Consider the following 53268-nt stretch of genomic DNA (forward strand, 5'->3'; position numbering starts at 1 on the left):
GTGCCCACCCCACGTGGGCTGCGTTATGGGGGTTTCTCGCGCTTCTCCCAGGAGTGAACGGCTGGTTTTAAGGTATTTTTAATATACAGCTCGGATCTGATCCTCAAGCCGTCACTTTAAGTGCACTTGTGGTTACCCCATACATTCCTTAAAGGGCCAGTTACACAACACCTCTATATGATGTCCACACCCTTTAACAGTCGGCTCTTGCTGGTTCTGCCGGTATCCAGCTTATTATAGCACAGGTCATAGGTCATCAGAGCGGTAATTAATACCCTGCGCCATACGCATTTAGTCCCAGTAGACGACCCCTCCAAGGATCGGGAGCAGCCCCCGCTGAAGCGTCCTGGATACACGGCCCAATATAGAACATGACACTTAGGTGACGGCAGCCACCACATTCATATTTAAAGGGACGGTAACGCAAGGCTTAAAGTGAGTGCAGCAGATAATTTCCCTCATTCGACGCACAAATAAAACAGTAGACTGTCCGCCTGAAATGGCTGGTAACAGAGAACAACACACTGTACTTTGTCCATTTAAAAGCTCCATAGCACCTGTGAGTGCAGCCAATATTCAAGGATCGATTCCTGCCCGAGGTCGCAGTCCATTCACCCTACGACAGGGAGCGTCACAGGTCGCTGATCTGACCCGGCAGCCGCCCAATGTAACAAATAATCCTGCAGATTACTCAGCAACTTCTGCTACTCTGCCATAATCCGGCCGACGGAGATCTCACAATGTCTGGAGAGCGGCCGCCCCCCGATCATCAGGAAGACCTCCTCGGCCAGATCCCCGCAGGAACGTGCAGGCGGCGGACATTCCTCCTCCAGGAGCGTGAAAGACTCGTTCTCGTATCCGCTCATCAGACGCTGCTCATCGGCACCGGAGGAGAAGGAGCAGGAACAGAGGACGGGGGGCGCCGGCCGCTCCGGAAATGTCTTCATCTCGATGAGGTTGGACCTGGAGATTGTGGACACTTTACTGGAGCCCAAAGTAAGAAAAGAATAAATCTTCTCCACGGGAGAATCAGGGCCGGGCGCCTCCACGTATTCACCGCACAACAAAGAGGCCCTGCGGCCAGAGGTGGCCGCACCGTCCACCGCAGCCACGGAGTGATACATCCGCGCACAATCCACTCTCTGTTTCACCCGGGAGATTTTCTTCCAAGAGCGAGAAGCAAAATCATATTTCCACAAGTTATGTGCAGGAGTGCGAGATGGTAAACCTCCCCCGACGATCCACAGACAGCCGCGATGGAGCACACAAGCATGGCCAACTGACTTCGGAGGCCCAGAGCTGGTTTTGATGACTGACCAGATATGTCTCCGGAAATCAAATCTCCAGAAATCGTTTTGTTCGGACATATTCTTTAGTCCACCAAACAAGAACATAGCAGCATTATGCGTCACACAGGAGTGTCCATGCCGGGGCCCTGGGCCCAGACCACGTGTGTGAGGGCTCAGCTGTGACCACTTCTGTGAATCAAAATCAATCATCCAGAATTCCTCCACTGCCCCCTCAATATCGAAGTAGCCTCCGTAAACAAACATGGCCGACTGGTACACGACCGCACTGTGCCCCTTCCTATTCGTGGGTCTATTCTCCTGTCCTTCACTGGCCTTCACTTCAGACCATCGTCGTGTTTCTGTGCCGTACATCCAGAGCGGGGTCATCTCTCGATTTGCCCCAAAGTCTACCATTCCCCCGAATACATAGAGTCGGCCCTCGTGGGCCACCATGGAGTGTCCTTCCAGTTTATCGGGGGCTTGTCGAGAGCTCGGAAGCTGCTCCCATCGTCCAAGAGCTATACTGTAGCGCCAGAAATCCCCCAGGACGGTATCCTGCCTGCCGCCATGGACGTACACGAAGCCGTTATACGCCACCGCGGCGTGCTTGAAGCGGTCACATGGCACCTTCTCCCTGCGGGACAGTGGCTCCCAGGCACAGTCAGCGCTCTCCGTGATCATTCTCGCCGGATCCTCCGCATGGTCTCACACTGCCCCCTGACAGCGGACATATCCCGACAGCAACAACACTCCGGCCCAATTACCAATCGATCTAGAAATGGGAATTCTGAAACCAGACGCAGAAGTCCAAGACTCCAATTGGGATATCATACGGCAAAAGCAGTATCGCCAAGTGCAAGAGAGTGTGGAAAGAAGCCTTCAGCAAACTAGAGAAAGACAAGAGCGAACTTTCAACCAGAATGCTCTAGCGACCCCATTAAGACCAGGTGACCAAGTGCTCAAGAGAAATCGTCGAACCAATAAACTGGACAATCAGTGGGAAGCCGTACCCTACACAGTTTTACCAACAAGAGTGGATAATCCTAAAATGTGTCTCATTAGCAAAAACGGAGGCTTAACATCTGTACTAGTGTCAAGAGACAATCTTAAATTATGTCCGGAAGCATTGAAAGAGCCAGACGTTGTCCAGCCAGAACCAGAAGTTATTCAACCCATACAGGTTCAACCAGTAAAGGAAAAAGAAGAGGAAGTGTATCACACCTGTATAGGAGACTTTCCCAAAACCCTACTAACATACCATGGTGCAGTAGTGGTTCCCATGGTGGCCTTTTACCCAACACCAAACCCAATACCAGAAGTCCCAAGACAGGAAGAGGCTGACCCCGTACTACAGGAGGTTCCAGGCCAGGAAGAACAGATTCCTGGTCAGAGTAATCCCATTCACGGTGGACTTGCCAACTCCATAGTCGTGGAATTATCTTTAGCAGAGCGGGCAGATACTACATCCGCAGTAGACAGTAGTACACCACATGAAGAGACACCGCTATTACGTAGATCACAGCGTAGTACCCAGGGTCAATTACCGGCCAGGTATGCAGATTACCAACTATAAAGCTCATAATGTGAATTGTATATATGTTATGCCGTATATAGTTAAACAGAAAATGTAGTATAGTCATTGTTATCAGTCTGCAACGTTTAAGCCCAGTGCCTACAGAGACTTGTCTGTATGAACTTCTTGCATATTCTTGAACTTTTTATCAGCCCGGAGGCACTAAATCAAAGCTCCGGAAAGACTGCTTTTTGAACTTTGCTCCTCGCTCTTTTTGAACTTTCTTTAGACTTTATATTGATAACTCCGTTGGAAAAATGGAACTAAATTCCTGGACACAAAGTGCAGTGCCTTTCCTAGTACCTTCAAGGATAGAACTGTATTAATGGACGCTATTTGAAGTGACTTTGTACAGAACTATATTTTTGTTTCCTCGAGTGGTTTTTGTAACTTTTCATTTTTAAGACTCTGTACATATTAATTGTTATTTCAAAATGTTATTGTCCCACAGTCCCGGAGTACTGTTCTTAACTAAGGGGGAATGTGGCACCCCTAGGGGTATTTGCCACAAAAATAGTTACTGACAGTAAATGCAAATACTAAAATAGCAAGACTGCACTACCACCTCCGGCCAGAAGGGGGAGCTCCAGAGACTCCCCTTGATCCATTCTGGTCTGAGAGAAGAACTGGCAGTTGGGCTAAGGAGCTGAAAGTGAGAGGTCATACAGTTGAATCTCTAACAGCCCTGTGACTGTTACCAGGCCTAAATCACCGGCCTGAGGAGAAGAGACAGAGACAGACCCCATTGGTCCGGTGCTGGGTACCCCGGTCTCTTGGGCGTCACAAAAAGCATTACTGCAAAAAGTCGCACACCTACAATAATAAACAGCAATAAACGTAAAATACAAGCTGATTTTATTGACAGTTCAAAAGAAAACACACCACAAACAATAAAAACATAATTATAAACATATAAGCACCATCAAAGACATTCAGGAAAAACGGACCATAGCTCAGTGTAATAAAGTGACCCAAAATTAACCCAATGGCTCATGGGGTATAGCGACAAAGTATGTATATATGAATACGAATATGAATATAAATAGCGGGACAGTGCCAAGATTAGTTTGCCAAAGCGCACACACAGTGCCAAGCAAACAAAAATAATAATAATAGATGATAGGCACAAAGAATGTCCCAGACAATGGTGAACCACGGTGAGCCAAAGGAAAAAAAAAAAAAAAGGCTAATGGGTCACCTATACATGATAATATCACTGGGTCACAAAAAATAGGAGAGAAAACCTCCCAAACAAATACAACCTGGTGGAGTGATGCCCCACGCGTATCGCCCGGCGAACCAGACTTCGTCAGGGATGATGTCTTTGATGGTGCTTATATGTTTTTAATTATGTTTTTATTGTTTGTGGTGTGTTTTCTTTTGAACTGTCAATAAAATCAGCTTGTATCTAACGTTGCGCCTCCATACGCAAATATCTTTATGGCACATTTTGAGGAAAACTTTGTCTATACACATCGTTTATATACACAATATTCAGTCTGTTGGAAGATATTCATAGATGATGTTTTCCTGATTTGGAAGGGTGACGAATTATCCCTTACTCAATTTTTTCATGATATTAACTCTGTGGTACCGAATTTGACCTTTACTATTGTTAAAGACCGTCATAGTGTGAGTTTTTTGGACACGTTGGTAATATTGAAAGAGGATGGGACACTAGACATTGATCTATACATAAAAACTACAGATCGAAATAGCTTATTGGATTTTTCCAGTTGTCACCCGAGTCATGTAAAACGGTCTTTACCTATTTCACAAATTGAACGCATTAAACGCATTGTGACTAGACCCGATCTGAGGGAACAGCGCATTGATGAAATGCAAACTAAATTTAGAAACCGCGGCTATCCATTTTTGGTTCTTGATAGAGCCACTGAACCACGGGATATTCGTCCCCAGAGGACAAAAAGAGTAGCCTTTGTAACAACCTACCATCCCTATACTAATTATCTCAAAGGGCTTATTTTAGAACATTGGTCGTTATTAAGCAAAGTTTACCCTACAATTCCCAAATTTAGGATACCGCCCTTGTTATGCTATAAGAGACCACAAAATATTGGAAATATTTTAGTAAAAGCGGATGTTGGTTCAACCAGAAGGGATTTAAGACAAACTACTTTAACTACTCAAAGAAAGGGCACATTTCCATGCTTGCATTGCGCACAGTGCTCCAATGTCATGAGAGGTGAAACTTTTTCTCATCCCCGGTCAGGTAAACAGTTTGCAATTAAGGGTTTTTTCACGTGCGACTCAGCCTATGTCGTTTATTTAGTTAAATGTTCTTGCGGTCTCGGATATGTTGGGGAGACTACTCAACATATCCGAGACCGCATATCCCAACACAAGTCTACAATTCGTTGTGAAATACAAGTGACTAGCACACTCCAAAAGTGTTGTGATGCAAAGTGGGGGTTTTATTTACATACAGTATTCACAAACGTTTCGGTCGTTACTGGACCTTCATCAGTGTGCTAATATACTAGTATGCTTAGAGAAGCCCCAAGTAGCAAAGTTAGATTGCATCAATAAGAAGCCTGAAGACATATAGGTCGCGGGGGTAGGCACAAGCCGCAGAGATACAATGGTGTGTCACAAGTGACACTAACTGCTGGATGGAGCAGGAGCCACGCGGAATGTACTGCCAGTATGGGCTGCAAAATAGTGTGCATGAGGTAGAAACAAGCTACTGAGATAGGGTAGTGTGTCACGGACTGACACTATCTGCGGAATGAAGCAGGAGGCACGTGGTATGTACCGCCAGTATGGGCTGCAAAATAGTGCTCAAGGGGTAGGCACAAACTGCTGAATGAAGCAGGGGCGTTTGTGAATACTGTATGTAAATAAAACCCCCACTTTGCATCACAACACTTTTGGAGTGTGCTAGTCACTTGTATTTTACATAAAGGCTTGGGAACCTATGACCGTGCACCTCCTCCTTTTGGCTGTGCTGAACATTTTCTATATAACTACAATTCATTGTGGACGCACATTGTTGCCGGTACCCGCACATTTCATAGCAGCGGGACACTCAATCTCTCAATTGAGGTTTCAAGTTTTGGAAAGTATTCCTCCACTAAGACGGGGTGGAAATAGAGTTTTAAAATTAAAAGAAAGAGAATCCTTTTGGATTTTCACACTCCAAACGCTTCATCCCCTTGGTATGAATAGGGAGTATGAGGTACTCCCTGGATAACATATAGTTACACTGATGGGTATATTATTATTGTGTGATTAACTTTATTATAACTATGTGTTTTTGATTTTTTTCTAGATGCCATCTTGATTAGAATATTCTACGAGGCTTATTCTCTTGCTAGGGGACACTATCCTTAATCTGATCTTTGATGTGAATTTATGCTGATATATGTTTTGTTATTATGATATAGTTATGTGACACTGAGAATATTCATATAGTATATTATGTATTAATAATTCTTTTATTTTTTCCTCTTTCTTTTCTCCCTTCCCGGATGATTTTCTTTCTCCTTTATTTGGCACGGGTGATTTCCCCTTCCTTCCTATTTATCTGCAATTAAGGTGGGTGTTTTTAATATACGCTGTTGCATTTAGCGTTCTATATCCCTTTAGGAGTATGGGTTAATGCCGGTATTTTCGATCTCCCTTTGTTTCATAGCGCTGTGCTGTGTTAGCGCTTTATTTCACCGGCTGCTTCTCAGCTGATATGATGCTGTCGCTTTGTTTTTTCTTGTTCCTTACACTGCGCATGCGCGTTCTTTCGGTTTTGATCCTCTCCATATACAGCGCTATTCTGGGAGCGGATGTGACGTACCCGGTCACACAGCATTTAAACCTGCTTTACAGCACTACTCGTCACTGCAGGCCAGCGTACACTCCGGTCTCACATGGCTCCATAACGATTAGGTATTTTCCGTTCGGGTGATTGCCCTATTTTTTTGGTATATGTTTTACCGCACTGCTCACTGCATTTTCTTTAACAGCAGGTTGGCTGATTCCGCTATTGCTCTCATATATTATCTTGACTTAGGTATTTTTTCCCATTATGGGTTAATGCATTATATTTTATCTGGGTGGGTTGGAGTTATTTCTTATCCGATCTTCCCTCTTTTCTCCTTGTACCCTGAGTTTGTGAGGCTTCGCCTTGGTTTTTATGGTGTGTAATGTACTTGGGGTAACTTCGTATATTCCTGAGTAGAGGTATACTGGTTCACTTTTTTCTGGTGATGTTTCTTTTCTAGGGTTCTTCACTACCATAGGATATTTTGAGATCTACATAGATTGAAGACATTATGTTATATGTTGGATTATTATTATTGATAAATGATTGTTCATTATTTATCTTAGTCATCCTTGAAAAAGGCATGAAATGCCGAAACGTTGGAGATTGTCTGTTATAATATGACCGGTAGTGAATAAATCAATTAAAATTGAAAGCAAAGAAATTGTGATTTTTTTGAGTGCCAGAGGTTATATATTTTTTGTATTGTGAAGGAGTACCTCCTCAAGGCTCAGGAATCCCAGTCCAGGGTGTATAACAGATCAGCCAGGGTAAAACAGTTCAACCCAGGGAATCGAGTACTTGTGTTGGTACTGACGGTGGAGACCAAATTCCTGGCCAAGTGGCAGGGTCTTTATGAGGTGGTGGAGAGAGTTGCTGAGGTCAACTTCAAAATTCACCAACCGGGGAAGCAGAAGCCCTGCCAGGTTTCTAAGACCGATGCCCTGGGTCAATGAATTAATTGAGAGGCTAGGGCCAGCTCAGTACATTACTACCCTTGACCTCACAAAAGTATATTGGCAAATTCCCATGTCCCAGGGCGCCAAACAAAAAACTGCGTTCTCAACACCCGATGGATGCTTCAGTATACAAGGATGCCGTTTGGTTTGCAAGGTGCTCCAGCAAAGTTCCAGAGAGCCATGGACTGGATCCTAGCTCCAAACAAGAGGTATGCAGCTGCGTACCTGGATGATATTGTAATCTTCAGCCAGGATTGGGAAAGTCATCTGAGCAAGGTCCAGGTAGTATTTGATGCTCTACAGAAGGCAGGGTTTTCCATAAACTCAAATAAGTGTGCCTTGGGAATGAAGGAAGCAAGATACCTGGGATATGTGGCAGGCAGGGGCATAATAATGCCCCAGATAAATAAAGTTGAGGCGATTCAGGCCTAGCCACAGCCGCTCTCGAAGAAACAGGTCAGGGCATTCCTGGGTATTGTGGGATACTACCGCCAGTTCATCCCAAACTTCGCCATGGTTGCCACTTCTCTGACGGATCTCCTTACAGGGATGAAGTCAGCTATGGCCAAGTGGTCTCCAGAAGCTGAGATGGCCTTCCTGGAACTGAAGCTGGCCCTGTGTAAACAGCCGTTGTTGGCAGCACCGACGGACGTGTCGGATGTTGGGCTGGGAGCTGTCTTGTCCCAAGAGGTGAACTGGGAAGAGCACCCCATAATGTATCTCAGCCGAATGTTGTGATCCTGCGAGAAAAACTACTGCATAATGGAGAAGGAGTGTTTAGCCATCAAGTGGGCGTTGGACTCTCTAAGGTACTACCTCTTGTGCAGGAAGTTCAGACTGGTGTCAGGCAATGCCACACTGAAGTGGATGAGGGAGAAAAAAGGGAACAATGCCTGAGTGACCAGGTGGTTCGTAGTGCATCAGGATTTCAACTTTCATGTGGAGCATAGGTTAGGGAAACTGCATGGCAACGCGGATCCTCTGTCGAGGATCCACTGTTTGTTGGCAGAAGGTGCCAAGTGCTATGGCCAGAGGGGGAGGGTATGTAAGATGGCCGCATGACAAGTCCTTGAGGGGAGATATGTTTAATCATGGCTATTAGCTGCGGTAATGTGAGCTCGGATGTATGTTCCAGCACATATAGTGCTGAGAGGATTGTTTTGGGCCTCTCCAGGGCCTGGTTTTACGAGCAGTCATAAGAGATGGGTGGGAATGGATGCTCACAAATCCCACCCCAGGGGCGTGTTTTGGTGAATAAAATGGAGACCAATTACCTCATATAGTGTCTGTGGCCGGGGGTGTGGAGACCTCCATTGTGTGTGTTGCAAAAGACACTGACCTGTGCGGGAAGACCTGCTGTACTGCAAGGACTTTGTACCTTTTTTTCCTGTTTGTTACTTTGTGCCGGAAGGCTATTTGTTTTTTTCTAACCAGAGCAGTTTATGCCTTTTAAATAAACTTGCTTGGACACTTCAGTGAATTCCCTTAATGTGCCTACCTCAACAACAGCCGAGTAAGTACAGATCCCTACACTCCATGCATTATAAATGGCCCCATATAATGCTCCATTGACTATAATGAGCACCATATATTACTCCATACAGTATAATGAGCCCCATATATTGTTCCATACAGTATAATGAGCCCCATATAATGCTCCATAAAGAATGAGCCCCACATAATTTTTCCCACAGTATAATGAGCCCCATATGTTGCTCCATACATAATGGGCCACGTATAATGCTCCCTACACTATATGATGGGCCCCATATATATTTCTCCATATATAATGGGCTCATACAGTAATGCTCATACAGTATAGGATGGGTCCCATATAATGCTCCATGAAGAATAGGCCTCTGCAATGTTCTAGTATATGATGGGCCCATATAACGCTAGAGTATATGATGGGCCCCATTTATTGATCCAAACACTTGCTTGCCACTGCTCCCATCTCCTTAGTGTTGCCATCACATAGTAGGAAGACGCCACAGTGGAGGAACAGGGAGAGATAAGTATTGCAAGTACCGGGGCACTGAGCAGGCGAGGGGGCCCACTCGCAGGCACTGGCACAGGGCCCCCATAGTGTGTTGGTGTCTCCAATGGTGAGTGGGTCCCCCCGCTAACCTAGGGCCCCGACACTTGCCCGGGTGCGACGGGTGCTGATACCAGCAACTGCATGTGTGTAAAACTTTTGTCTATCAAAATATAAATTTATTTAAAATATACAATGAATGCCGAAAACAAAAAAAATTAAAATGACACATTTGTGGCGTTTATCGATCATCATTTTACACCAACAAATGCAATAAAAGTGATTAATGTGTCGTATGTACCCCAAAATGGTATAGATGAAAATCACCGCTCAGCATAAACCTTCACACAGCTCAATTGACAGAAAAATAGAAAACGTTATGGGTATCAGAAAATGGTGACCCATACAACATGCACACCTGCTCAGAAAATGATCATGGGAATACCATTTTTTTTAAGTTTTACGTCTTCTGCACAATGAATATACTATGCAAAATTATGTTTTTGTTTTTTTTTTGTATTTCCAGCCTCTAAGAGCTTTAGCTGTAATTTTTTTTGCCAATAGGTATGTATTTTTTTGTGGGTCAAGATTAATTTTCCAATAACACAATGTTGAGCTCATGGCTTTTTGATTACCTTTTATTTTATGTTTTGAGGACATGGATTTCACAAAAAAAATGTTTTTTTTTCAGTTTTCTTTGATGCCACTTAACATGCAGGATTAAAATTCTGATTATTATGGACATTGACATACTGTAGATACTAATTAGGGTTATTTATTTATGTTATGATAAAGCATCAGACTCTCTGGACGTCTCTTTTAGGCTTCTGTAGTTGGTAGATCCAGAGGCCATTACAAAGCCTCTATGTGTGCAAGGGGCAGTCCAATAGCTGGCAGTTCAACAAGTGTTTGGCCAACAGAAATGGTGTATCATAACCCATTCACGACATATGACACACATGTACGTGATATGTTGTGTCCCTGCATTTGATCTGTGCTTGCACACCAAGCCCGCATCTTTCCCAACAGATGATGGTTGATTTAATCAGCCATCATGTGCTTTTAACCTGTTAAATGCTGCTGCCAATCTCTGACAGCGGCATTTAACACACAGCGGCATTCAACGTGCCCATCGGTGCTTCTGTTGTCAGAAGAGCCAGGAGTCTGGTGATGATTACACAACCATGTGTTATTAAGCCCTTTATATAGGTTTGTGCATTGTACTGGCAGTATACTATCTGTTATTGATAGCTATAAACAGTCATGTTGGATCTGTTCAGCTTTATTACAGTGCATTACAGTCATTACTTATTTATTGTGGTTATATTTTTAACAATTTATATGAACCTTTGCATGCCTCACCAACACCTGCAACCCTTAACCTATTGTCTCCTTCCCCATAATCCTGTAGAATGTAAGCCCACAAGGTCAGGGTCCTCGCCCTTCTCTATCAGTCTGTCATTGTTAGTTTGTTTACTGTAAGTGATATCTGTAACTTGTATGTAACCCCTTCTCATGTAAAGCACCATGGAATCAATGGTGCTACTGTATATACAGTTATATGAAAAAGTTTGGGCAACCCTATTAATCTTAAGCTTAATGTTTTATAAAAATTGTTTTTTTTTGCAACAGCTATTTCAGTTTCGTATATCTAATAACTGTTGGGCACAGTAATGTTTCTGCTTTGAAATGAGGTTTATTGTACTAACAGAAAATGTGCAATCTGCATTCAAACAAAATTTGACAGGTGCATAAGTATGGGCACCCCACCAGAAAAGTGACATTAATATTTAGTAGTTCCTCCTTTTGCAAAAATAACAGCCTCTAGTCGCTTCCTGTAGCTTTTAATGAGTTCCTGGATCCTGGATGAAGGTATTTTTGACCATTCCTCTTTACAAAACAATTCCAATTCAGTTAAATTTGATGGTCGCCAAGCATGGACAGCCCTCTTCAAATGATCCCACAGATGTTCAATGATATTCAGGTCTTGGGACTGGGATGGCCATTCTAGAACAGTGTAATTGTTCCTCTGCATGAATGTCTGAGTAGATTTGGAGCGGTGTTTTGGATCATTGCTGAAAGATCCATCCCCTGCGTAACTTCAACTTTGTCACTGATTCATGAACATTATTGCCAAGAATCTGCTGATACTGAAAGGAATCCATGCATCCCTCAACTTTAACAAGATTCCTGGTGCAGGCATTGGCCACACAGCCCCAAAGCATGATGGAACCTCCACCAAATTTTACTGTGGGTAGCAAGTGTTTTTCTTGGAATGATGTGTTTTTTGGCCGCCATGCATAACGCCTTTTTGTATGACCTAACAACTCAATCTCGGTTTCATCAGTCCACAGGACCCTCTTCCAAAAAGAAATTGGCTTCTCCAAATGTGCTTTTGCATACCTCAGCCAACTCTGTTTGTGGCGTGCTTGCAGAAACGGCTTCTTTCGCATCACTCTCCCATACAGCTTCTCCTTGTGCAAAGTGTGTTGTATAGTTGACCAATGCACAGTGACACCATCTGCAGCAAGTTGATGCTGCAGCTCTCTGGAGGTGGTCTGAGGATTGTCCTTGACTGATCTCACCATTCTTCTTCTCTGCCTTTCTGATGTTTTTCTTTGCCTGCCACTTCTGGCCTTAGCAAGAACTGTACCTGTGTTCTTCCATTTCCTTACTATGTTCCTCACAGTGGAAATTGACAGGTAAAATCTCTGAGACAGCTTTTTGTATCCTTCCCCTGAACAACTATGTTGAATAATCTTTGTTTTCAGATCATTAGACAGTTGTTTTGAGGAGCCCATGATGCCACTCTTCAGAGGAGATTCAAACAGGAGAACAACTTGCAAGTGGCCACTTTAAGTAGCTTTTCTCATGATTGGATACACCTGGCTATGAAGGTCAAAGCTCAATGAGGTTAGAAAACCAAAAAAAGTGCTTTAGTAAGTCAGTAAAAAGTAGGTAGGAGTATTTAAAACAAGAAAATGATAAGGGTGCCCATACGTATGCACCTGTCAAATTTTGTTTGAATGCAGATTGCACATTTTCTGTTAATACAATTAACCTCATTTCAAGGCAGAAACATTACTGTGTCCAACAGTTATTAGATATACGAAACTGAAATAGCTGTTGCCAAAAACCCAATTTTTATAAAACATTAAGCTTAAGATTAATAGGGGTGCCCCAACTTTTTCATATAACTGTAAATAAATAATAATAATAATAATAATAGTATACATCCCTTGTATTACATGGGACGTCAGGATCCCACAGCTCTATTATATGGATTATTTGGTTAGTTTTTCAGAGCCACAGATGTAGAAGTTCACATTCGTATTTATTGAGGTTAAATGTGGAACCAATAGACCACGGTCCGGGGGGCTCCGAAGGGGGCATTACTGCATGAGCCCCAGACATCCGTAGTAAGTCCCCTCGAACAGGGACAGAATGGAATGCCTGGAGGACACGGGTGCTACCTTCAGTTAGACCCCGTACTCGTGGCGGCTGTCCCAGCGGAACAGACAGGCCAGCAGGGTTAGTGGATGCTGCAGAGCTGACTGGAAGATACCGGGTTTCGAGTAGAAGCTGGAACCGGGAGTACTGGCGTAGTCCGGAAGAGTGGCAGGCAGACTGGCGGGACTAGACGGGTCCAGGGTAGATAGTACAGATGCAGTACAGAATATCCAGGTAACAGGTAGCAGAGGATCTGTAGAGACAGACAGTGTAAGCGGAGTATTTGGCAGATACTTCAGAAACAGGAGCACATGTAAACAGGAACTGGAAGTTAGCAACAGTGGATACTTGTTGCTCCGGCGCCCTCCCTATGGTGGAGGGGCTAGAAATAGTAGCCAACTACACGCTATTGGTTAGAGGCAACTTTTGGAAAATGCACACTGTCTCTTTAAGAGACCGGGAGTGAGCGTGTGTGCAACCTAAGAACCCTGCCTGTGAACCTGCTGGCCGCACGCCAGGGAGCAGGAGAGGAAGGAGGGACAGAGGCTACATCCAGACAGCGTGGAGCCGGCACAGAGCGAGAGTTCCGACGGAGACCCCTTGGAGGTACAGAAAACGGACCGGGTGTAACAGGCTATTTTTAATTATTTTTAATATTTTGTTTTTTTGTAATGTTTAAATACAATATTTGATACTTTTAGGTGATCCCTGTTTCTGCATAAGTCTTTTCTCTTTTTTACTACAATAATGCTTTAGCATTCCTATTACTAATTATCATGTAATTATCTGTGATCACGTCTGTGTTAATGTACATGACACTGTTATGAGAATAGATCTACTGCTAAATATTCCAATGAAACAAATAAGATCCCAGATAGGTGACAGCCAGGTCTTCTTGGAAACCCGGGATATCACACACAGCAATAAAGTATCTTGTATAACTGAAGATTTTCAGCTGACCTCACAGCATGACACCTTTATAACACTTTACACTAAAGCGAGTTAAATATTATCTTCGTGCCCTGTGTCCGCTAATAGCACAACAGGATGGTTTACGATTATGTTTACTTTCTTCATGACCAGTTAGTAGAAGTAGACTTTGTTTCACCATTTTCATTTTATATCTAATTTACACTATCCCATACTGAAGACAGAGAGAGAGAATATTTCTTAATATACAGTTATGTGAAAAAGTGTTTGCCCCTTCCTGATTTCTTAATATACAGTTATGTGAAAAAGTGTTTGCCCCTTCCTGGGCCCCATACGCCATTGCTGTCCTGACTGGCGTATGGGGCCCAATGACCAGAGGGGACCTGCAGCGGGCCCTCTCTCTTCTGGTCATCGGGCCCCAGAGGCAGGATTCTGCCGGTGCACAAACTGAACCTGCGTTCGAGACTCAGGTTCAGTTAAACTCTATTGCCATGCGTGCCCGTGCCTGCAGGGTAATAGTTAAAAGCTGCCAGCCATTTGGAGGCTAGCAGCTAACTCAACGTTGCCGGCGAATGACATCATTGTCATTCGCCAGCGAGGGCACGCCTGGACTACGTTGAGGGAACTTTGTCACAGGAGCGCAGCCAGGTAAGAAGAAAGATTTTTTTATTTTTAATGAAAGAGGCAAGGCTTGGGCAGGATGGGAGCCATGGGGGCAGGATGAGAGACACAGGGGAACAATGCACATACAGGGGGAAGTATGGGGACACAGGGGGAAGTATGGAGACATGGGTAAATATGGAGACACGGGTAAATATGGAGACACGGGTAAATATGGAGACATGGGGAAATATGGAGATACAGGGGGCAGAATGGAGACATAGGGGGCAAGAATGAAGACACGGGGAAGAATGGAGATACAGGAGTAAGTATGGAGACACAGGAGGAAGTATGGAGACACAGGGGGAAGTATGGAGATACAGGGGGAAGAATAAAACCACGGGGGCACAATGGGAGACACAGGGTGGGATGGGAAACAAAGGGGATAGGTTCAGAGACACAAGGAATAGGATGGGAGACACAGGGGGCAGGATGGGAGAAATAGGGGGCAGGATGGAGACACAGGGTGCAGGATGGAGACAGATGGGGCAGGATCATGGGGCAGGATGGAGACAGATGGGGCAGGATGGAAACAGATGGGGCAGGATCATAGGCAGGATGGATACAATGGAGACAGATGGGGCAGGATCACGGGGCAGATCGGACATGATCACAGGGCAGATGGGGCATGATCACGGGACAAATGGAGCAGGATCGGACATCATATGGGGGCAGAATGGAGTTGTGATTCTGCTTTTGGGCTCCCTCCGGTGGTTGTAGGTGGTAATGCAGTTGTCCCTGGGCTGCAGTCTTGGACAGGTGTATGTGCTGATTGCAAATCTGACTGGGGTATTTAGGTTTGCAGGACTCATTAGTCCTTGCCAGTTGTCAATGTTTCTTGGGAAGTGTTGGATCTTTGTCTGGCTTCTCCTGCTTAGCTGCCAATTCAGCAAAGATAAGTGTCTGTTTCTTTTTCTGTGGCACACAAGCTGTGTGCTTATATTCTGTGCTATTCATTTGTTTTCTCTTGTCCAGCTTAGACTGTGTCAGTGTTTTCTCAGTCTTGCTGGTTTCTCTGGAGTTGCAGATATACGCTCCACATCTTTAGTTAGATGGTGGAGTTTTTGTATTTTCTGCTGTGGATATTTTTGGAAGGATTTTAATACTGACCGCTTAGTATCCTGTCCTATCCTATTTTACCTAGAGTGGCCTCATTTGCTAAATCCTGTTTCCTGCCTGCGTGTGTCTTTTCCTCTACTACTCACAGTCAATATTTGTGGGGGGCTGCCTATCCTTTGGGGGTTCTGCTCTGAGGCAAGGTAGAATTCCTATTTCCATCTATAGGGGTATTTAGTCCTCCGGCTGTGTCGAGGTGTCTAGGATTTGTTAGGCACACCCCACGGCTACTTCTAGTAGCGGTGTTAAGATCAGGATTTGCGGTTAGTATAGTTACCACCTACTCCAGTGAAAGTTTTCATGCTGCTCCAAGGTCACCTGATCATAACAGAATGGATACTCATGAGGGCAGGATGGGAGAACATATGGGGCCAGGATGGGAGAACATATGGCTGGAGGCAGGAATGAGACACACAGGGGCCAGGATGGGGGATATTATTACCATAAGGGCTAATTAAGGGATATTATTACAGCAGTGATGTATTTATATTATTTTTTGAGGATACTGTTTTAAATGCGGGAGGTGGTCCTGTTACTGTGCAGAGCAACAATATGTCGCTTTATTTCTTCATCTGGTGTAGTTTAGTATACTATATAGAGCGGTCCTATGTACAATGTCATGAGGGATCACTGTATTACCTTTACACTGACACTATATACAGAGCTCCTGTGTATAATGTCATTGATCAAAGTATAACCTGTACAATATATACAGTTCTTTTGTGTATAATGTCACGTGGATCACTGTATTACCTGTGCACTATACATTGTATACAGAGCTCATGTGTATAATGTCACCGGTAATCACTGTATTACCTCTAGACCTACACAGACACTGCATACTAAGCACAGATCTCCTGTGTATAATGGCACTTATGGTAATATATTTTTTTTTAATTAATGATCAGTAATGTAGTATTCAGTCACTATGTGGTGGTAACGTGGTCTGGTCATGGTCATGGTGTGGTGGTATTTGTTCCTTGTATGTACTGTTATTTGGTCAATATGTGGTGGTAATATGTGGTCTGGTCATGGTGTGGTGGTATTTGTTCCTTGTATGTGGCATTATTGGTCACAGCTAAATACTTCCGGGACATAGTGCGCCGGCGCATGCGCACTAATGCTTTTCGGCTTTGCCCGCAGTTGGGCAAAGCATACTGCGCGTGCGCAAGGCAAGATTGCCTTGAGCAGGCGTGTACTACGGAGGACAGAGAATGAACTTCAATCCAATATTGCGGCCAGCATGCAGCCAGCGGGTAAGGAAAGGTTGAATCAAACACCCGAAAACTCCGCCCATATGACCGAAAACTGGTCCCACCAAATACAGGTGACAGGTTCCCTTTAAGCGTACTTGGGTTATGCAGGAGTACAATGATCCAACACACACTAGCAAGTCCACCTCTGAATGGCTTAAGAGTTACAGAACTAAGACTTTGCAGTGGCCTAGTCAAAGATGCTGTGCATGACCTTAGAAAGGTGGTTCATGTTCGAAAACCCTGCAATATGGCTGAATTACAACAATTCTTCAAAGATGAGTGGGACAAAATTTCTCTAAAGAAAAGACTCATTGCTAGTTATCACAAACACTTGATTGCAGTTGTTGCTGTTAAAGGTGGCCCAATCAGTTATTAGGTTGAGGGGCAATCACTTTTTCACACAGGGCCATGTAGGTTTGAATTTCTTTTCCCTCTATAATAAAGACATTCATTTAAAATTTTGTGTTTACTTGTGTTATCTTGGTATAATATTTATATTTGTTTGGTGATCTGAAATATTTAAGTGTGACAAACATACAAAAGAATAGTAAATCAGGAGGGGGCAAACACTTTTTCACACTGTAGGTCCTCTGCTTCTATCACAATGTTACAAATTCTGTTCAGCCTATTCTTGGATGTCTGTACCTGATCATGTCAGGTGATATCTAATATAATCAAACCATGTAAAAATCGAAACTTCTGACCAGTTACCCAACAATTTATCACTTTTACATTTCTGCATGACATACGGTAATTGTTTTTGATAACTAGGGTCAAATTCACACATTGGCCTTGACTCATGAAAGTGTTTTCTTCAGAATTCTGAGATAAAACACTTTGATACCTTGCAAAATGTTTGAGTAACTGTAGGCTGCGCAAAAATTTAGCAACATTTGGTGGGATGGGGTGAAGCGGGGCATGAGTCATGATAAGCTATGTAGTACCTTTTGCCAGAAATTTACTCCAAAAATGCACCTGATTCATTAAGAAGCGTGTGCCTCCTAATGACCCAGGGGCATCTGACTCCATTATGCCACCTCATTCCAGTCCCCCCTCACTGGTTGTTCACGGCGGTCTTGATGAATCAGGACCATTGTTGTTTTTTTTTCCTCGTATGTGAAAATCTGATCTTTTTCTCAATGTGTTGAATCTATTTTTAGTCCTTCTGTTGTTTGATAAAATCAGGTGTGTCATCCCTCTTTCTTGTATTTTGTTTTTTTTATATCACAGCTTCTATCACCTCCTCATTGGAAAAAAAACGATTGTCCGTTTTTTTTCCATTTATGGTACTTAAATGGATGACTATGATTCACAAATTTGACCAAAATTGTACATCTCCATTTTTTTGTAGACCATTGATCTACAAAGAAACAGATGTGACAATACCAATTGAAATTAATGTGTCAATGTAATGACTGTTAAGAAAAATGGACAGAACATCTGATATCTGACTGAGCTCTTACACTGAATTAAAACCATGTTACATTTGGCGCCAGAAAAGGTCCTTACATATACCCTGAATTTAGCCAAAATCCAGGTTCATCTGGCAGTAGCAAAATGAGTGTCCCTTAACATCTACACAGCCTGAAGTAAATTTTTATAATTCATAGTGGCACAGTAGAAAAGGTTAGATATTCCACTTCAACTGATGACTCAGTAATCTACGAATCTAAACTGGTCATAATCAGTTACAATGGCAATGTAATTATTAACGCACAACGCAAGTAACAATGTCATCTGTCTCAGATACCTAGGAGCAGTAACTTTCAAAAAGTAATCCCCCCCCAACCTTTTCAGTCTTGCTCAATACAAGTGAATTCAGTGACTGCATGTTTGCAAATTGCATACTTGTGATTACATGACCACTCGCTCTCACCACCGGCCCCAGACAATCCTGACAGGATAGTATACATGAAAAAGAAAAGAGCCTGTAGTTCCCAGATATAACTCCTCATAGTCAAGAATACATTTTACCATAGAAACCATTTGGAAATATATAAATACACATCTTTATCAACACTTAAATTCAAAAACAGGCAAAAAAGGTGCAAATAAAAAACAGAAATGCTGGACAGGTTAATTGAACAATGATGCAAACTGGCAGTCACAGGCAGACCATAACGTGAGGATACTCAACATTTGTCAGAATATTAAATTGTATATACACTGGCGCTAAATCACCTGAAAAGGATAAGGTGGAAGCCCCAGATGCCGCAGGTGGTTAAAACAGGTTCTGTGCAAGACACTGTTAAAAAAATGTTGCCGACTAAATAATAATACTGCAACCACCGCGCTAAACTCAGGCTGAAAAAAAAAAAAATAAATTTACTTACTTCTGTTATGGCTGTTTTTGTATTATATGGGGACCCTTATGGGTAAAGGGTTACACCTAATTACAGCAATTCACTGAAAGGAAAAATATACAGGAGGTTGGTATATTGATGCAAGCTGCCAACTAGTTTCGAGGGGTAACTCCCCTCTTTGTCAGGGCTTGTCTAGTTGGCAGCTTGTCTGTCTTGCGCTCCCGTCCCTGCTTTTTGTGACGTCACACTAGCTCCGCCCACATCTCGGCACCGCGTCCTCAGCATTGCTTCCAGCCGGGGCACGCGAGGCGCTGGTGCTTCTCCTGCTACTCACTAAGACGTTACGATCCAGGAACCTCAGCTTCAGGCACTGACCACACAACCTCTGCTGAGCTCATTGAGTTTTGCAACTGGCACCGCATTCAGAGGATCACTTTGCCATCTTCACTGAATGTTTTTTCCTAAGCAGGATTTGGTGAGTGCCAGTTGATTTCCATAGATACTGCTGCAACCTATGTGGTATTCAATAATCCAATGATTTAAGGTACCATTAGTATTATTTGCTCTATTTTTGCTTTATCTATTTATCAGCATTTGGTTTACTACACCGTGGAAACAGTAACGCTCAACCCCACACAGTAACACTCCAGGTGCAGCCTATATGGTCTTATATAAGGAGTAAGTGTATTCCACCAATATCGCTGATAATTCATTTATACGGTCAAATCATTATATCGATTTTTTGGTATATTTTATTTTACCTTCCAGCATTGGTTTATCACACCGTGGAAAGAGAAACACTTAACCCCACCTTATACGGTCTTATAAGAGCAGTGAGTTTACTTAACCAATATCTTTGGTAATTTATTTGTATGGCCCCAATCAATATACCGACCTCCTGTATATTTTTCCTTTCAGTGAATTGCTGTAATTAGGTGTAACCCTTTACCCATAAGGGTCCCCATATAGTACAAAAACAGCCATAACAGAAGTAAGTAAATTTAATTTATTTTTTTTTCCAGCCTGAGTTTAGCGCGGTGGTTGCAGTATTATTATTTAGTCGGCAACCTTTGTCAGAATATCTCTTTCATGAAACTACTATGTAAAAATAAAAACAAATGAACAGGTGAAGATCCTCATGAAAGATGTATATACATGGACAACAGATAGTATCAAACAGAGACCTCCTGACAGGATACAGTGAGCTGTAATGATTCAGAAGTCTGCAGTTACTTAGAGTGACTACAGACCTTCATCACAAACCTGGACAACCCCTTTTATGATCATATCAATTATATGAATATTGCCAGTGCCCACAGGAGTAGCTAGGGTTTTGGTTCAGGGGGGACGAAGCTTCTGAGTGGGCCTCTAACCAGCTAACCTTCATTACAATTCAGTGACGCGCCCTAATAGTGGAGGAGAACCTCAGCAGATGACCGCGCTATTACTGAAGATAATCTCTATATAACGACCAACATGGATATTACCACCATACGGTCAGTGGTAGATACCAGTCCTGCAGAACATGTAAGAGATCACAGCACAGTTACAGATAATGTCTTACCGCTGATGTTCTCTGATGGAATCGTTCACTTTTCCTGTCTTTTCCATCTGGCACAGACCGACATGACAACTTCTTCCAGCCAGGACTCGTCTGCAGAGAATACAACAAAGACACATTTCACTTCTCATATTCCAGCCATCACCATCTATTTTCAACCTGCACAAACCCCTCATCCTGCTGATACCCCAATACTGAGCCCCTGCTGCCGTATGTGTCCCTATTACTGCCCCTGATACCCCAATACTGAGCTGCTGCTGCCGTATGTGTCCCTATTACTGCACCTGATACCCCAATACTGAGCTGCTGCTGCCGTATGTGTCCCTATTACTGCACCTGATACCCCAATACTGAGCCGCTGCTGCCATATGTGACCCTATTACTGCACCTGCTGTGCGGTTCTCTGTGCCTTCTAAATTCTAAAGCACCCCTCTATAATATAGTAATGTCGGGTGCAAGTGCCCTAGATAACAGTACCCACATTTTGCTCCCTAGAAAGTAATATTGCCATGTGTGCCCCTTTGATAGTCACAGTAACCTGAGAACCCCTATAACAAGAAGTGCCCACTTTGCTTTTATTAATGTCCAGAGTCTCCCCCCTGTACAGCTCCCCTATACAGTATAATGCCCCCTCACTGTAAAGTACCATCCACACAGTATACTGACCCCTTGGTAGCCCCCAAACTGTTTGATGGCTCTAACACTGTATGATGGCTCCTTCACTGTAATCTCCACACTGTATGATGGCCCACTAGATGGCCTCCATCTACTATATGATTGTCTAAGGGTCACTTCCGTCTGTCTGTCTGTTTTTCTGTCTGTCTGTCACGGATATTCATTGGTCACGGCCTCTCTCTGTCATGGAATCCAAGTCGCTGATTGGTCGTGGCAAAACGCCCACGACCGTTGCCACGACCAATCAGCGACAAGCACAGTCCGGTGGCAACATGGCCGCTCCTTCCTCCCCACTGTCAGTGCCCGCTCCGTACTCCCCTCCAATCAGCGCTCACACAGGGTTAATGGCAGCGCTACTGCAGCCTCAATAGTAAAAAAGATCTAATGTTAAAATAAATAAATAAATAAATAAATCATCATATACTCACATTCTGGCACCTTTCCCGCTCCTCGCGACCACTCCATGCAAGCGGCAGGTTCCGGTGGCAAGGATGGTATGCGAGAAAGACCTGCCATGACGTCGCGGTCATGTGACTGCGACGTCATCACAGGTCCTGCGCACATACCAACCCTGGGACCGGAAGCTGCCGCGTGCACCGCACACAGGGCCGGGACTTCAATGGAGGGTGAGTATATGTTTATTTTTTATTTTAAGTCTGTATACTACATGGCTCTGTGCTGTATACTCCGTCGCTGTGCAATATACTACGTGGCTGGGCAATATACTACGTGGCTGGGAAATATATACTACGTGGCTGGGCAATATACTACGTGACTGGGCAATATACTACATGGCTGTGAAATATACTACGTGGCTGGGCAATATACTATGTGGCTGGGCAATATACTACGTGGACATGCATATTCTAGAATACCCGATGCGTTAGAATCAGGCCACCATCTAGTATAGTATAATGCACCAGATCATCCTAAATATAGTATAATGCACTCCCCATAGGTCTCCATATAGTATAATGCACTCCCCAAAGGACTCGATATAGTGTAATGAACTCCTCATAGGCCTACTCTATAGCACAAGGCAGCACCCATAGGCAGACCCTGTAGTATAAGGCAGCACCCCATAGGCAGATCCTGTAGTATAAGGCAGAACCCCATAGGCAGATTCTGAAGTATAAGGCAGCACCCATACAGGCAGACCCTGTAGTATAAGGCAGCCCCCATACAGGCAGACCCTGTAGTATAAGGCAGCCCCCCATAGGCAGACTCTAGTAAAACGCAGCACCCCATAGGCAGACCCTGTAGTATAAGGCAGCACCCTATAGGCAGACTGTAGTAAAAGACAGCACCCCATAGGCAGACCCTGTAGTAAAAGACAGTACCCCCATAGGCAGATTCTGAAGTATAAGGCAGCACCCATATAGGCAGATCCTGAAGTATAAGGCACCCCCCCTATAGGCAGATCCTGAAGTATAAAGCAGACCCCCTATAGGCAGATCCTAAAGTATAAGGCAGCCCCCATAGGCAGATCCTGAAGTATAAGGCAGCCCCCGTATAGCCAGATCCTGAAGTATAAGGCAGCCCCCTATAGGCAGATCCTGAAGTGTAAGGCAGCCCGCCTATAGGCAGATCCTAAAGTATAAGGCAGCCCCCCTCATAGGCAGATCCTGAATTATAAGGCAGCACCCCTATAGGCAGATCCTGAAGTGTAAGGCAGCCACCTATAGGCAGATCCTGAAGTATAAGGTAGCCCCCCTATAGGCAGATCCTGAAGTATAAGGCAGCCCCCCATAGGCAGATTCTGAAGTATAAGGCAGGCCCCTATAGGCAGATCTTGAAGTATAAGGCAGCTCCCCTATAGGCAGATCCTGAATAATAAGGCAGCCCACCATAGGCAGGTCCTGAAGTAAAAGGCAGCACCCATATAGGCAGATCCTGAACTATAAGGCAGCCCCCCCATTGGCAGATCCTGAAGTATAAGGCAGCACCCTTATAGGCAGATCCTGAAGTATAAGGCAGCCCCCCCATAGGCAGATCCTGAAGTATAAGGCAGCACTCCTATAGGCAGATCCTGAAGTATAAGGCAGCCCCCTATAGGCAGATCCTGAAGTATAAGGCAGCCCCCCTATAGGCAGATCCTGAAGTATAAGGCAGCCCCCCTATAGGCAGATCCTGAAGTATAAGTCAGCTCCTATAGGCAGATCCTGAAGTATAAAGCAGCCCCCCTATAGGCAGATACTGAAGTATAAGGCAGCCCCTGTATAGGCAGATCCTAAAGTATAAGGCAGCCCCCCTATAGGCAGATCGTGAAGTATAAGGCAGCCCCCCCATAGGCAGATCCTGAAATATAAGGCAGACCCCCTATAGGCAGATCCTGAAGTATAAGGGAGCCCCCTATAGGCAGATCCTGACGCATAAGGCAGCCCCCCTATAGGCAGATCCTGAAGTATAAGGCAGCCCCCCTATAGGCAGATCCTGAAGTATAAGGCAGCCCCCCTATAGGCAGATCCTGAAGTATAAGGCAGCCCCCCATAGGCAGATCCTGAAGTAAAAGGCAGCACCCCTATAGGCAGATCCTGAAGTATAAGGCAGCCCCCCCATAGGCAAATCCTGAAGTATAAGGCAGCCCCCTATAGGCAGATCCTGAAGTATAAGGCAGCCCCCCTATAGGCAGATCCTGAAGTATAAGGCAGCCCCTATAGGCAGATCCTGAAGTATAAAGCAGCCCCCCTATAGGCAGGTACTGAAGCATAAAGCAGCCCCTGTATAGGCAGATCCTAAAGTATAAGGCAGCCCCCCTATAGGCAGATCCTGAAGTATAAGGCAGCCCCCCCATAGGCAGATCCTGAAGTATAAGGCAGCACCCCTATAGGCAGATCCTGAAGTATAAGGGAGCCCCCTATAGGCAGATCCTGATGTATAAGGCAGCCCCCCTATAGGCAGATCCTGAAGTATAAGGCAGCCCCCCTATAGGCAGATCCTGAAGTATAAGGCAGCCCCCCATAGGCAGATCCTGAAGTAAAAGGCAGCACCCATATAGGCAGATCCTGAAGTATAAGGCAGCCCCCCATAGGTAGATTCTGAAGTATAAGGCAGCCCCCCTATAGGCAGATCCTGAATAATAAGGCAGCCCACCATAGGCAGATCCTGAAGTAAAAGGCAGCACCCATATAGGCAGATCCTTAACTATAAGGCAGCCCCCCTAAAGCCAGATCCTGAAGTATAAGGCAGCCCCCCCATTGGCAGATCCTGAAGTATAAGGCAGCACCCTTATAGGGAGATCCTGAAGTATAAGGCAGCCCCCATAAAAAAACAAATAAATACTCACCTCTCTTCCTCCTTGTTCCAGCGGTGCTCCGACCTCCCGCTCATCTTCGGACAGAGGGCGCCGGGTGGTGACATGGTGTCCGCTAAAGATTGGAGCTATTTTTTCATTCAAAAAGTCAAATGGCGCTCCTTCCCTTCCGAGCCTTGCTGTGCGCCCAAACAGTGGTTTACGCCTATATGTGAGGTATCGGTGTACTCAGAAGATATTGCCCAACAAATTTTAGCATCCATTTTACCCTGATGCCCATGTGAGAATGAAAAAGATTGAGGCTAAAATAAAATTTTTGTGAAAAAAAGTACTTTTTCATTTTTATGGATCAATTTGTGAAGCACCTGGGGGTTCAAAGTGCTCAATATGCATCTAGATAAGTTCCTTGGGTGGTCTAGTTTCCAAAATGGGGTCATATGTGGGGGAGCTCTAATGTTTAGGCACACGGCGGCTCTCCAAACGTGACATGGTGTCCGCTAAAGATTGGAGCTATTTTTTCATTCAAAGTCAAATGGCGCTCCTTCCCTTCCGAGCCTTGCCGTGCGCCTAAACAGTGGTTTACGCCTACATGTGAGGTATCGGTGTACTCAGGAGATATTGCCCATCAAATTTTAGCATCCATTTTACCCTGATGCCCATGTGAAAATGAAAAAAATTGAGGCTAAAATAAAATATTTTTTTTAAAAAAGTACTTTTTCATTTTTATGGATCAATTTGTGAAGCACCTGGGGGTTCAAAGTGCTCAATATGCATCTAGATAAGTTCCTTGGGTGGTCTAGTTTCCAACATGGGGTCATATGTGGGGGAGCTCCAATGTTTAGGCACACGGCGGCTCTCCAAACGTGACATGGTGTCCGCTAAAGATTGGAGCTATTTTTTCATTCAAAAAGTCAAATGGCGCTCCTTCCCTTCCGGGCCTTAGCATGTGCCCAAACAGTGGTTTACCCCCACATATGAGGTATCGGTGTACTCAGGAGAAATTGCCCAACAAATTTTAGTATCCATTTTATCCTGTTGCCCATGTGAAAATGAAAAAATTGAGGCTAAAAGAATTTTTTTGTGAAAAAAAAGTACTTTTTCATTTTTACGGATCAATTTGTGAAGCACCTGGGGGTTCAAAGTGCTCATTATGCATCTAGATAAGTTCCTTGGGGCATCTAGTTTCCAAAATGGGGTCACTTGTGGGGGAGCTCAAATTTTTAGGCACACGGGGGCTCTCCAAATGTGACATGGTGTCCGCTAAAGAGTGCAGCCAATTTTTCATTCAAAAAGTCAAATGGCGCTCCTTCCATTCCAAGCCCTGCCGTGCGCCCAAACAGTGGTTTACCCCCACATATGAGGTATCAGCGTACTTAGGACAAATTGGACAAGAACTTTGGTGGTTCATTTTCTCCTTTTCCCATTGGGAAAATAAAAAAATTGTTGCTGAAAGATCATTTTTGTGACTAAAAAGTTAAATGTTCATTTTTTCCTTCCATGTTGCTTCTGCTGCTGTGAAGCACCTGAAGGGTTAATAAACTTCTTGAATGTGGTTTTGTGCACCTTGAGCGGTGCAGTTTTTAGAATGGTGTCACTTTTGGGTATTTTCAGCCATATAGACCCCTCAAACTGACTTCAAATGTTAGGTGGTCCCTAAAAAAAATGGTTTTGTAAATTTTGTTGTAAAAATGAGACATCGCTGGTCAAATTTTAACTCTTATAACTTCCTAGCAAAAAAAAATTTTGTTTCCAAAATTGTGCTGATGTGAAGTAGACATGTGGGAAATGTTATTTATTAACTATTTTGTGTCAAATATCTCTCTGGTTTAACAGAACAAAAATTCAAAATTTGAAAATTGCGAAATTTTCAAAATTTTCACCAAATTTCCAATTTTTTCACACATAAACGCAAAAATTATCGACCTAAATTTACCACTAACATGAAGCCCAATATGTCACGAGAAAACAATCTCAGAATCGCTAGGATCCGTTGAAGCGTTCCCGAGTTATTACCTCATAAAGGGACACTGGTCAGAATTGCAAAAAATGGCAAGGTCTTTAAGGTCAAAATAGGCTGGGTCATGAAGGGGTTAAAGAGAGTTCTGAGACAAACAAAATGGTCATTTTCAACCTACGTAATGTAAATATCAACAGGGATCTGACCACTAAGAATCTAACCACCATCAGCATAATCAAGCACATGTCATCTAATCACTCGACTTGGTGGGCCCAACGCCTAGGTCCACGATTGGTGTCATCGGGTGACACCGCTGCCTCTTCCCCTGTGCTAGGTGCTGCCCAATACCATGTTCAAAACACTGGCGCAGATGCCTCCTGCCCTGTACCTCTTGACAATCTGACTTAACATGATCAAGCACTTCCAAATCCTTGTCCCAGCCTAGCGTTCAGCTATCCCTATTCCAGGCCTTGGAATGAAAAGGAAAGTTCCCAACCATCTACTCACAGGTCCAAATGGGAAGCAGGCGCATTTCCAGGCTGCTTGCCATGGAAATATTGCCATTTAGGCTGGTAGACACAGAGGATTTCCGCCGACTCATGGTAGCAGCTGTCCCAAGAAACTTGGTCCCCAGTCGCCAGTTTTTCTTGCAGTGTGGCATCCAAACCTTGTACCAGCATAGGCCCAGGAACATCACCCGTGCCCTTACCAATGCACTTACTGGAATTGTTGACTTAACGACCAACACATGGACAAGTAGTTGTGTCGAGGGACATTACATTTCCTTGATGGCACACTGGGTGAACATTGTGGAGGCTGGAGCCGAGTCACACCCTGGTACAGCGCATGTGCTCCTGACGCCGAGGCTTGCTGGCCCTACTTCTATCAGGGATTCCTTCACCTCCTACAGCAGTTCCTGCACCCCCTCCTGCTCCTCCTCCATCTATGATGTAGTACCTCCGAGGACATCGTCCTCATCAGCTGTAGGTTGGAAGGTCTGTAACACTGCCGCAGCAAAGTGACAACAGACTCCGATGAAGCTGATTTGTCTAGGAGACAAAGCGCACACCACGGCAAAGTTTATTAAACAAATAACAGACCAGATAGATCTGTGCTTTTTGCTGCTGAACCTCCAACTAGGCATGGTCATGTACGATAATGGGTTTAACCTGGTAGCGGCTGTGAAGCTTGGCAAGCTCATACACGTACCATGCTTGTCATATGTGCTCAAGTTGGTAGTTCAGTGGATTCTGAAAACATACCAGATTTGCTAGAATTTCTGGTCAAGGTACGCCACGTAGGGTCCATTTCCGCAACTTGGCTACAGCAGCCAACGATCTGGCAGTGCTGCTGCAGCAGTGCATGCAAGTGCCTGCTCATCAACTGGTGTGCAACGTTACCATGTTCCACGCTGCACATGCTGGCAAGGCTTTGAGAGCAGAAGATGTCAGTGGTTGAGTACCAGCTCCAACACACCTGTTGAAATTCTGGTCAGCCACCTGCACATAACAACTGAAGAGTGGTTATGGATGATTGACATTTGTTTGGTTCACCAAGACTTTAAAGACTCTACAAATATGGTGAGCAGCGATGATGCCACAGTCAGCACAACTATCCCACTTCTGTGCCTACTTAAACAGTCACTGCTCACAGATGGATGGAGATGGAGGAAGACATAACACACAGAGATTGTTGCCAGCCCAGCCTCATGTCATCTGCTCAGTGTGGATTGGGTAACAATGAGGAAGTGGATGCAAAGAAGGAGGAAGAAGTGGAGGAACAAGAGCTAGTTTCTAGCGCAACAAAGGCTAGTAGCCACACAACCTTCATCCCATCTGTCATACATTGATGGGCTGAGGAGAAAGAGAGGGAGGAGGAGTAGATGGAGAGTCGTCATCATGGTGGGGACAGGAAAGTGTTGGTTGTATGGAATTTGGCACATATGGCTGACTTTATGTAAAGCTGCCTTTCCCGTGACCCTTGCGTTATATTCATCTTGCCCAAAAAACAATACTGGTTGCTCACCCTGCTAGACCCATGCTATAAGCAGAACTTTGCATCTCTTCTTTCTGAGGTGGAGAGGTCTTCTAAAATGATACTATACCAGAAGGCCATTGTGGAAAATATGTGGAAGAAATTCCCATCAGACAGCTCTAGTGGCAGGTGGCAAGCTTCCATGCCCAAACATGAAGGAGAGGCCAGGGTGACACACAGCAGAGGCAGGGGTACATTGTCAAAGATGTGGGCCACTTTCATGACAACAGCCCAGTGCCCAGAGCCTGGCAAAAAGGGAAAAGTTTTTAACCCCTTCCCGACCTATGATGCCACGTAGGCGTCATGAAAGTCGGTGCCAATCCAACCTGTGACGCCTATGTGGCATCATGGTGGGAACGCTTCCCTGTGGGTCAGGTGACCGGGGTCATTGAAATATCACCAGACCCGCAGGTGCAGGGGGACCTGTACTTCACCCCGGGGGGGTGGCTTTGCCCCCCCGAGTCTACGATTGCTCCGGGTGACCTTTTTGACGCCCACTTCAGCTCTGATTGGAGCTAGAGTCAATGTGACTCTAGCTCTCCAATCAGATCTGGAGGGGCGGAGTAAAACATGTCTGCCCTTGCTCTCCAGACTCATCCCGTTGCTGGAAGCTGGAGAACGAGGTCTCTCCTGTCATACCTGCCACCGATCGCCGTCGCTGCTGCCTCTGCTCATGACGCCGCCACCTCTGCTCCTGCCGCCGCCATAAGGTACTCCCCTCTCTGCCCCCCCAATCACCCTCCCCCAATCTTACCCCCTGCCCCCCTTTTCACCCCCCTTGCTGCAGCTGCCAGCTCCATCAGCTGCATCACCTCAGCTCCCCCAGCTCCTGACAGCCCCTGCCGGCCCCCTGGTGATCACCCCCTGCCCCCTTGATCACCCCCTGCCCCCCCTGCTGCCGCCGCAGAATTCATCTGCTGCTGCTGCATTGCCTCAGCCCCCCCCCTGTGCCTGACAGCCCCCTCCTGCCCCTCGGTGATCACCCCCTGCCCCCTTGATCATCTCCTGCCCCCCCCTGTTCACCCCCGTCCCCCTGATCACCCTCCTGCTGCTGCCACCGATTCCATCTGCTGCTGCTGCATCGCCTCTGCACTCCGCGCCTGATAGCCCCTTCCTGTTCCCCGGTGATCACCCTTTGCCCCCCTGATCACCCCCCGCCCCCCTGATCACCTTCCTGCTGCTTACGCCAATTCCATCTGCTGCATCGCCTCTGCCCCCCCATGCCTGACAGCCCCCTCCTGTCCCCTGGTGATCGCCCTCGGCCCCCTGATCACCCCCCCATCTTCCTGTTCACCCCCTGCTGCTGCTGATTCCATCTGCTGCTGCATCGCCTCTTCCCCCCCACGCCTGACAACCCCTCCTGTCCCCCAGTGATCACCCCCGGCCCCCTGATCACCCCCTGCCCCTCTGATCACCCCCGTCCCCCTGATCACCCTCTGCTGCTGCTGCCGATTCCATCTGCTGCTGCATTGCCTCTGCCCCCCTGCACCTGACAGCCCCCTCGTGTCCCCCGGTGATCACCCCTGCCCCCCTGACCACACCCCCCTGCTGCTGCCGCCGATTCCATCTGCTGCATTGCCTCAGCCCCCTCGCGCCTGACAGCCCCCCCAGCGCCTGACAGCCCCCTCCTGCAGTAGAAAGTATCACCAAACACTCGCACATACACACACTATAATAAAAGTTTAGTTTTATTACACACACCACACATACAATGTCCCGCTCATCCCAATCACAAAGGCTGTACTCAGCTGAGGAGGCATATTCCTTTCTTGCCTCCGAAGCTGATAATGAGGGAGAGGACCTCACTTTTCTGTATTCCTCCCACTCTTCCTCCTCCAGTGACACGGACTCGCCACACCCAAGATTTCGCAGGAAGAGAAATCGTCCGGAGCCCAGGGGAGGAGAGCCGGACCCCAGGGGAGAAGACCCACTGTAAGGATTCTGGACTTTCCTGGTGTCTGTTCGCCCTGATACAAGATGGAGTCTTGGATCTTGCCCTGTCATGGAACTTCCTGTCTGTCCTGACTATACCACATGTGAGGTATCGGTGTACTCAGGAGAAATTGCCCAACAAATTTTAGGATCCATTTTATCTTGTTGCCCATGTAAAAATGAAAAAATTGAGGCTAAATGAAAATTTTTGTGACTAAAAAGTTAAATGTTCATTTTTTTCCTTCCATATTGCTTCGCTGTGAAACACCTGAAGAGTTAATAAACTTCTTGAATGTGGTTTTGAGCACCTTGAGGGGTGCAGTTTTTAGAATGGTGTCACTTTTGGGTATTTTCAGCCATATAGAGCCCTCAAACTGACTTCAAATATGAGGTGGTCCCTAAAAAAAAATGGTTTTGTAAATTTTGTTGTAAAAATGAGAAATCGCTGGTCAAATTTTAACCCTTATAGCTTCCTAGCAAAAAAAATGTTTCCAAAATTGTGCTGAAGTAAAGTAGACATGTGGGAAATGTTATGTCACATAACTCTCTGGTTTAACAGAATAAAAATTCAAAATTTAAAAATTGCGAAATTTTCAAAACTTTCGGCAAATTTCCAATTTTTTCACAAATAAACGCAAAAATTATCGACCTAAATTGACAACTATCATGAAGCTCAATATGTCACGAAAAAACTTTCTCAGAATCACTAGGATCCGTTGAAGCGTTCCTGAGTTATTACCTCATAAAGGGACACTGGTCAAAATTGCAAAAAATGGCCAGGTCATTAAGGTCAAAATAGGCTGGGTAATGAAGGGGTTAAATTATGGGTTTTTTTTTACAAACTTTTAAAAATTTGCCTTACATATAAGTCATTATTTAAGAAATAATGTTTCTTTTTCCTGTAAAAGCAATTTCTTGGTGGTTTGGAATATTTTATTGCCACTCCTTAAGGTGGAGTTAAAGTGTGACGCTGTAGTTCTCATCAGCAATCTGGTAGTCAGAGATGCTTCCTGGTGTCTTCCCAATGCTGTTTTCCTTCCAGTCAGCTCTTTTCCCATCTATCTGAACATTTTCACTGCCCTTACAGGCCTCTTTTTAGGGTTTGCCAGAAGAAAGCTTGGCTTTCCCATTGACTTCCATTACACTCGTTACTCGAAACAAGTATGAGAGTATTACGAATTGCTCTGTTCCAGCTATGGGCTCCCAAGCATTTTAGTGCTCGCCGATTCCTACTTGTTATAAAAAATAGAGGGCTCCCCAAACATTTTTTTTTTAATGTTTTAAATAAATAGTTTTATAAAAGGTGTGGGGTCCCTCACATTTTTGATAACCAGCCAAGCTAAAGTGGCCATGGATATTGGCCCTCCCCAGCCTAAAAATAGCAACCCGCAGGCACCCCAGAAAAGGCGCATGTATTAGATGCACCATTTCTGGTGCGCTGCCTGGCTCTTCCCATTTGCCCTGATGCTGTGGCAAGTGGGGTAATCTTTGTGGGGTTGATGTCAGTTGTTTTTGGGTTGATGACGCCCATTACTAACCCCGTAAGATTAAGCTAAAAAACACACATGCAGAGTAAATACCTTTAATTGAAATAAACACACACACAGAATAAAGTCCTTTATTTGTAATAGAAACTCCCCAACCCTCTTTTACCCATTTATTGTAGGAAGTGTGTGCCCACTTTTGGCGTTCTCATCCTGCTGCTGCTGCTCGCCTGTCTGCATTGCAGCGCCACTTCTGTCTTCCTTCTCAATGCTTCATATGCAATGTACCAACAATGTGGAATTCCACCATGCATATGCTGGAGAGGCTGTGAGAGCAGCAGCAGGCAATAGTGGAATTCCAGCTGCAGCATGCACAGGTGAGTCGCTCGGCTGAACAAGCCCACTTCACCACCAATGAGTGGGCCTCAATGCAGGATGTGTGTGGCATTTTGCGGTGCTTTGAATATTCTAGCAACATGACAAGTGATGATGACACCATCATCAGCGCTGCAATACAACTTGTATGCCTTCTGGAAACAATACTTCAGGCAATAATGCATGAGGTAGTTTTGCAGGAGGGACAGAGACCATTTTTAATGTCATCAGTAGTGATGAGCGAGTATGCTCGTTACTCAAGTTTCTCCGAGCATGCTCGGTGGTCTCCGAGTATATCGGCGTGCTCAGAGATTTACTTTATGTCGACACAGCTGCATGATTTGCGGCTGCTAGACAGCTTGAATATATGTGGGGATTACCTGTTTGTTAGGCCTGTCGTGCACACATGGCTCGGAGGGTGGGTTGTTGTATCAACAGTGGACTGGTATAGAAGTGTTCAGATACAGGACACTTTTTGAGGATGAGGAGGGGGAGGAGGAACAGGGGTGTTCACAGCAGGGTGCACTCAGATATGCTCATGGGCATCACTGGAGCATGGCTGGGAGGATAGTGAGAACCCAGATGATACACCTCCCATTGAGGACAACTTGTCGCTGCCTGGCACACATGAGCAAATATATGCCACAGTGCCTGTGCAACAACAGCCGAGTTGCTTTCATTTTCACCAGTGCAGATTACTGGACGGCCAACCTGCTGTATCCCTGGTACAAGGACAATGCACCATCATTGCTTCTGTCACTGAAGCGGGATCAAAAATTGCTTCAATACAAGAACACGCTGGTAGAGAAACTACTAATGGCTTTTTCACCTGACAGCAGCGGTTCAGTAGAAAAGCAAGGCAGATGCAGAGGAGGAGGTTGCTAACACAGATGTGGCACCGCCACCACCTCGAAAGGCAGGGTTAGCATGGCCTCAATTTGACAAAACATTATGAGCATGCTGCAACATCTGGCACCACCATTTAATACTGCCCGTATCAGAAGAAGGTAGTGTTTCCTCAACATGGTGGAAGAGTACGTGTCCACATATATCCACGTACTATGTTATGGACTGACCTGGTTTGGAGTAGTGATATTACAACCACTAGGAAAAGCACTGGCAGGTAGCATAGTCAGGGATAGCCAAGGAGATGATACACAGGGACAGCAATGTAGTTTGAAGGAATAAGTAGTAATCATAGTCAGGAAAGCCAGAGGTCGATATTAGGAACAGCAGTGTCGTCTGAAAGAATAAGCAGTAATCGTAGTCAGGAAAGCCAGAGGTCGATATCAGGAACAGCAGTGTTGGCCCCATAGATGCTCCATATAATGCTCTGCACCGTTCATTATGGCCCCATAGATGCTCCACATAAAGCTGTGCCACATATAATGCTCTGCACCGTTCAGTATGGCCCCATAGATGCTCCACATAAAGCTGTCCCATATAGAATGCTCTGCACCGTTGATTATGGTCCCATAGATGCTCCACATAAAGCTGCCCCATATAGAATGCTCTGCACCGTTGATTATGGCTCCATAGATGCTCCACATAAAGCTGTGCCATATAGAATGCTCTGCACCGTTCATTATGGCCCCATAGATGCTCCACATAAAGCTGTGCCATATAGAATGCTCTGCACCGTTCATTATGGCCCCATAGATGCTCCATATAAAGCTGCCCCATATAGAATGCTCTGCACCGTTCATTATGGCCCCATAGATGCTCCACATAAAGCTGTGCCATATATAATGCTCTGCATGGTTCAGTATGGCCCCATAGATGCTCCACATAAAGCTGTGCCATATAGAATGCTTTGCACCGTTCATTATGGCCCCATAGATGCTCCATATAAAGCTGCCCCATATAGAATGCTCTGCACCGTTCATTATGGCCCCATAGACGCTCCATATAAATCTGTGCAATCTATAAGGCTGCTGCTGCAATAAAAAAAAAAAAAGACATACTCAACTCTCTTGCTTGCAGCTCCTCAGCGTCCCGTCTCGGCGTCTCTCCGCACTGACTGTTCAGGCAGAGGGCGGTGCACACTAGTACGTCATCGTGCCCTTTGACCTGAACAGTCACTGCAAGAGGATGCGAAGACGGAGCGGCGCCCGGCGGGTGGAACGCGGACAGGTTACTATGAGATACTTACCTGCTCCCGGCATCCCTGGCTCCTTCCCCCGGACAGCTGGTCTCCGGGTGCCGCAGCCTCTTCCTCTGTCAGCGGTCACCGTTACCGCTCATTAGAGAAATGAATATGCGGCTCCACCCCTATGGGAGTGGAGTCCATATTCATAACTTTAATGAGCGGTACCATGTGACCACTGAACAGGGGAAGAGCTGCGGCACCGAAGACCGTGGAATGGGCAGGGGGAGCACCAGGAGCGCCGGGAGCAGGTAAGTATGTGACACGCTCTCTCCCCCTCACCCGCTGACTCCACCGCCGACCGTGACTTGAGTATAAGCCGAGAGGGGCACTTTCAGCCCAAAAATTTGGGCTGAAAATCTCGGCTTATACTTGAGTATATATGGTAGGTACAAGTATTCGGGTTAGCACAAAACTGTCCAGCGAGCAGAATAGCTCAGAGGGGTGAGCTGTTGGGTTCAAATCCTGACATACTAATTGATGGGTCTGCCCCATTTAACTTTTGGGTGTCCAAATTGGACACATAGCCAGAGCTTACCCTGTATGCTTTGTAACATTCATAAAAATGAATCAGGCGTGGATCACACAGGACTTCTCCATACCTTTGGCTGACTAGACAATTATACCAGCCACACCCAGCCATGAACACGCTTTATTTTTCATTTGTTTAATTTTGTTGCTTTCCTTGATTTAAGCAAAAGAACAAACAATAAAACAGTGGCGGCCCTCTCCCCTCTTCCACCTCCACATGGACCTCTGCCTTATGGTTCAATTTTTTTATTTTTTACTACTTTTTTTGTCTCATTTGCCTGAATAAACAATTTTTTTTTGGCCCGCTCCCTATGCAGCATCAATAGTAAAAGATAGAATGTTAAAAAATTTTTTTAAAAAAAGTTATTCTCACCTTTCGACGGCCCCCCGATCTCCTCAGTGGCACTCCCGTTCCCAGGGATGCTTTGTGCGAAGGACCTTTGTGACGTCACGGTCGTCTGACTGAGACGTCATCTCAGGTGATTCGCGCAATTCATCCCAGGGAACGGAAGCCACTGCATGCACCGCTGGGAGGCGGGAGGACTCTAGGGCCATCAGAAGGTAAGTATATCCCTATTTTTTATTTTAATTCTTTTTTTTTACAGGAATATTGTACCCAGGGCCTGAAAGATAGTCTCCTCTCCTCCAAACCCTGGGTACCATCCGCACATGAAACGCTCACTTCAATGCAATTTCAATGCAATCCTATGGCGGCGGTATTGCCAGGATTCCGCAGAAATAATGAGCATGCTGCGGATTTTACTGCTATGCGATTCCGCAGCGGGAAAATCCACAGCATGGCCACAGCAACTGCGGAATCCCATAGGATTGCATGGAATGCGTTTTTAAGCGTTTTATAAGTGTTTCCACTGTGGCAAAAAACACGACGGAAACGCCTAAAAAGCGCAACGTGGGCACACAGCCTTATTGTTATAGGGGACGCCCCCCGCAAAAAATTATGTGAGGTCCCCCCTGTGACGGATCGTACAGGGTAAGGGATGTGTTGACTTCACTCACCTCTGGGGTGGGGAGAGAATGACCCCGCAGGGATCGGCTCTCAGGCGCCACCCCAGGTCAGTCAGGGAACTGCACCGAGGACAAATAGTCACCAGAGTGGCTTCCCTTATAGGTACGAGTTATTGAGGAGCTCCCAGTGAGGGGGGATATAAAGTGAGTACAAAAAGTATTCAGACCCCTTTAAATGTTTCACTCTGTTTCATTGCAGCTATTTGGTAAATTCAAAAAAGTAAATTTTTTTCTCATTAATGTACATTCTGCACCCCATCTTTACTGACAAATAACAGAATTGTAGAAATTTTTCCAAAATTAATTAAAAAAGAAAAGCTGAAATATCACATGGTCTTAAGTATTCAGATGCTTTGCTCAAACACTCATATTTAAAGGGAACCTGTCACCTGAATTTGGCAGAACCGGTTTTCGGTCATATGGGCGGAGTTTTTGGGTGTTTGATTCACCCTTTCCTTACCCGCTGGCTGCAATATTGGATTGAAGTTCATTCTATGTCCTCCGTAGTACTCGCCTGCGCAAGGCAAGATTATAGAATATAAGACATTTTCAGTTGTTTCACACTTTTTTGTTAAGTATGTAATTCCACATGTGTTAAATCATAGTTTTGATGCCTTCAGTGTGAATTTACAATTTTCAGTCATGAAAATACAGAAAAATCTTTAATGAGAAGGTGTGTCCAAACTTTTGGTCTGTACTGTATGTGTGGAGGCATTGCTCATCATCCGCCCAATACAATCCCAACAGTGAAACATGGTGGTACCAGCATCAAGCTATGGAGGTGTTTTTCAGCTGCAGGGACAGGATGACTGGTTGTCATTGAAGGAAATATGAATGCGGCCAAGTACAGAGATATCCTGGATGAAAACCTCTTACAGAGTGCTCTGGACCTCAGAATTGGCCAAAGTTTTACCTCCCAACAAGACAATGACTCTAAGCACAGAGCTAAAATAGCAAAGGAGTGGCTTCAGAACTCTGTGACCATTCTTGACTGGCCCAGCCAGAGACCTGACCTAAACCCAATTGAGCATCTCTGGAGAGAACTGAAAGTGGATGTCCACCAATGTTCACCATCCAACCTGACAGAACTGGAGAGGATCTGCAAGGAAGAATGGCAGAGGATCCCCAAATCCAGGTGTGCATCATTCCCAAGAAGACTCATGGCTGTACTAGCTCAAAAGGGTGCTTCTACTCAATACCGAACAAAGGGTCTGAATACTTATGTCCATGTGATATTAAAGTTTTTCTTTTTTAATAAATTAGCAAAAATTTCTACATTTGTTTTTTTTCAGAGCCGATCCCTGCTGGGTCATTCTCTCTCCTCCCCAGAGGTGAGTGAAGTCAACATCTAAATACTTTCCGTACCCACTGAATATCACCAGTCCAGGCTGGGGATATATATGTAAACCTCCTGGCCATTACTGTCAGAGTTCTTCACTAACGCAGTACGGTATTCTGCCACCAGTTCCTCATTAGATATAAGTCCCTTCCGACAACAGGCTTTATACCTGGTCAGAAACCAACCCTGGGGTAGTGTATAATAATGAACTGAGCGTGCGCACGTGGGGATTCGTGAATTGAGATAAAAGAGCAGCCCAAGATTACAATTACTATGTTATGTAGCATGTGACCACAGGGAGGCGCTGATGGATTACACATCCAAATCTTTGTTACGTGATTCTCTGGCCCCGTCAGCTAACGGGCCTCCTGCCAGTAGAAAAACTGAGTCCAAAATGACGGGCTACCTATTATCCCCTAGGCTGCTCCCTACCACACGCTGTGCAAGCCCCTGGGCTGTGCAACCTCTCTCCTCCCATATCTGAGAGCATGGTTTTCCGGCCAGATGCCCAAAGCTTTCCTCCTGACACTCTAAATGGGATGGTGGCGGTGCCACTTGGTTCTGCTGGATTTTATCTGTGCAGGGAGACCAAATATGGCTACCATATTTAATTCCTGGGAGCTATGCTTTATATCTCAATAACGCAGAGTTTTAGAGGTGGCTGTGTGGTATAGGCTTGTGGGAAAAGAAATGTAGATTTCGATTATGTGCTAGGCTAGGTTCAGAGATATTGCATTCTTTTATTATAGGTCATTTTCTACAGACCATCCCTGCCCAGCACATCGGGAGCCCAGGGGAACCCACTTCACCTGTGGGAAGCGTCACCATCTTTGCTGCAGTAATATCACCCCAGAGGACCCCTTTAAGCAGGGTCGGTCCCCTCTAACCGAGAACCACAGGTGGCATCACGAACACAAACTTTATTACAACTCCCTTAAAAGACCTTTCCCTTTTACTTGGGCACCCAGGGCCACGGACCGGGTTGCAGCCACTGTGACATCCCCTTTAAGTACCAGACCCGGTACCGAGCACCCCTCAACCCTGGCAGGCGACTCATATATGCAATGTGTATATACATATAAGAGTGTAACATGCAATGTGTGTATATGTCTGTGTAACATACAGTGTGTGTGACGCTTACTGTGCGTGTAGCATCCCCATTTATAAATACTAGCAGCACAGTTGAGAGTTCCTAGTGAATGAGCAAAATGCTGCTCAAAGTGCTCTTTCGTAGAGTAATTGGATTGTTTATGGCAGATCAAAAAACTTTGTTCTCAGCAGCACATCTCCCGATGTAAACTGCAGGTGAGCTGCCAATAAGTGTGCTATATAGGGACAGACTGATCTACTAGTGATCGTTCTGTGCCCATCATTCTTCAAAAGCAGGTGTAAAGAGGTCGGGAAGCTAGCAGCAAATGGTCTAAATTCAGCTCATGTAAATGCAACCTAAATGTTTGTGTGTAATTGGATCACCCCCCATTAGGGCACTGGGGTACTCGGAGCCGGGCCCTTCGGTTCTCAAGGGGGATGTCACAGTGGCTTACCCAGGCCGTGGGCCTAGGGGAACATCCGTTGTAAATGGGGAAAGGTCTTTAAAGGGATAGTGTTTGTGACGCCACCTGTGGTATTCGGTCAGGGTGACCAACGCTGCTTAGGGGTCCACTGGGGTGATGTTATGGCAGCTAGATGGTATATCTTCCCACAGGTGAAGTATGTCCCCAGGGCTTCCCAGAGTGTAGATGATGGATGGTGTGAGGCGCGGTAAAGAACGAGGACACAAGGTTGAAGTCTCTTTACCTTTACTGAAGGTTTCAGTGTCCGCAGTCCAGAGCACCAGGTCACAGGGCAGGCAGAGTCCGGCCGGTCCGAAGGCAAATCCAGAGTCCACTTATCCAGGTGGAAATCAGTAGCCTTCCTCTAGCGCCTGGGTGTTGTAGTTCCTCCCTACTGAGCTTCTCGGTGAGGTCCTCACAACTATTGTAGATGTAATGTCTCTTTCTCTCTGTCCCCCTGATGGACAAACCCATATGACTGATGGCCTGAGGCTTTTTACAGGGACCCTACGACGCCCCAGCCCCCACAAGTTGCCACCGTGCCTCTTGGGTATAAGGTCGGGCAGCCAACATGGAATTAACTGTCCTGCCAGTCTCTGAAGTAAAGCATAGAGATCCTTACTCCCTCGGTGTTCTGGCTACCGGCTTCTGCGCTTCAGAAGGAAGCAACCTGCTCCTGGCTGGTCTCCCTCTGATATTCCTCTCCTTTGCTATGACTTTGTTTCTCACTCACTTCAAGACAATTCCCTTCTGATGTCTCTTTCTTTGGATGCTGCTGCACGTGGGGCAGGCGTAGGTCCGTGGACCCTCGTCCTCCGCAGACCTCAGTCTGCATCTGGCTCCCTCTCACTCCAGCCAGCTTCAGTCTGCATCTGCCTAACTTTCTGTCCAGACTCCCAGTTTTACCTAATTGTGAGGAGTGCCCTAATAGATAGAAGCATGGCTCCCCCTGGTGGCCTGGAGTGTGAAATGTGTTGTGTGGTTTGTGATACCTGGTAAGGTGATCTCCTTTATTGCCTTCAGATGTAACATCACTCCCACGGGTGGAAGAACAACATTACTGCAACGACCAGGACTCTAGGGCGCTGCATAATTGTGTAGTATGTTAGCATTTGCAGTTCCACTTTTAAAGGGAACCTGTCACCCACAAAATCGAGGGTGAGCTAAGCCCACCAGCATCAGAGTCTTATCTGCAGCATTCTTTAATGCTGTAGATAAGCCCCCGATGTATCCTGAAAGATGAGAAAAAGAGGTTATATTAAACTCACCTAGGGGCGGTCCCGCTGCGGTCCAGTCCGATGGGCGTTGCGGTCCGGTTCGGCGCCTCCTATCTTCATCAGATGACATCCTCTTCTTGTCTTCACGCTACGCCTCCGGCGCAGGCGTACTTTGTCTGCCCTGTTGAGGGCAGAGCAAAGTACTGCAGTGCGCAGGCGCCAGGCCTCTCTGACCTTTTCCAGTGCCTGCACACTGCAGTACTTTGCTCTGCCCTCAACAGGGCGGACAAAGTACGCCTGCGCCAAAGCTTCAGCGTGAAGACAAGAAGAGGACGTCATCGTAAGAAGATGGGAGGCCCCGGACTGGACCGCCTGCCCAGGTGAGTAAAATATAACCTCTTTCTCTCATCTTTTAGGATACATCGTGGGCTTATCTACAGCGTTCCAGAATGCTGTAGATAAGCCCCTGATGCCAGTGGGCTTAGCTCACCGTCGATTTTGGGGGTGACAGGTTCCCTTTAACTTTTGCCCAGAGCCACACTTTATCTAAAAGCGGCCCTGGTTATCAGTCATCATCAGACTGCGGACAATACAGGAATCACAGTACTAATGAGACATAGTCAGTATCACAAATAAACGTAGACATCCAGGTACCTTATAGGTGACATCAGATCAGATGACCTGATCACGCTGCTGACGTCACCCTAGAAGTGACGGCATTCAGGCCTTCAACTGTACTCATGCCTTAAAGACATGCGTCCAATTGAATGGTGGGAGTCAGTGTTTTATACCATCTCTGAGCCAGCTAACTCTGGATCCCGAGAATGGGATAGTAGATCCGGAGAATGGGGCTCTGCATATCTCCTTCTTGAATGAAACAAAGATGTCCATGCTTGTCCTCTGCTCCCGTCCTTTTCTATTAGTGTTAAGAATAAACGAAAGCTGTACTCGGCTTCCTCTGGCAGTCCTATAGTCAATGAATGGAATGAATGTAGAGCATGTGCACCTCTGCGCCATTCAAGACAGGGCTCTGCATAGCCCCTTCTACGGAGTCAAAGCCCTGTTCTCAAGTCAGACCTCCAGGGAGCAGTTATCAAATGGTTAGGGAATGACTTTACATTTTGGGGCATCACACATTAAAGATTTGAATAAAAAAAATACACTGCTTTTGATGCCTGGCAAAACCATTACAGATTACAGTTTTCATTTAATGATTATAACACTCAATGTTACCTTTCTTATGAGTTAATCATTCTGTTTTTAGTTAAATATAAGATGTTGTACAATATTCTCACTGACAGTCAGTTAGGGGCTTGTTGGAAAAGTCATGAGGGTGCGTGGAGCAGCTCCAAACATCTGCTGCTTTGGACACAAAGTCGTGTTATGAACTCATAAAACAGTTGTCATCTATTATTCATAAGTTGTAAGCATAAATAATGGGTGGTGGAGATAACTCACCAACACAATGCTGTGCTACAGACTCCATATTTTATGTTGAGGTTTTAATAAAACGGCAAATGTGAAAGGTATACCTGTAAATCATACACACAGAGCATTATTAGCAGTCCATGGCAATAAAGAGCACACATATAGGGAGACATTTATCTAATCTGGTGCAAAGGGGAATTTAAAAGAATTGCAAGGTGAAAATAAATTATTATATTTCGAGAGAATAGATGATAACTTGTTGATCAGTTGAGGTCCAACATCTGGGACCTACACTCATTGGTATCAAGATGACTTTCCCCATAAAAGCTCATACTGATCTGTGCTTAAAATGGATGAGTGGAATCCAATAAAAAAAAAAAAATCAGATTACACTCTGACTAATGTTTGTCAATGATTCTGTGTTCATCTGCGATTTTTTTCTGAGCTCAGGTCGGACTGAGAAAAAAAAAATCAGACGCAAGTCAATGGGTGCAAGAAAGAAATCGCACAGCACGCGGACCATGCATATGGCATCTGTATTACGTCCATATAAAACACCCCTATGTATCTAAAAAACAGGAAATTGCATCAGGACAACCCAGAAATCTCATCGTTTGACACAATGGATGTTATATATAGGGAAAAAAACATACCTCAATGGAAACCAGCAACAAAGGGAAAAAAAACATACCTCAATGGAAACCAAGCAACAAGGCTCATATCATCAATGTGGAACTGATGCTGGTTCTGGTGCAACGGAGGCCAGAATTGTAGGACACCAGGAATGAAGGTTATGGGGACCACGGTCGGCGGTATGCAGCCTGGACGTGTATTTGCTGCCAATTTTATCCGAATTTTGAAAGCAGCTCACAACAGATTCAAGATTAAATAACTAAGTACGGCATATATAAAAATTGTACATTATGATTGTTGTAATATATGTGTAACTTTGTAGGCGAGGAGAAAGGAATATAAAAGGAAAAAACATTATGTGTTCATTTTTTCCAACAAAACCATCAAAATTAAAAGTGTTGCTAGGCAATATAAACAATAACACATAAGGAAAAATAAACATCATGCTAGCACTGATCTTAGAACACACACCACACATGTTATTGTATACAATAAAACTGGATTTACAGAATTTTATGGTGTGTTTGAATCGCAATGACTCCAACATGAGACTCACATATACTTACCATCAAAATGAAATTTCCTTTCTTGATATTACACTAAAGGTACAGGAAAATGGATATATCTATACAGATATGTACCGTGAGCAAACCTCTGTGAATGCTTTATTGCATTCCTCATCCTCACATCCACGCTCCACGCGTCTCTACTGGAAGGTTCCTTAATGCCAGAAGGATCTGTACCTCCAATTCATTATTTGAGGAACAAACTGTGGACCTTGAGGAACGCTTTAAGCAATGTGGCTACAGTAGGCGTTTAATTGAGGAGGGGTATATGAGCGCAAAAAAGATTTGTAGGAATTATCTTTTGATCGAGGGAAGGAAGGAAGGAAAAGAAGAAAAAAACTTGGGATGGCCAACCGAGATTTGTTTCTACATATAACCACAAATGGGATTTAATGAGAAATATTCTAGGTAAACACTGTCCAGTTCTAAAAACTGACCCGGTATTACATAGATGCCTTCCAGACCAACTTCTGATGACAGCACGAAGAAGCAGTAACATTAGAGACATGCTGGTACACAGCCATTACATTGCTAAGACCCCAGATCCATTTGGAGCAGGAAGACAAAAAAATGTTTTTTTTCCATGTGGTGACTGCCTTGCCTGCAAGAATTTTGTGAGGGCCACATCCTTCACGTCATCAGATGGTAGGAAGGAATTCCAAATAAGAGAGTATATCACCTGTAACACGTCCTACGTGGTCTACTATGCAATTTGCTCTTGCAATTTGATATATGTAGGTCTAACATCAAGAGAATTGGGTGTACGTACACGAGAACACGTAAGGATACGTTCACACTAGCGTTCTGCTAGTGTGCGTCGCCTTAGCGTCGGGCGACGCAGCGGCGACGCACGCGTCATGCGCCCCTATGTTTAACATGGGGGACGCATGCGTTTTTGTGTGTTGCGTTTTGCAACACTTGCGTCTTTTTTGCCGCTAGCGTCGGACCAAGAAAACGCAGCAAGTTGCATTTTTCTTGCGTCCGATTTTCGGCAAAAAACGATGCACGCGTCGCAAAACGCAGCGTTTTTGCGTGCGTTTTGCCGCGTTTTTGTGTGCGTCGTGCGTTGCGTCGCCGACGCAGCGGCGCGCAACGCTAGTCTGAACGTAGCCTTAGAGATATTGTGGCAGCACGTGACGTGGAGGATGTGGATAGTTTAAAACCTATACCCAAACATTTTCGATTGTATCATCAGTGCAGTCGAAAAGATCTAAGGGTCTGGGATATTGATAAAGTTCATGCTGGCATTAGAGGAGGTGATATGAAATGGAATTTGGCACAGATAGAATGCCGTTGGATTGCTGTGTTGAATACCATCACCCCGGCAGGCTTGAATGAACAACTGAGCTTTAACTCCTTCTAATAGAGATCAGTCTCTGGTTTTTAATTTTCTTTGTTGCGGTTTGTGTGTTGTAGTATGTTTTTTCTTTTATTTTTATATTTAGTGTGTGTTCTTGTCGTATATTTGATGACGCAACTAGCCTTTTGGAAAGGATGTCGTGGGTTTGAAATTTGGCGAAGGATCCCGTTTGAGATTTCCTGTGGTATAACTATCCTCCACATAACAACTGACAACAGGAGGCCCTGATATTCCTGATTCATAAGGGAGTCCAATTCTTTGTCTCTTATATTTATTTTTATTATATTCTGTTTTTTTCTTTATTTTTCATATTTTTGATATTTTTTTATGTATTTTTTTATTGGATTATGCTTTTGTAGAATACAATGTCACATTTCTTCTTTCACATGGATATAATTATGTATATATATTACATTGATATGGAATGTACTGATATTATATTATATTGCTTGTCACTTATTAATGTGTCTTAAAACGATTTGTGTCACATTGAGAATTCACTTTTGGTACTTTATATTATATCCCATGGGATTTTCTCTGTGGACTCCGATTGGGATTTTTCATAGTGATGGGCACTATTTGCACTTTATGGGCTCCCTTTGTTATAGGTTTATAGATTGATCTGTAGAAAACATGGTGCTTGTGTATATGTTCTATTTCGGACATTCTGTTCTATTTCGGAAGTGACGCATGCGGTCCAGTGACATCATTGCGACAGGACTGTCAACCGCAGCGCCATAGTGGACGCCAGAAGCGATGCAACTCCCGGCGGGATTGATGAAGCACATGTGCCACAATCAGTGGCACCTGTGGAATAATTTGGGGGTTCTATAAGAACATGCTTCACACACCCTTCAGCACCGCCCCCTGACGAAGCCGACGCGAAACGTGCGGTGGGGCTACGGTGTGGACCCCTTTGATGCTGCAGTATGGTTAAGGAATCTAGGGCTGGGGAGGACAGGTCATTTGCAGAATACTTGATTCTGGATCCATGAGAGGGGTCCATATGTTATTACCTAGTCCTGAGAATCCTGCTAAAATATGAACTGTGCACTTTACTAATGAATGCATGCGGTATCAATAGGGGTTCTCACTGCTTTTCTGTGCTATCTCAGTTTCCCTTGCTGATAATCTATCGTCTTTTGATTAAATTCTGACTTTTTTGTATGTGATTTATTGTGGAATAAAATTTGTACTCTTTTCAATTTGGACTTGAACTCCATTTTTTCTGGGAAGTTTGGCGGATGTTATCGTATAAAGCATCCTTTACCTTTATTATTTTATTATTTTAATATCTTCCACTTTTGCTTCAAGTGAGTTTAGTGACAAGACAATGGAGGAGTTCCAGGACTAGTTCCGCCGTGAGAGACAACAGCGGAGCAAGAGTGGTGATGTGGTCCTGAAGGAAAGGTCATATCTCTATTGTGACCAGCGCCAGTTTTTGGACCCAGTGATAGATCTTTGCCTGTAAGTGACTACCTTTTTATTTTGTTGTTTGTAATGTTTCCAAAACTAGCTATTGGATTCCAATAAAGGGGACTCAGCTGAGCCACCAGCATAACACCCTTCATCTCCAGTACCAGCCTCCCACCAGCCAGGATCAGCACCTCCAGTAACAGCCACCTGGAAGTCACCACAACCTCCTAGAGTGCCAGCCACCCAGAAGCCATCTCCTCCAGTGCCAGCCACCCAGAAGCCATCACCACCTCTCCAGTGCCAGCCACACAGAAGTCACCAACACCTCCTCCAGTGCCAGCTACCTGGAAGACACCACTACCTCCTTCAGTGATAGCCACCCAACAACACCTCCTACAGTCCTACCATCTTGGCACTCAACAACCCCCTCATCATCATGCCTCCTGCCACAAACACCTTTATGTGGTTGGAATGTGGGGAAAAACCCAGAGGACAATGACCGAGGAAGATATACGACTGAGGATTTCTGGTCAGAGATTCCACACAGCCACAGAAGCCACCTGAACCACAGCAGGAGCGTGGTATATTTGGGGCGAACAACCTTTTCCTATTTAACACTCCAGACCATGGGGTCTTCTCACCCTTTAGTCCCTTTCCCTCACTTACCCCCTATGTCTCCACTCTTGTTGCTGTTCCTCCACTTTTTTCAACACTCTTTCCTGTCCCTGATTTGAGTTTCCCACCTTATTATTTTAATTTGTAATATTTTTTTTTATTTTGCTTGTTTTATATTACTGATGGTTTGGCATTTTAAATGAATATGCCCATGTTCTAATGTTTTTTTTTTCTACAGCAATTAAAATAATTTATGAAAAAACAAAGCGCCTTATTCTTTTATTTCACACTTTACACAAACACGTAATTTTGAGTAGTGTTACAGCATATCTGTAGTGAAAAAGAATACATTTAATTTATGTTAACAGATTTATAGAAAGGGATACTTAAAATACATAAGTAGGCCTATAGCAGTGATGAGTTTGGTTTGGATATAAAGACCTTATATTTTCTCTTCATGTGTATTGTAGTGACCAATGTTTTGAAATTGTTTTACATGTTTTTACAATGAATAGAAAAAATAAATTGCGTAGCATCGCCCACAATTTTGTTAACCAGCTGGGGGAAAGCCGACAGTTGGGGGTTGATGTTTGTATCCTGGGAAGGGGGTAATAAACATAGAGCTTCCCAGGCTGTGAAAATCAGCTCACAGCTGTCTACTAAAGGTACCTTCACACATAACGATATTGTTAACGATATCGTTGCTATTTGTGACGTAGCAACGATATCGTTAATGAAATCGTTATGTGTGACAGCGACCAACGATCAGGCCCCTGCTGGGAGATCGTTGGTCGCTGAATAAAGTCCAGAACTTTATTTCGTCGCTGGACTCCCTGGAGACATCGCTGGATCGGCGTGTGTGACACCGATCCAGCGATGTCTTCACTGGTAACCAGGGTAAACATCGGGTAACTAAGCGCAGGGCCGCGCTTAGTAACCCGATGTTTACCCTGGTTACCATGCTAAAAGTAAAAAAAACCAAACACTAGATACTTACCTACCGCTGTCTGTCCCCGGCGCTGTGCTCTGCACTCCTCCTGTACTGGCTGTGAGCCGGAAAGCAGAGCGGTGACGTCACCGCTCTGCTTTCCGGCTCACAGACAGTACAGGAGGAGAGCAGAGAAGCAGAGCACAGCGCTGGAGGACAGACAGCGGTAGGTAAGTATGTACTGTTTTTTTTTTTTTTACTTTTAGCATGGTAACCAGGGTAAACATCGGGTTACTAAGCGCGGCCCTGCGCTTAGTTACCCGATGTTTACCCTGGTTACCGGCATAGTTGGTCGCTGGAGAGCGGTCTGTGTGACAGCTCTCCAGCGACCAAACAGCGACGCTGCAGCGATCCGGATCGTTGTCGGTATCGCTGCAGCGTCGCTTAATGTGAAGGGGCCTTTAGTGTTTACTGGTTATTAAAATGAGGGTCCCCCAAAAGATGATGTGGGGCCCCCTACAACTAATAAACAGCAAAGGCTAGGCAGACAGCTGCAGGCTGATATTAATAGACTAGGTAGGGGTCATGGATGTTGGCCCCCCTCCCAGACTAAATCCTCAGCTGCAGCAGAAATGGCACATCCTTTAGATGCTTTGCCTCCGCTCTTCCCACTTGCCGAGGTGTGGTGACAAGTGGGGTAATATTATTGGGGTTGATGTCAGCTTTGTATTGTCAACAAATAAAGTAGCACTCTGTAGTGCTACACCGTGCAAACATGAAATATATGAAATTTGAATTGCATTACTGCACTAGAAAATATGAAAAATTGAGAATACTTAGCATATAAATTGGCCAATTGATGTGTACCCGGCAGCCACAATAAGACTTTTCTTGTTGCTGGGAATCTATCTAATGTGTATCCTCTCTTAGACTGAAGTCTACATTTACATGGGAAGGTAGAAACCTGCTAAAATTAAAAACACCTTAGGCTGAGGGGTGGAGTGCTCAGTCAGAGAGCCTAAGTATACAAATATGAAGATTGACCGTCACTAGATAAGATTGACCGTCACTTCCAAATGAAAATCAAGTGTGAATAGGTGCTTACTAAGAGTAGTCATCTCCTTATATAACCAGCAAATAAAGTAGCACTCTGTAGCACTAGAGCATGGAAACATTAAATATATGAAATTTGAATTGCATTACTGCACTAGAAAATATGAAAAGTTAAGAATATACTTAGCGCATAAATTGGGCAATTCATGTGTATCCGGCAACCATGATAAGGCAATTCTTGTTGCTGGGAACCTATCTAATGTGGATACTCTCATAGGAGGAGTGGAGTGCTCAGTCAGATAGCCTATGTATACAAATATCTAAAGGCTGACCATCACATCAAAACAGAAATCAGGTGTGAACAGGTGCTTACTGAGAGTTGCCATCTCCATATATAACCAACAAATAAAGTAGCACTATATAGTGCCATATCAGGAGTGGACAGGTGCATACTAAGAGAGGATTCACATTAGAAAGGTTCAAATCAATGAGAATCACCTTATCGTGGCTGCAGGGAACAAGAAGAACTCTCTTTCCTCTCCACGTTAACCTCTCCTCTTGGTTAGGACCATAGGACTGATGTCCATCCAAGTCCATGCTTCTGCTGGTCTATCCCGACATCAGTTCATTGGGTCAGCCCAGCATTCCACAACAATGGCCGTTAAACCAACACAACAGTAGCCCAACAGTTCTTGGCCCTGTCCATCCGTCTTCAACATGATTGGGACTTCGAGTCGTCCATCCCTACCCCCCCCAAACATTAGTCATTGAGGCTAGGACACAGTCCTTTTGGGGTAAAGTCCATTGTTCCCCCATCAGTCCATAGTACTGGGACAGTCCCTGCAATATTTCCTTCCTACACTGGCTGGAATCCAGTACGAGGCTGAGGGTATAGAAACCAACAGTGGCTGCAGCACTTATGCAATCCAGCAGGGGGATGAGCAATGAGCACAACAGAACTGGGAAGGGGGGGAGTAACTCTTTAGTCATCCGTGGCCATCAACATACGGGAAGTCCTGGATCCTGTGGGTCTTAAGCACGCTCGAGCTCTGGGCCAATGTACAAGTGTGAAATCGGCACAACTGCGCCCTGATCGACATTCTGACTTCTCTGTCTCAGGTGGCCGTGTTCAGACAAAGGTCTCCTCTTATTGTGGATCACCCCAACAGCAACAGTGTTCACATTATACTCTAAACTCCAACTCCCACTAATTATAGGAAGTGGTCATTTACCCTATCACAAGGCCCTTCACACTATGGGTTAATCCCATTAACACTATCTTACCCTAATGTCACTACTTAAACTATAGTGAACTATCTATCCTACATATCTCATAATACTATGTCCTACACTATACACTCTATACTGTACATTTCTTATCTTAAGGTACCGTCACACTAAGCGACGCTGCAGCGATACCGACAACGATCCGGATCGCTGCAGCGTCGCTGTTTGGTCGCTGGAGAGCTGTCACACAGACAGCTCTCCAGCGACCAACGATGCCGGTAACCAGGGTAAACATCGGGTTACTAAGCGCAGGGCCGCGCTTAGTAACCCGATGTTTACCCTGGTTACCATTGTTAAAGTAAAAAAAACAACCACTACATACTTACCTACCGCTGTCTGTCCTCGGCGCTCTGCTTCTCTGCTCTGGCTGTGAGCGCCGGGCAGCCGGAAAGCAGAGCGGTGACGTCACCGCTGTGCTTTCCGGCCGCTGTGCTCACAGCCAGAGCAGAGAAGCACAGCGCCGGGGACAGACAGCGGTAGGTAAGTATGTAGTGGTTGTTTTTTTTACTTTAACGATGGTAACCAGGGTAAACATCGGGTTACTAAGCGCGGCCCTGCGCTTAGTAACCCGATGTTTACCCTGGTTACCAGCGAAGACATCGCTGAATCGGCGTCACACACGCCGATTCAGCGATGTCAGCGGGAGATCCAGCGACGAAACAAAGTTCTGGACTTTCTTCCCCGACCAGCGATATCACAGCAGGGGCCTGATCGCTGCTGCCTGTCACACTGGACGATATCGCTAGCCAGGACACTGCAACGTCACGGATCGCTAGCGATATCGTCTAGTGTGACGGTACCTTTACATAATAGCACAATTCACATGACATGATATATACTGACGCTGGACCTCATCTTCACCCGCCTCTGCTCCCTTACTAACCTCACTAACACACCCCTCCCCCTGTCTGACCACAACCTACTGACATTCTCGTCCCTCTCCTCTCCTAGTGTGCAACCCCCACTCTACAAACTCACTCACCCTCGCAGAAATCTCAAACATCTCAACTTACAATCACTCTCTGAGTCCCTTCTCCCTCTCACAGACATAGCTTCCCTTCATGACACAGATGCTGCTGCCACTTTTTATAACACCACAATAACAACAACACTCGATTCGGCCGCCCCACTCATGCATAGTAAAACTCGTACAATTAACAGGCAGCCCTGGCTGACCAGCCTGACCAAAGAATTGAGACGGGCTTCCAGGATTGCTGAGCGGAGATGGAAGCGATCCCACTCTGCCGACCACTTCACTGCATACAAGCAGTCCCTCGCCAGCTTCAAGTCTGCGCTCACTGCCGCAAAACAAACTTACTTCTCATCCCTCATATCCTCCCTGTCCCACAACCCTAAACAGCTTTTCAACACTTTCAATTCTCTACTCCGTCCCCCCGCACCTCCTCCCTCCCCCCTCATTTCTGCTGATGACTTCGCCTCTTTCTTTAAACAGAAGATCGATACGATCAGAGAAAGCTTTGGCCCACAGCGCCCACTGCCCCTCTTAGCTGCTCAACCCTGCTCCTCCAAAACCAGCTTCTCCACCATGACAGAAGATCAGCTCTCCACCCTCCTGTCAAGATCACACCTCACCACCTGCACGCTTGACCCGCTCCCATCCCACCTCATCCCTAACCTTTCCACGGTCTTCATCCCAACCCTAAAGCACCTCTTCAACCTCTCACTCACAACAGGTGTCTTTCCCTCATCCTTCAAGCATGCCAAGATCACACCCATCCTCAAAAAGCCCTCCCTCGACCCATCCTCTGTGTCTAGCTATCGCCCAATATCTCTTCTCCCTTATGCCTCCAAATTGCTGGAGCAACACGTCCATCTTGAACTGTCCTCCCACTTCTCCTCCTGCTCCCTCTTTGATCGGTTACAATCAGGCTTCCGTTCCCATCACTCAACTGAAACTGCCCTAACTAAAGTCACCAATGACCTACTAACTGCCAGGAGCAAGCGACACTACTCTGTCCTCCTTCTCCTGGACTTGTCTTCTGCCTTTGACACTGTAGATCACTCCCTTTTGCTACAAATCCTCCCATCCCTTGGCATCACAGACTTGGCCCTTTCCTGGATCTCGTCATATCTGACAGACCGAACATTCAGTGTCTCCCTCCCCCACACCACCTCCTCACTTCGCCCCTTGTCAGTCGGTGTTCCTCAAGGCTCTGTTCTAGGACCCCTACTCTTCTCCATCTACACTTTCGGCCTGGGACAGCTCATAGAATCCCACGGTATGCAGTACCATCTCTACGCTGACGACACGCAGATCTACCTCTCCGGACCTGACCTCTCCTCCTTGCTTACCAAAATCCCGCACTGTCTGTCTGCCATTTCAGCCTTCTTTTCTGCTCGCTTTCTACAACTGAACATGGACAAAACAGAATTCATCATCTTTCCCCCATCTCACTCTACCCCTCCACCAGACCTATCCATCAATGTCAATGGCTGCTCACTATCCCCAGTCCCACACGCCCGGTGCCTCGGGGTGATCCTCGACTCTGCCCTCTCTTTCAAGCCACATATCCAAGCCCTTGCCTCCTCCTGTCGTCTCAAACTCAAAAATATTTCCCGGATCCGTGCTTTCCTTGACCGCAACACTGCAAAAACGCTAGTGCATGCCCTTATCATCTCCCGCCTCGACTACTGCAACCTCCTACTCTCTGGACTCCCCTCTAGCACTCTGGCACCGCTCCAATCCATCCTACACTCTGCTGCCCGACTAATCCACCTGTCCCCCCGCTATTCCCCAGCCTCTCCCCTGTGTCAAGCCCTTCACTGGCTTCCTATCGCCCAGAGACTCCAGTTCAAAACCCTCACACTGACATACAAAGCCATCCACAACCTGTCTCCTCCATACATCTGTGACATGGTCTCCCGGTACCTACCTACACGCGACCTCCGATCCTCCCAAGACCTCCTTCTCTACTCCCCTCTCATCTCTTCTTCCCATAACCGCATCCAAGACTTCTCCCGTGCTTCCCCCATACTCTGGAACTCTCTACCCCAACACATCAGACTTGCGCCTACCATAGAAACATTCAAAAAGAACCTGAAGACTCATCTCTTCCGACAAGCCTACAGCCTGCAGTGATCCTCAACCTACTGAACAGCCGTACAGCCAGCTCTTCCCTCTCCTAGTGTATCCTCACCCACCCCCTGCAGACTGTGAGCCCTCGCGGGCAGGGTCCTCCCTCCTTATGTACTCGTGTGCCTTGTTATCTGCTCATGTTTAATGTATTTGTCTATATTTGCCCCGTATTCACATGTAAAGCGCCATGGAATAAATGGCGCTATAAAAATGTATAATAATAATAATAATAAATAATAATAATATACAAAGACGCATGACACGATTGGTGTCTTTGGGAATAGGAACACTGCAGCACAGTCTACCATCCTTGTGCATTCATCAAGTGTGTGAAAATTGGGAAATTTTAGAAAAACCCAGTAATAGGTTTTCCTGGCGCATTTGAGAATGTATCAGATACTTTGTAAGACTGCCATGTGCTGCTATAATGGTAACATGGTGATATTCTCACTG

At 45.3% G+C, this 53268-nt stretch overlaps 1 long non-coding RNA gene across 1 annotated transcript; it reads left to right on the forward strand.

The window, feature by feature from the left end:
• Positions 1 to 6715: 6715 nt before the first annotated feature.
• Positions 6716 to 42822, forward strand: LOC138672219 (uncharacterized). Its single transcript, XR_011319647.1, has 3 exons — positions 6716 to 6765; positions 30669 to 30870; positions 42311 to 42822. It is a non-coding gene; the product is annotated as an uncharacterized lncRNA (long non-coding RNA).
• Positions 42823 to 53268: the final 10446 nt, after the last annotated feature.

Source organism: Ranitomeya imitator, chromosome 3 (genome assembly GCF_032444005.1).
Source record: "Ranitomeya imitator isolate aRanImi1 chromosome 3, aRanImi1.pri, whole genome shotgun sequence".
Taxonomy (NCBI): Eukaryota; Metazoa; Chordata; class Amphibia; order Anura; family Dendrobatidae; genus Ranitomeya; species Ranitomeya imitator.